Source organism: Phlebotomus papatasi, chromosome 3, assembly GCF_024763615.1.
Source record: "Phlebotomus papatasi isolate M1 chromosome 3, Ppap_2.1, whole genome shotgun sequence".
NCBI classification, from domain to species: Eukaryota; Metazoa; Arthropoda; class Insecta; order Diptera; family Psychodidae; genus Phlebotomus; species Phlebotomus papatasi.
This window is the reverse complement of record NC_077224.1, coordinates 84,920,140-84,986,012: the sequence shown is the minus strand read 5'-3', so window position 1 is coordinate 84,986,012 and position 65,873 is coordinate 84,920,140. Positions and strand designations below refer to the sequence as shown.

The 65,873-nt window shown below is 34.4% G+C and overlaps 3 protein-coding genes across 3 annotated transcripts; all 3 read left to right on the top strand.

Moving 5' to 3' along the window:
* Positions 1 to 11,453: 11,453 nt before the first annotated feature.
* Positions 11,454 to 15,585, top strand: LOC129806130 (retinal homeobox protein Rx1). The gene is made up of 2 exons (XM_055854502.1): positions 11,454 to 11,710; positions 14,987 to 15,585. Exons 1-2 carry the CDS (start codon positions 11,504 to 11,506, stop codon positions 15,473 to 15,475), a joined length of 696 nt encoding a protein of 231 aa, XP_055710477.1. The 5' UTR covers positions 11,454 to 11,503; the 3' UTR covers positions 15,476 to 15,585.
* A 5,947-nt stretch (positions 15,586 to 21,532) lies between these two features.
* Positions 21,533 to 31,605, top strand: LOC129806129 (chitooligosaccharidolytic beta-N-acetylglucosaminidase-like). The gene is made up of 5 exons (XM_055854501.1): positions 21,533 to 21,785; positions 27,677 to 27,970; positions 29,810 to 30,018; positions 30,150 to 31,295; positions 31,351 to 31,605. Exons 2-5 carry the CDS (start codon positions 27,678 to 27,680, stop codon positions 31,530 to 31,532), a joined length of 1,830 nt encoding a protein of 609 aa, XP_055710476.1. The 5' UTR covers positions 21,533 to 21,785; position 27,677; the 3' UTR covers positions 31,533 to 31,605.
* A 1,305-nt stretch (positions 31,606 to 32,910) lies between these two features.
* On the top strand, positions 32,911 to 39,741 carry LOC129806128 (serine/threonine-protein kinase fused). Its single transcript, XM_055854500.1, has 6 exons — positions 32,911 to 33,100; positions 33,157 to 34,611; positions 37,195 to 37,323; positions 37,398 to 37,680; positions 39,172 to 39,464; positions 39,561 to 39,741. The coding sequence occupies exons 1-6, from the start codon at positions 32,987 to 32,989 to the stop codon at positions 39,627 to 39,629; spliced, it is 2,343 nt and encodes a 780-aa protein (XP_055710475.1). The 5' UTR covers positions 32,911 to 32,986; the 3' UTR covers positions 39,630 to 39,741.
* The last annotated feature ends 26,132 nt before the right edge of the window (positions 39,742 to 65,873 follow it).

Here is a 65,873-nt window from a genome sequence, read left to right as displayed (position 1 = left end):
GTTCTCTGGCATTGTGGAAATTTTGGACTCGGAAAATCATCAGAGCATAAATTTTTCTTATCACGCATCGTGTGGTTTAAAAGAATAAATAGTAAAGAATAATATGTGCTTCTAGCATGATTTTTTAAGAGAAACTTGTAATAGAAAGAGGGAAAGATGATTTGGTTCGTATTAAAAATATTGTTAATAACATTATTCGAATAGTTCATGAATTAAAAGAATAAATATTTTTGTTGTAAAGAATTTCAAGACCTTTTCAGCGGTACCACATTTATCCCATTCGGTTAAGTCACGTGGTTGGTATTAAAAAAAAACAATTATTTTAGAAAAAAGTAACCATAACCTCACATGTTTAAAATATACATTAAAACTATTATGTAATTTATTAATCAGGTTATGATGATAAATACCATAAGTTCTTAAATGGGTATTTTGAGTGTTTAATTGACCCGGAAATTTGTGGATAATTTTCCTGGTATTAATCCTATTGCCAAAGTCAATAAACCTTCTGCCAAAATCCCCTTAAAAATGTGCGCAACAATGAAGAGGGATCAATTAGGAGATGCAGTAGTTCCATTAGAGGGTGGGAATTTAATTAATTTCATGTTTCACCAGCAATTATTTTCCTCACTCTGCTATTTTTCCCTTTTCTCAATGTGGAAAATGTCAGAAGAAAAGAAAATCTGGGATGCACGGACGCAGTTTTTTTTTTTGTACCATTGTGTCTGCAATATTTTTACTGTGCAGAATCATAATGAATTGGATTCACATTGGTGCAAGACTCACGACACTCCCTCCTCAACTGGTGCCTGTTTTGCAAGGAGAATTTCATTGCGGAGGAGAAAGATGCTAAATGATTGCTCTTGGTAGAGTTGAGATAAAAGGGCTATAGATTTGGAGATAATTTCCATTTTCAGATCCATCAGGGATGGAAAAGACTCCAATCCCATATTACAAGAAACATTTTGGGATTGAATCCCAATTATTTTTCAAAATTGTGGGATTGATTTTTTTGCTATTTTAGGATTGATTCTAACTCAGAATAAAATAAAATAAATTCCAAAATTTAAAAAAATTATGGGATTGAGTCCCAAAATGTTTGTTATGTTGTGTAACCCCAAAAATCCAAAATGCAATTTTCTTGGGATTCATTTTGGGATTGATTCTCTAATACTCTGGGATTGATCTTGTAAATATAGTGGGATTGATTTTATTTCTTTTGTGTAAATTAATCAAATTAATCAATTATCTTAGGATTTATTCTATCACAGAATAAAATCAAATGAATTCCATAATTTGTGAAAAATAATCGCATGTTCATTTATTTAAGAAATTTTGGTATTCATTCTGGGATTGATCTTTAAAGATTATTGGACAGATTTCGTCTCAGGAGCTAATTCAATCCCAAAATTAATTCGAGAATTTTTGAAAATAAATCAAATTTTACCTTTCAATAATATTGGGATTGATTTTTTAAGCCACTTTAGTATTAATTTTATCTAAAAATGAAATTAAATAAGTTCTAAAATGCGTGAAAAAACAAACGCATTTCTATTTATATTTACGAAATTTTGATATCAACTTTGGAATTGATTCTCGATCATTCTGGGATAGATTTTTAAGGATTGTGGGATTGATTTTATCCCATTCAGATGTTAATTTTTTTCCAATATGGAAACAAATTAATTTGAGAATTTCTGACATAATGTTTTTTTTTGACATTTGGTATTCATTTTATCATTACGTAAGACTGTTCTTTAATAATATTGGAATTGATTTGTTTCCCATTTTATAATTGATTTTATCTCAAAACGAAAAAAACCAAAATTGGTGAAATTTAATCAAAGTTATCTTTTAATAAGGAAATTTTGGAATTCGCTTTGGGATTGATTTTCTAACGTTCTGAGATTTATTTTTCAAGATTGTGAGATTGATTTTATTCCATTCACTAGCTGATTCTGTTACAGAATTCAATAAAATCAATTCTATAATTTAGGAAAATCAGTTACAGTCCACTTCTGTCTTTAAAAAATTTTGGGATTCAATATTTCGCAATTTAATATTGGTTTTCAAATATTGTTTAAATGATTTCGTCTTATTTAGGGAATGATTTCATCTCTGAATGGACTAAAATAAATTTCAAAATTTATTTTATTCATTTGTATTTAAGAAATGTTGGGATTAACATTGAGATTAGTCTGGGATTGATTTTAAAAGATTGTGGGATTAATTTAATTCCATTTAGGAGCTAATTCTGTACCAAAATTGAAAAGAAAATCACCAATTTAAGAAAATCAATCACAGTTTATGTTTTTAAAGACATTGTGGGATTAATTATATAACAATATAAGATTGGTTTTCCTAATCAGTGGGATTGATTTTTTGTTATTTAAATATTGATTTGCTGCTAAATGGAATAATATTACTTCTTAAATTGTTGGAAAAAAATAATAACACTTGATTTTTGGTTTTGGAAAATTTTGGGATTCATTTTATCTCAATGTAGAATTGATTAACAAAAGTGGTGATGCTTTTAATCCATCTTGGGATTAATTCTGTAAGCAAAATGATACATTTTGAAAAAAATAAAATTAAGTTTAATATTAAGGAATCTATGGGATTCTTTCCATTACATTTTGGGATAGATTTAAAAAACTAAATTTGTGGGATTGATAGACATACACTGATTGATTTTTTTATAAAACTAAATAAAAGTAATACCACTTACAGGACTTACAGAGATATTTTAAAAACTTTCTCTATGTAGAATTTGCAAGGAGTAGTTGAGATATCTAATTGAGCATCAACTCTGTTTGCCACAGATTGAATTCATTTCTGTGGAAGAGGTTCAAATGGGATTTTCCGGAGGGTTTGAGGGACAAATGGACGGTACTCCCAAAAACCGCCTGGTGTTTTCTCTCGGTGAGTCAAATAATTGTGGCGCATGCAAGAAAAACCGATCGCTAATGATTTTTTTAATCAATTTGTCAATGATGGTGCCCGAACAAAGACACCAATTGTTATGATCCGGATGAAAAGATTGAATTAAAGAGAGAGGTGGGCGGAAAAACTCTCTGGAGGTTCCCTTTGTAACCAGAAAAAATCACTAAAGACCTCATTAAATTGTCGAGAAAGTCGCTTGATAAATTAAATGAAGGCATTGCTTGAAATGGTGAGCATATGGAAATTCTGAATGATATAAATTGCGCAGACAATATTAATTTTCCAACAAAAAAAAAAAAGAATAAACACCCACATGTGATGGAAGAAGATATTAAAATTTATAGAGATGCTTTCAGGCTTCAACTGAAGGATTTTCGGTTGGAAAATGCCTCCCATTTTCACATCATCGGAAAAGTGGAGTGACATAGACTTCCTCCCTCAGTCTGCTATTGTGCTAAAAGTTATCCAATCAAATGTTGTTCGGCTGTTTATTGCAAACAATTTTCATTATCTTTCATATACAAATTCATAGGAATTACAGGTCTTGCACAGAAAATTGCATGCAGTCTTGAATCAAATAAGTAATTTAAAAAAAGCATTCAAACTGAGATATTTCGAAAGTCAACGTACTATTTGCTAGAGAGTCTAGGAAAATATTTCACAGAGGTTTGTTTCTGAGTCAAAAATTCTTTGCCGTCTGTTATAAATTCCCTATGAGTGTCTCGGCTAAAATTGAGTGCCTTGAATTGGAGATATACCTTTCTAAATTTCCTTTAAATATTAACCTGAGTCATTTCAGCTTAAAATAGTGATTAAAAACAATATTCATGGTAAAAACAAGTGTAAAATACTATCAAAAATCAATCACAATTTAAAATTCTTATTATAATTTGCATTCCTTTCTTTTTTTAATGAAATTCCTTTCCTTAATTAACAACATTTCAACATAGAATTTTAAGCTGAGACAAAATTGAAGAATTATAACAGATTTTAGATTTCAAAAAACCATTAATATTTACTTGGTAACCTTTTGACTTCTATTAAATTATTGCCAATACCACGTACCTCAAAGCAAGTTCAAAACGTTTCGGAATAAGATAGAAAGTCTGCTAGACTTTCTATTTTAGTCGAGACACAAATGGGAGTATTATAACAGCTAACTGGGAGATTTTATTCAGACACAAACCTTAAGGAGAGATTTTCCAAAACTCGCCGGTGCATAGCACAGTAGGGTGAATTTTTAAAATACACTCGTTTAATAGCAGGCTATAAGTTTATTACATATTAATTTCTTTCACTTATTTATAAAACACTTTTCTCTAAATTAGTTTGTGTCCTGGATAAACTGTTATATTTTACACTCACAGCGCCCAATGCCTAGTTGTTTTTATTCTACCATTTTGAAAACATTTGACCTATTTTTAATACTTGATCCTTTCAGCATAGTAATTTGAAAATATACGGTATCAGAACATTTGAAAAAGGGAGAGGTCTAAAACTTATCTGCAGTCTGTTATAATTCGTCCAGTTGTGTCTCAGCTTAATATTCTACTTTGAAATGTAATTCACGTTTCACTCTAATTTCGGAGGATTTTAACTAACATTTTCAAAGTGATTTGTAATTCCGAACAAACCAATTAGAATTCCGGAAAACTGTGCTAAAACTTTATTTGAAAAATCAATTAAATAATCATCAAAGAACTCTATAGAATTGTATAATTCGTCTTCTCAAAATGAAACTGTTATAACTGCATTTTCTTTCTATCTGCAATCGTAGCAAACGATGCTTCGCGATGCGTCATTAGCAACAAATGCTGATACAAATTAAATGCACTTAGGACAGTTTCATTTTGAGGAGACGAATTACTAAATTATTACGCTAACTGTACCAAATTTCGGCATAGTTGGATGCAAAAGCCAAAATTTTAAGTTTCAAATGTAATATTTTTAATACAAATTGATTTTCTTTTGGTATTTCTTTTTAAGCAGTGTTGATCATAACCTTGCAGACAGTTTATCGTCTTTATTTTCTCTAAAATCATTCTTAATACATTTTACAATAATTAAAAATAAAAATGTAGCATTGGGTAATATTTCTGACACTTTGATTCTCATGGTTACTTGATCTTCCGGAATACTTCCAAAGCCTTTTTCACATCATTTCGTGTTTTCACATCACATCATGTTTTGGTTTTTTTGCATTGTATAACCTCTTGAGTATGAAAAAACTAAAAATTAATGGAAATTTGAGGAGCAAAAGAAGTGGCCGAAATTGCAAGCTGGCCGAAATTTTGTACAGTTACCCTACTAGTCCAGGTTACTTAGGTTACTAGGTTATAAACATTATTACTTCAAAATTAGCTAATTCGGAATTTTACGTTGTCCGAAAATTTTCCGAATACACAGAGTATAAAAGTTTTCCGGTCATTTAGTAGAGACAAATCACCGGAAAATTTTATTACTCTGTGTTTTTGGAAAATTTTCTTCTCTCTCTTTATTGCTATTATATTTAATTTATTTTATTTTTAAAAATTGACATTCGTCTGAAAACTCCGCAGCATAAAATTTCATAAATAAGGTAAGTGTGCCAAATTTCGGCATAGTTGCATGCAAGCGCCAAAGTCTCAAGTTTTAAATGTAATATCTTTAATAGAAATTGATTTTTTTCATTCCTTCTACTTAAGGAGTGTTGCTTAGAACCTTGTAGACAGTTTATCGTCTTTATTTACTCTAAAAACATTCTTAATAACTCAAAAACTAAAAATTCATGAAGATTTGAGAAACAAAAAAAGTGGCCGAAATTGCAAGCTGGCCGGAATTTGATACACTTACCCTATTAGAAAAATAGAAATATTAGACGATTTTTAACGGTCACTTGCTTTCCAAAGTAAAGCCAAAATTGAGTAATATCTTGAGTCTGAGGACATGCAGCGTGTAATTTTCAAACCACCAACTGTTAACAATACAATTTCCACCGTGAAAACCAACCCATACCCTCCCATCATAATTTCGTGGTGAATTTTCATTGTTACCCGTCATTCTCTTGCATCATCTCTTCATCTGGCTCTCCTGTTGGGAAATCTCATTTTGCTTTTCACGTAAAACATCAACAAAAAAATGCAAAAAGGAAGAAATAAGAGCGAAAATAATATGAAATGATTTTCAAATGAAAATGTAAAATTATTTCCTAGATTCTCTTTGTAGACTTTTTTTCACAATGCCATTTCCCTTTGTGTTTATCATCTCTCGTATATTTTAAATGGTATAAAAATGTACAAGAAATCAAATCGCCTAGAGGAGAGTTGGAGGAAAATTGAAGGCGCAAAAAGGGAAATGTTGGGGAATGGGGATGCGACATAAGGATATGTATAAACTAATGCATAATTTTTGGGCCTTTTGCTAAAATGCTCTCTTTATTTGGCTTTTGATGTTTTTTTTTCCTGGGCTGACGTGGAAAAAAAGTGGTAAACGCGCGCGCAAATGAAAATTTTTTGATGGATTGACAATCACAAAGGGAAAATATCATCATGCTGATGATCAGAGAATGCAAAAGGAGAGAATTCACTTTTTCATATTGTCAACATTTCTGCCTTTACACAATTCACATCTTGTTTAGAATTAAAACAAAAAGACAGAAAAATGGGTGAGAAACAGTTTTCCGGGGAGGAAGAGAATGAGAAAAGGGACGAAAAACTGAGAAGGATAAAAGTTCTGAGGAGGAAAATGTGGTAATTAATTTTCTCCTATTTTTAATTAATTCCATTTTAAATGCGAAAGGGATTTTTGCTGGAAAAGAAAATTATTTTTCCACAGAAAAGAAATTTTCATTTGCGGTTTTATATTTAAGGTTAGAATTTGTCTGAATTAGATTAGTTTTTTTTTAAGGATTTAGTTCCTTAAGTATACAACCCTTTGAGAATATTCTAATTCCCGTTTGACAAGTTCTCAAATTTTTCTTACGAAAGATTTATCAATCAATCAGAAAATTAAAATAGAAACTCATTAAGAATAATTATTTTATGAATACAGTGAATACAAAAAAAAACGAGAGGGGTAATTCATTTCGCGGAACTCTGTCCAATTTGGTCAAAGAATCCACGGAGAGCCAAAGGACCTCATTATAGTTTTCCAGGAATCTCACAGGGAACCCACATTTTTTAGGGAACTCAAGGATCTGACGGGGACCTTCACGAACCCATATATATTTTTTTAAGGAGCTCGGAAACATTGGGGAACTTGGAGAGTCCGCGTTGAACTAGAAACTTCTCTTCTAGAAACTCACGGGAAACACGCAGAGAACCCGGAAAATCCATACAATTTATGAAATCCAAGTTACTCTTGGAACCAACGGGGAACTTGGAGAATCCATATATTTTTCAGGGAACACGGGGCAATTCCACAAAAAGCCAACGGAATCCATTAGATTAGAGCATCCGGAGAAGTTGGAGAACCCTCAGGAAACGCCGGAATCCATATATTTTTTTGGGAAACCCGGGGAACTTACGGGGACCTTGGGGGAACCTACATACTTTTGAGAGAACTCACGGGAAATCCTCAAGAAACTCGGGAAATCCATAGATTTTTTAAGGAATTCCGGAGAACTCAGGAACCTTTCGGGAAAACTTGATGAACCTATATATTTTTTCAAAGAACTCAGGGGGGATCCACGGAAAATCCGGGGAGTCCATACAATTTTTAGGGAATCCGGGGAACTTGGAGAACCCTAAGGGAACCCCGGAATCCATACATTTTTTTTAAGGAAACCCAGCAAACTTACGGGGACCATGGGGAACCCACATACTTTTTAGAGAACTTACAGGAAATCCTCAAGAAACCCGGGGAATCCATAGATTTTTTAAGGAATTCCGGAGAACTCAGGAAACCTCCAGGAAACCTTCAGGAAACCCACGGAGAACTTGAGGAACCCATATATTGTTTTCAAGGAACTCAAGGGAAATCCACGGAATGCCCGGGGATTCTACACATTTTTTTTGGTAATCCGGGGAACTTAAGGAATTTTCAGGGAACCCCGGAGTCCATTCATTTTTTTAGAGAACTTCTGGAGCTCATGGGAATCTTGGGGAACCCACATACTTTTTCAGAAAACTCACGAGAAATCCTCAAGAGACCCAGTAAATCCATGGATTTTTTCAAGAAATCCGGAGAACTCCGGAAACCTACGGAGAACTTGAGGAATCCATATATTTCTTCAAGAAACTCACGAGGAACCCACGGAGAACTTGAGGAATCCATATATTGTTTTCAAGGAACTCAGGGGAAATCCACGGAAAACCCGGAAATTCCATATATTTTTTAGGGAATCCGGAGAAGTTGGGGAATCCTCAGGGAACCCCGGAGCCCATACATTTTTTTTAACAGAACCTAGGGAACTCACGAGAATCTTGGGAAACACATATGTTTTATTTAAAGAACTCTCAAGAAACCCTCAAGAAACTCAGGAGAATCCACGGAAAACTCGGGGAGTCCGTACATTTTTTAGAGAATCCGGGGAACTTCAGGAACCCTCCGGGAACCTCGGAGTTTATACCTTCTTTTTAGAGAACTTAGTTAATTCACGGGAATCTTGGGGAGGCCTTATATTTTTTCAGAGAACTCACAATAAACCCTTAAGAATCCCGGGGAATCCATTGATTTTTTAATCCGGAGAACTCCGGAAACCCACGGGGAACTTAGGGAATCCATATATTTCTTCAAGGAACTTACGGAAAACTCACGGGGAAATTGGGGACCCCTATATAATTCAGGGAACTCACGGGGATTCCACAGAAAACCCGAGGAATGCATACATTTTGTAGGGAATCCGGGGAACTTGAGGAACCCACAGGGATTTCCAAAATCTATACATTTTTTAGGAAACTTAGGGAACTCACTGAGACCTTGGGGAACCAATATTTTTCATCAGAAAACTCGGGGGACCCCAGGAACGAATATAATTTTTCAAGAAACTCGCGGAATCAGTACAATATTTCGGGGACCTGGGTAACTTGAGTCAATTTGATTGCTTGTGAGTTGCCCCTTTGTCCACCGCCATCTTAGCGTTTATGGCCAGGCATCAGTAAAAAGGATGGAAAAGTATTTTTTTCATTAAGATGCACACTAAAACTTGATGAAATTACCTTGGTTAAAGTCCTAAAAATAAAAGGATAATCATAGTATTTTTTTCACTGTAAAAATTACTACGATTATCGTACTGATCCTACTGATCGTACTAATATTTCCATCAAGATCATAAATCAAGAGGTAGTTTATTTTTTAGCAGAATGTTGAATCTTACAATGATTGTCGTTTTATTTTAGGGAATTTAACTAGGAAATTTTAACTCGTTTTTACTGTGGTAAACAAATTGTTTATATTCATACGATCATCGATGTGAAATTAACCATTTCGGGTTTATAAAAAATTATGAGGAGCATTTATTTCTATTCAGCGTAGAATTCACATGCAAAAAAGTGTACTGGCGGTCCTACCACCAAGAGTAAGATGTAGTAGTAATCAAATTCAAAAAATTACGTTTTACTGACGTAAATCTTACTTTGAAAAATGCCTGGATTCTCAAATGAAAACTTCCGAAAAATTACTTTATTTTTTTAGTTTGATCGAATAGAGCTGTTGTACTTATTTAAGGGAAAAGTATAGTGAATTTCAAGTAATTTCCATGACGTATAAATTACGTTTTCATGACCTCAATTGTTCAAGAAGTTAAAAAAAACAGTTAGCGCCCACCGCCGTCTTAACGTTGATGATCAACCTCCAGAGCCAAACGGCGGACTACAGTAGACTCTCGCTCAATTGTCTCTTTTTCAATCTCTTTTTCAATTTTTATTATGAAGCTAATTTGCTCAAACTCGCTGTAGTTTTCCTATTTTATCGTGATTCTTTATAATTGAGCGCTTTTTGTGGAATTTACAAAGGCTTTGACGCCCAAATCTATCGATAAACCGGATGACATTTTTCTCCAAATGCCCAATTGAGAGAGAGTCTACTGTAGTCCGCCGTTTGGCTCTGGAGGTTGATCATCAACGTTAACCCATTCAGTCAATGTACCAGAAATACTTGAGATAGAATGTTCATATTTTGGGATTAGTTTCCTACAGATTAGTAGATGAATTTTCTGAAAAGAAAATTTTTTTTATCTCATATGGGGGCGCGGGGAGCCTCTGTCAAACACACATCTTAACGGTAACTGAATTTAAATTCTGTGCATTAATTCATTACAAACTCTATTGCTTTAGATAGAGTAACTATCCAAGAACACCAATTGGCAACTAGAATTCAAATCAGGAAAGTGGAAAGACGCCAATTTTAACAAATTCGACAGGATGTCGTATTTTCCGTCCGCCATTTTGAGCAAAAATTTTGCATGACCTTCCGCGAAGCAAGAAAATAATAACAAAATGTATTTTCATCTCTGTCGGACTATTTTTTCCAAGTAACTGAATAACTAACGTTACTAAAAATCCATTCCCGACAGCAATTCAGATAAAAATTGCCCAGAAATAAATCATCAAAAATCACTCAATTTGCGTATGATGTATAATACAATGGTAAGGAATGGGTTAAGACGGCGGTGGACGCTAACTGTTCTTTTTAATTGCTTAAACCCGTTCTGTGCTTTCAAGAGATTTAATCTCAACAAACCTAACCGTTTTTATATACCGAGTTTCGTTACTTTTCTTATTAGCTGATATTCTTTATTTGTTCTTTAAATTACATTGCATTATCTTGCCATTTTCAATTAATAACTTATTTGTGTCAAAACCTTTTGTATGAAAATTTATTCAATGCTTCATCTGCTGTACGAACACGAACTCCCTGGTCTATGTGCAATCCCATCTGCAGCACAAACATCCTGCGCTGCATCCCACTCTTTGACGAGACAAAGTCCTCCGGGAGAGCATCTGTCTGGGGGAATGGGTGGTAGGGAAGGAGGAGAAATGGAGCCCTATTGTTTCGCGTTGATTTCATTTATCAAATCAACTGTGTTAGATTATTCACCACATGCTGTCTCATTTGCCTCGTCCTCCCACAGCATCCTCCGCGTGTCCTCCATTGAGGATTGTTCTGCAGGGGATGACTCTCTAAGGGAAATCTCTGCACTTTCCCTGCGATTGGCCAGACGCGCTCCGCCCTTTGGTGCATTTTCACGCAGGCGCTCACACCTCGAGGGGTGATGTTGAAACCCTATTTGGATTATTTCCTATCCACAATTATGTTCAAATTGGCCAAATTTTTTCCCGCCAAAAAGCCACAAATGCAAATATTTCACAGAAAATCGGTATTTCTCCAGGATCCTTTTGCCAGGGAGATACTACCTTCAATTTGAAAATTAATACCATCCCTTCCTGACCATTTTTCTCATCGTCCTACCGCGGTGAACAACAAAAGAGGGTTGATTTTATTCATTTGCCCCACAATGGAGGGGATAAATAGTTGCTGGTAAAAGGGTGCAATATTGTTCGTCATCAACGACATAATCAGTTGCAGTTCAATTCTCAGCCCAGACGGTTGCCCTAGATTTGCCAAAAGGACCCTTTGGGAGATGGCTGGACCCTTTCTGTCTCCCCTGCCGAATGATCTTCTAACAGAATACATGTTCGGAAGACGAAGACAGCGGAGAAATCGCACAACATTCACTCCCCAACAGCTTCAGGAGCTGGAGGCTCTTTTTCAAAAGACTCACTATCCTGATGTCTTCCTACGCGAGGAGGTGGCTCTCAGAATCAGCCTCAGCGAAGCCAGAGTTCAGGTGAGTTTGACCACTGAAGATGTGCCTCTGACTCCATCTATTCAGAGCTCAGTGAAAGAACGATTGACAGGCAATCGTTCAAAGTGATTGCATTCAAGGACGATAAGGATCAAAGAATCCTATTGAAGTGAGCCTAAACAGAGTTGAAAAGCAATTCAAGTGACCAGTTTATAGATATTTTTGTGGAAGTTTTGTGCAGATAGTTAAACCATAAAAAATGAAAATTAAATAACTATGGCGCAAAGTCCTATGCAGGAACTAGGCCTTTTCGAAAGATAAATAGGGTAGAACAGCCTAATTCAGAACCTACTCCAAATAGGATCTTTTCGCTTAATACAGATTTTTTCCTTAATAGTCACTGTATTATGTCACACAATTTTTTTTTGTTGAAAAAAAGTCTTCTTGATGGTTTTACCAAGTTTACAGCTTACGAAAACCTTCAAAAAAATTGAATTTATATTAATTTAGTAATTTTAAACACATGGAAAAGAAAATGTTGCTTCTTTAACAGAATTTCCATCCAACAAAAGCCTATTTTGGAAATGTTTTAATCGATAAAAGACTCTCCGGTGATGGTCAGTGGATTTGAAGTCACTTCACAAAGAAAAACACTTCTTCAATATTACCCAGGAAATGTTTTACATGTTTTGAAGATTTTTTTTGTGGAAGTGTTCTCGCCTTTGCAAGTCATAAAAATTTCAAAATGGATTAATGGTTAATTTTAAATAGAAAGCTTGTTGAAATCTTTAGTAAAACAATAAGAAAAGCTAATATTTGCTTTTTAAAAAAAATAAATTTGAAGACTGTTAAGGGCTTTTAACCACTTAAAATCACCAAAATCGGATTTAAATAGGATTTATGTCGATAAAAAGTCTGAAAGTTTTTTTGATTTAAAAGAATCTCGTTTTGGGACTAAAAAAAAACTGGGAAAACTTGAGTTTTTACTTACCAATTTTAATTTTTTACTTACCAAATTTGCATTTTTTTACTCACCATTTTTGATTTTTTGACTTACCATTTTACCAAAATACTTACCATTCTGCTGCAGCCTTTTTGAAAGCCTCAAATGCAATTTCCTCTAATAAAAAACTACTCAGATCCATGAGAACATTTTTATTCGTCATTGTTTCATGAGAACGTTTTTTGAATCTGTCAAAATTGGCGATGAAATGCAATTAAAAACAAAGTTTTCTCAAAAAATGGTTTCTAAAGATGCTACACAGGGAGTTCTGTTGTCATAGAAATTCGCAGAACTGAAAAAAGCCTGTGAATTCACTCCAGTGACACAGAAAATTACATATCCACAGGAGAGGTCTTTGGAATAAATTACGAAAACGCCGTGATGTACGCAAAATATTTTCGGCGCCAACTTTTCATAAGAAATGCATATCAAAATTACCGCGTGAAAAATATTTGCATACATTTAGGGGAATTTAAAAATTTATTTTATAAATTCTTAGGCAATTCATATCAAATTCGTTCAATCCATTTTCACTTAAGCCGGAACTCTCTGTATCAAGGTTTTAATTGATTTTAAAATACGTTCAAATTAATGAAACTATGATTTATCTTTGAAAATTTTTGAGAAAGCTCTTTTCTGGCGTTTGAAAAAGCAGTTTCTTTTGGGGATAATCCTCCAATATGGCCACACGTCTTTCTAAAAGCCTAGCCTAGCTACACCTTTGACAATGAATACTTAGAACCTTTTATCAATCCTGAACGATGGACACTTCAATGTATGTACCGTAGATACAGATGACTTTGTCCTCCGTGAGTGACTTTGATCCCCTCTTGTCCACAAGCTTTTCTTTAATTTCAATCTTTAAGAATGTTCCTCAGCCTCACCGATTATACATGGTAGATTGGATCGGTAAAGACCACCATTAAGTGCTAGTATTAAAGCTTACGAATATGAGGGGGTCAAAGTCAGTTACGGAGGATAAAGTCACCCTCATCTACGGTATACAGTAGAGTCTCTCAAATCTGAATCACTCAAATTCGAACGACGTTTGGATTCAAAATGTGAATTGTAGGGTTATGTTAAAAAAAATCGTATTCTGAATGAATGAAAATCATATTTATGTGCTTATTCCTGAATGTTTACATACATTATGATCGTATAAAATTAAAAGGAAGTATGTTACCAGTAAGACTTATGAAAAAGTACGTCAAAAATGTCAAAAATACCTCCCGAGCGTTCGAATTTAGGAGACTCTACTGTATATAATTTTATTTTTAATATCTCCGGTCCCCCTTAACCATTTGCTAAGTGGGTCTTTCACCTTGTATCCACCACTACTGGTAGAACCTCTTATAATCACCGGTTTTAAGGGCTGATATGTCAGTTAAATAAGCACGATCAGCATTTATCGTAACTTCCTTCTTAGCAACTTTTCAAGAAACGAAATTAACAGTTCAGTTTTATTTTTCTTAAAAAGGACTGGCAAAGCGTCCCAGACATTGCGAAGTGATTCCAAACCGATTCAAAAATCACTCAAAATGTTGCCCAAAATAATTTAAAGTGCAAGAGAATAGATTTTCGGACGAAAATTACTTATCGGTTCATAACCGGTTTGTTACCGGTTCACAACCGGTTTGAAACGATTTATGAATGACTCAAAACAGTGCAAAAAATACACCTTAGGAGTAATATTGAATTTTGGATAAAAATTAGTTATCGATTTTGAGCCTGTTCATTACCAGTTCAGAACCTTTTGGGCATCTTGGTGCCCCAATACAAAGGCAAAGTTTCTCCTAAAGTTATTTAACTCTTTCCGGACCGCAGCATATGCTGCAAGCCAATTTCACAATTTTTTAATCAAAAATATCTAAGCTCAGGAATTAATTGAGGTCCTACAAAAAATATCTTACATTTGGGGACATCCTTATAGTTTGTAATCATCCACAAGAATAGAATTTTTATCCGTTCTGAATAATTAAAAAACAATGTTTTTCACAGAACATTCATATGCTGCTTTGGGTACTCAGAGTCCCAAAAAAGACGAAAGAGTTAAAGTCCCACCAAATCAACAAAACCTTTGCTAAATTTGCGAAAAGGAGTAAATCATAATCAATATCTAGAAAATTATTCCTGGAAGAGGCCCACCTAACTCTGATATCGATTGGCTTCAAACACTTTAGCAAGAGAATCAGAATGATCGTCTGTGTGAGTCCCTTGACCCGGGATTTAATCTCTTGGACATGTCGCCAAATCTTCTCACGTTTTTTCTCCTGGCAAAAACGTGTGACTAACTACTTTGTAATATCTCGTGGCAGGTTTGGTTTCAAAATCGCCGAGCAAAGTGGAGAAAACAGGCTCGTCTGCAGCTTCTTCAGGATGCCTGGCGGATGCGATGCCTGAGCTTAGGTACTCCCCCAATGATGATGGGACGTCCTCCTGGAGCGGAAGTCATTCATGCCAGTTCCCCGCCCGTGGGATCAAATATTTCAGGACCAGTCAATGAGAAGCCTCTTCTGGCTCATCCAGACTCTGCTCCCTGTCCTCCTGCCTCGAATGGCGTGAGCGATCCTGGGTTCACTCTCATGCATCCGGCTTTTCAGCCACCTACCAGCAAGTCTTCCTCCAACACTACTCAAGAGCAATCACTGGCCAAGACCCCTCCACGACCTGAGAAGCACGAGGAGTCCCTGAACAATAACAATGTGGCATTCCCAGCTCAAGAAAATTCCGAATCAGATGCTTCGTCGGAATCTGAGGAGATCGACTTGACGTCCAATGGATGTATTGATTACTCGAGGAAGTAGTTCTGAAGCTGTCTGGAACATCAATCTCTCACCGGTTGGAGATTGAGCTTAAAACTCGATTATCTTTAGACGTTCTTGCGTGAAATTGAAAGGAAACTCGTCTCAATAAATTTCTGAGTGAACTTTTATGGCTTTTGACGTCATTTGACCAGGTTTTTCAGAAGTCTCACACCTTTAATCGCAATAAAAAATTGTGTAATTTTCCTTCATCAGAACACAGAGCAATTTCGAATCTGTAACCCGGTTTTCTTTAGTGTATTAACGTAGTCTGCAACAGGATTTCAACAGATTTAAGCGATTTTAAAATTTTTCAGGTGAAAATTAAGTGTGTTGGATTTTTGGAATCAATGCGATTGATTTTCAGAACTTTTATAGGAGCATAGGATAGATTCTTTTACATTTTTTGGTGTTTAATTCTTCCCTAAAATAATAAATTTTAAATTAAGGTAAAATGAGTAACATTTTATGCCATTTTGTTACCAATCCCATTGGTGGGATTGATTCATCTGATCTCCAAAAGGATTAATCACAAATTCGAAAGTCCAAATCAATAAAAATATTATCTTATTTTGTCTTTACACAATCAAAAAGTCAGTCCCACTGGTGGGATTAATTTCATCTCATTTTAACATTGATTACAGTTTGGGATTGATTTTTATCCCTAAAAGAATCAGTCGCAAATTGAGAAAAAAAATCAATAACATTTTAATACTAAATTGTATTTAAATCCCACTGGTGGGATTGATTTCATTTAATTTTGCAAAGGATTTTACTATGATTTATTATTTAAAAAAATCAAACACAAATTCAGACACAATTAGTAAAAATTTTATACCAATTTGTGATTACTAAATAGGATAGAATCCGTCGAAAATAAGTTAAAATCAATCGAAAATATAGTAAAGGCAATCCCACCGTGGAATTGATTTTATTTCATTTTCCGATTGATTTTATTATAGTTTGGGATTAATTTAAGATTAATTTTATCATTGGGATTTAGATTATATCATTTTGTGATTAACAAATAGAACAGAATCAGTCGGAAAATGAATAAAAAATGTAGTAAAGCCAATCCCATCGTGGGATTGATTTCATTTCATTTTCCAATTGATTTTATTATAGTTTGGGATTAATTTAGGATTAATTTTATCATTGGGATTTAGATTATATCATTTTGTCATTACCAAATAGAATAGAAATCAGTTGGAAAATCAATCGAAAATGTAGTAAAGCTAATCCCACAGTGGAATTGATTTCATTTCATTTTCCGATTGATATAATTATAGTTTGGGATTGATTTTTTTTTTCATTGGGATTGAGGTGATATCATTTTCTGATTACCAAATAGAACAGAATCAAGCGGAAAGAGATTAATATCAATCCTAAAATGTAATAACACCAATCCCACTTGATATAATTTTTCTGGGATTCCTTTCATTTCATTTTGCGATTGATTTTCTTACAGTTTGGGATTGCTTTTATCATCTAAAATTAAAATATAATTATTATTGAGATTGTATCATTTTTTGATTATCAAATAGAATAGATTCAGTCGGAAAGAGATTATAATCAATCATAAAATGCATTAACACCAATCCCACTTGATTTCATTTTTCTGGGATTGATTTATTTGTTTTTTCTGATTAACTTTATAACAGTTTGGGACTGATCTTATCCCCAAAAAGGATGATCAGTCACAAATTGGAACCAAATCAATAAAAATTTTACCCATTTTGTAATCACCAAGTAGGACAGAATCACTCGAAAATAAGTTAAAATCAATCGGATGCCAATACCACAGTGGGATTGATTTCATTTCATTTTCCGATTGATTTTATTACAAAAAAGGACATTGGTGTCTTGTGTTTATCTTGTAGTTTACTACGTCAGTTTAAAATATAGAATTTTGATTTTGTAACAGTTTGGGATTGATTTTATCATCACAAATTGGGATTCAATGATTAATAAGGTTATATATTTTTGGAATTATCAAATATGATAGAATCAGTCGGAAATATAAACTCAATCGGAAAATGTAATAACACCAATCCCACTTGAATTCATTTTCCTGCACCTGATTTCATTTAATTTTCCAATCAATTGTATTGGAGTTTGGGATTGATCTTGTCCCAGAAAAGATCAACCACATCAAAGTGGTAAAAAATAATAGATATTTTATGCCACTTTGTAATTACAAAATAAAAGAGAATCAGTCAATAATGGGATTGGAATTAATCGCAAAATGTGATAAAGTCAATCCCACTGATTGGATTGATTTCATTTCATTTTCCGATTGATTTTATTACAGAAAAGGACATTGGTGTCTTGCGTTCATTTTATAGTTCACTACGTCAGTTTAATAGAATTCTGATTTTATTACAGATTGGGATTGATTTTATCATCACAAATTGGGATTCAATGATTCATAAGGTTATATCGTTTTGGAATTACCAAATGGGATAGAATCAGTCGGAAATAGATTAAACTCAATCGTAAAATGTAATAACACTAATCCCACTTGAATTCATTTTCCTGGACTTGATTTTATTTAATTTTCCAATTAATTGTATTACAGTTTGGGATTGGTCTTGTCCCAGGAAAGTTCAACCGCATTAAATTGGAAAAAACATTAGATATTTTATGCCATTTTGTGATTACAAAATAAAAGAGAATCACTCAAAAATGGGATTGGAATCAATCGCAAAATATGACAAAGTCAATCCCACTGATGGGATTGATTTATTTTATTTTGGAACTAATTTTAGTCCTAAATAATGAGTGATGGGTAGGACTAAAATCATATTACATCCTATCAGTCACAAATTGGGATAAAATTAATTAAAGTTCATCCCATTCTCTAATACCAAAGTGGGATTGACTTTATCATGTTTTGGGATTTATTTTATAATTCTCACGATGGAACAAAATCAATCCCAAAAAATATTTGATCTTTAATATTCAATTTCCCAATCCCACAAATACCCTAAAATACAATTGATTCTGCTGTAATTTTTTTCTTGAATGAAAAGACCCACTAACATTATCAAGACTTTGGCTTAATTTTCAGCAAATATTGTATATTATGGTCTTAAAGAAAATATTTACCTTTCCAATTAAATTAATTGATTAACTGTAAAATAATTTAGCTTATTGAGACATATTTTTCATTCCCAAGGAATCCCTCTCTTTCTCTTTGAGTCATCAATTAAAATTCCTCCTCTGTCCAACAGAAAATCTATTTGCAAAATTAATCAATGAAGTTTGTTCTCTCAATTCATCATAATTTTTTTTTGCACAGAGGTTGCTGACCTAAGCGTCTCTTCCACTAATTTAATCTCATTGCATTTGCTATTTTAGACATCTCAGAGATCTTCTGAGATCTCCCCAAAGAAACTCCAAAACTCTCATCATCCCACCGATATGATCTTTATATAGTGTCAATCAGTGATTTTTTTGCTGCTATACTATTATTTATTTATTAAGTAGTTATTTATTTAGCGGAACATTGACATTGTGAGAGAGTAAGCTATAAAACTCATTTGCATTTCGCAATTGAATTGGAATTGTAGGATGTTTTGTTGTGGCTTCCACTACCACTCCTTCTTGGATCAAGAGGCAAATCATCATTGTGGCAGAGACATTGTTTTTCCAATAAGACAGACACTAAAATAAAACGAAATGGGAGGGGTTTTTGCTCAATAAACGCTACATCACTCAAAAAGTACTCTTGCGTCTGCTGAACAAATTAGCAGAGTTGAATATCATGCAAAACGACAATTTTCTAGATAAAAAAGGATGGATAAATAGGAGTTATGGTGCTATTCCAATAAAAAATGAAGAGGGAACATCATTCTTCTGAGCATTTTTTTAAATACATTACTGCGATTTTATGCTTCTGCATTATAGACTCTTCTTTGTCTTGGTTCCTGTCTCGACTGTTTTCACCAGTTCTTGTCGTGTTCTAAAACTACCAAATAATCGAGACAGGAACCAACACAAAAAAAGTCAATTGTGTAGAAGAATTTAAGAACAGTCATGTACTAAAAAAATGTTCAGAATAAATACTTCACATTCAGGAGAAAATTATTCTCATGAACATTTTTTAGTACAGGGTTGTGCTCATGTGCTTCTATGTAATGGGAGTTGGTATAAATGTCAACTATTCTGAACAATTAAATAGTTCTGAGGGTTCTGAGATACCAAAAAACGGAATTAACACCGAAGCACAAGAGAACAGTCATGTACTAAAAAATTATTCGGGAGAAAGATTTCCAAAGAGTTTCTACGACGTCCAGTTAAAATACAACTTGTATTTTTAAGGTAATACACAAACTAACCTAAAAATTGTCGAAATAGTCTATTGGCTTATCGTCCTGGAACTAAACTACTTTCTAATATTTTCTCAATAAGAAAAATAAGTAATTTATTTGTTTAAATATGTTGCAGTCTTGAAATATCTGTCAAAGAATTATAAATATAGAGTATCTTACAATTACAAACAAGAGCATAGTCCATGACATGATTACTCAAAATGTGATTTTATTTTTTAAATTTTCTTTCTATTTTATTGTATTAATTCACTTTAATCTAGAAATTCTGGGTTGGATGTTTGTGTTTAAAAAAATTACTTATAAATAAAATTTTGAATAGGAGAGACCAAGGCAGAATTAGTCAGAGGTAGAATTATACCGGTGCCGGTCAGAATCCCGAAAGCCAAAATCTGGAACGCCAAAATACCGCTTTTATTTGAGATGAAATCTTTTATAACTTGGCGATGGAACAATTGGAGACTTGGAAGTGCACTTAATTATGTCTTTATTCACGGACAGTCGGATGTCGAGAGAGAGATATTGTACAATGTAATTGATCTTATACCGTTTACAAAATCCACACAGTGTCGCCTCTTGCATCTCAGCCACTAATTAATATATTGATATATCGCCAATATATCAATCCAGAATGGGTCAAAGTCCCAAAAGCCCAAATACCGAATGGACAAAAATAATGATTTTGCCTCTTTCGGGATATCGATCAGTTCGGGATTTGGGCTTTAGGAATTTTGTTTTTTCGGAATTTTAGCTTTCCGGGATTTTGAGCGATTCGGGGTTCCGACTCATTGGCTCCGTTCAGTAACAAATTGAACGAGAGGATTCGGGATATCGACCCATTCATAATTTTGGTTTTCGGAGTCTTGGTTTTTTTTTTGTAATTTTGGCTTGGAAATTACGACAAATCGGTTTTGAACCGGTTCATAACCGATGACTAATTTTTATGCGAAAATTAATTCTATTACATTTAAAACTGGTTTGGGGGATATTTTGAGTGATTTACAAATAGGTCTAAATCGGTTGAAAACCGGTAAACGGTAAATGACACGAAAGCACTTTTGCGGTATACCATTTAAGGCACGATTTCGAGCATTTCGCAAAGCCTGGGACGCTTTGCCACCCCTTTATAGTATATATATTTCCATATTTTAGAAGAACTGCTGATGAGGTAATGAGGAAGTTACGACAATTGCTGATTCAACTGACGATGTGGCTTTTTGAGTAATCCTTGCTAAAATATAATTTTAAGACATACCGTCTTCAGATGGTATACAAATAAAATAAAAATTTCTCTTTTTTGAGGAGGACGAGTAATCTTAAATTTTTTGTAAGGGGTATAGGGGAAGTTTTCAGATATCGCACAAACTCTGGCTTTAGCTTCGAACACAATTTATATTTTTTCCCATATCTCTTTAATGAATCTGACCCAATTTTTCAGAATATGCGTTTTTAAGACCTGCTATTACAATAAATTTCCAATGATAGGTCAGTTTTATTAAGGAATATGGGAAAAATATGAAGTGTTCGAACCCAGAGTGTGTGCGAAGCCTGAAAGCCTGCCCTTATCTCGAAAAATTTTGCTCATAAATGAAGGTATCTATTATTTAACCGGAAATTAAAGCCTTGTAAAGCAATTTTAACTATTGCAAAAACTCCTAAATCCTTTAATCTGCTTGGGATTCAACTCTGTCCTCAATGGCACATGGCATTTGAATGAGGAGAGAGGCAGAGTGACAAAAATATTCTTAACACCTGAAAGAGAGCCCGTCGAGCGGCTTCTTGGCCGGCAAAAAGTACTGCCTGGAACTCCAAGAGTTGCGTTAAAATGCCTGGAAGTCTAGTGTGGGCTTCTCAGTGTACAGCTGACCAGCGAGCTGAGTGGAAGTACTTTCTGCAGCTCCAAGATTATTTTCAACACGCTCCACCAACGTCGGAAATCGCCAATTTGGCCCCCATAAGTTGCAATTAATTTGCTGACCCAGGTAAAATCCTAAAGCAATAATTTAGTGAGTTTTTGTTTAAATACAAAAAAAAATTGGTATTTGAGATTTTTTGTGCGGTTTATATGTGCGGATCTCTTGAGAAGTGTGCCCGATGTGTCTTAAAATAGGATTCTTGATACATTTGTCCCTATTTCGAGCGATCTGTGGCGTCAGTGTCTCTTCAGAAAATAAGAAAGTGTGTGAAAATCCGTAGCTAAAATTGGTATCACTTTGCCGGACGTATCCGCGACTTCCTATTGAATTAAGCTAAAAAAAAAGAGCGCCAAGAGGCCAAAGAAGCGCGACACACTGAGAAATATGGAAAACTCTTTGAGATGCTAGTTGCTTTCTTAGCACAATACTCCAATTCAATGTATATGCAAAGGAGGTGCCATAGAAAAAATCGGAACGTGAAGAGATCACAATTAGTGAAGCACGTGCAGACATTCCGTGTGCATCTCAAAGTGTAACTAATGGAGCTATTACATTGAAGAACATTAAATAATACAATAAACTCAATTGGGATTTAACGTTTCAGTTTTAATAGCACGATATTGATATACTGTTTGTACTAAAAACTAGGCGATAAATCGAATGGTTATATCTGTAATTTAATACAAGAATAGGGTAAAGTGGCACAAGTTGGACAATGCAACAAGTTGGACAATAGTACAAGTTGCACAGGGCTTTCTTTCTTGATAAATTTAGTACTTCATTAAGGGGCCTCTCAACATTTCATTTTTTCATACGTTTTTGCATAGATACACTGAAGAGTATTGGCAAGTTTTTTCCTAAAGAGAATTGACTTTATCAGTCTGATATATTTTGAAATTGTGCATTAAAAGCTATCTAAAAATACATATTTCATAATGTTCGTCGAAATAATACAAGAACTACGAACAAATCTGTTTAAGTCGCTGTGCAATATCTGCAAAATTTTTACAAGGAAAAGTGAAAAATATCTTCACTTTTTATTAGGCTTGATGGGCCCCTGACTTCAGTTTTATTTGTATATTTTTAATGCTTTAGTTTTATACAGTGCTGTCTCTCTATATGCACACTCTCTATATGCACAGCTTTTGTGTCGGTTGCATTCAAAATCAATTTGTTTACATTTTGACAAAGTACTAAAGAAAATTATTTTCTTCGTAACTAATTTTTCTTGTTTTTAATTTTCTTAATTTTATTTTTTCTGTCTCATATTATATTTAAAATAACACGGGAAATTCTAGAACAATAAAAAAATGATAATTTATTAAAAGAAAGAAAAAAACCGTTGGGAATTTCAAAAAAAGTTGTGCATATTCAGAGAGAGAACTGTCAAAAAAAGTACCCAAACTGTGCATATAGCGAGACAGCACTGTAATTTGGTTCCTTGTGCTTAAAAAAATTAGTACTGTATTTATCAAGAAAAAAGCCATGTCCAACTTGTACCTTCGAATTGTCCAACTTGTAACACTATGTCAAACTTGTATCACTTTACCCTATATATTTTTAAAATTTTTATTTAAAATTATGTTGAACATTGCAGGATTAACATAGCATGGTTTTTATTAAAGTGACAACCTCTCCCTATATCTTTATCTTTCAATTTCATATCTTTAATATTTACTTTAGTACATACATGTGCTAAATCTTTCACTTCATCTTCAAACATTTTTTTTCTAAAGAATATATACCACAAACGGTGAAGAATTCAAGGAAAAAAGTTTGTTCTTGTTAGATATTAACTAACCACATACATGTACTAAGCTTGTGCTAAACCTTTAACTTCATCATCCTTTAACATTATTCTCAAGCAAATATACTAATATACAAATAGTTAAAACTTTATAAAAGAAAACTGTTGTAAGCATGGCTTAACATTTATCATGTAAATGTACTACAAAGAAGGTAGATTTAGTACCTGTATGTGCTAAGAATCTCCCACTACAACATAGTAGAAACCTTTTCAAAATAATATTTAGAAGCACCTTAAATAAAAATAAGGGAAAATCCTTTAAATTTAATTTGTATTTTGTGTTAGACATTTAGTACATGCACGTACTAAACTAACTTCTTATTGAACATTGTAGTTTTGAGACAGATTAGTAAAAAAAAACAATAGCAATGAAGAATTTTAATCTAAGACATTTATTCAAAAACTTTCATAATTTGTTTGAGGCTTAGAACGTGGTTGTACTAAACCAGTTCTAAATAAAAATCTTATAGATAAAAATAAATTATCGTTATAGATAAAAAAGAAGAGCTTTCAATAAAAATCGGTGACAATCATTTAAATATTATTTTTAATTTGTGTTAGACATTTAGCACATGAATGCGCTAAATGGGTTCCCTATTGAACATTACATTTTTAAGACAAATTAGTATAAAGAAAAATGCAAGAAATGAAGTATTTCAATGTTGTAAAATTTTATATATTTCATTTATATTTCATTTTATATTTCATATATAAAATATTTCACAATTCATATGAGATTTAGAACATTGTTGTACTAAACCAGTTCTAGATAAAAATCTGCAGTGTTTTCGAGACTCACAGAAAAATGAAAGAAGCTATATATGTAGTTAAACCTTATCTTTTTACAAAAATTGAGAAGCGTTTTCAATAAATATCAGTGCAAATCCTTTAAATATGATTTCTAATTGGTGTTAGACTTTTAGTACATGCACGTGCTAAATTGACTTCTTATTGACCTTTGAAGTATTAAGATTAATTATAAAAAAAGCCAAAATAAAGAATATTTATGTTTAAATTTGTATTTACAATGTTTCAAAATTTACCTTTGACTTAGAGAACATGGTTGTACTCAGGGGCGTAGGAATGAATTTTGTTCAGGGGGGGGGGGGGGGCAAAAAGAAATAAGTGCACTTTTTAAAAATTTCCGAATATATTTTTTCGGTATTCATTATAATCTACAAAATATTTGAGAAGGCTCATGAAGTCCATTTTGTCCAGCTCTTCCTTATAAGTATGGAGCAGGCAGAGGTGATTCAACCGATATGAGGTCATAGTCGTCCGTAGAAATGTTTTTACCCTCTTAAGTAATGAGAAGCTCCTCTCAGCCTCTGCTGAGGAAGAGGGAGCAACACAGAGGAGTTCAAAAACATTTTTTTATTTGAGGAAATAGAGCCTGTGCTTCACTATGCATTTTTTTTTGAATTTTTGCACGGCATCCTGAATACCAAAATATTGAGCTGAGGACCGAAACATTTCACACTCAATTTCTAAATTCCTCATATTAATATTTCGATCTTTTCCATACTGTTTCATTTCGCCACTCCATTGGCTCGGTGGGACCAAAATTAAACTTTCCAGAGCCTCCATTATTTTGAGATCGGGCTGTGTAAAACGTTCCTCAATCTTGCTGATAATTTTTTCAACCGCGTCTGTGTAATATTTTAAGCCCATTTCAAACGGTGAAGTCCAACTGAAATAAAATATATTTTTTACCCTTTAAAGACGACAGGGTCAAAAATTAGCAGTTACAAAAAAAATCAATTTTCTGACTTTTTAGTTAAAAAAAAATGATGTTATGCAAATCATTGGGTTTTTTCTTTCGTTTAAAATTCCTATAAGAAATTTCAAAATAATCCAAAAAGTAATTTTTCTTATATTATTGGAACATAATTTAAGTAAATAGGAATAATTTTTTAAGATAAAGACATTTTTGGGTTAATAAGAAAATCAAAGTTATATTTATTTATTTCGCGCTCTCGATGAGGTGGTGATAGAGCAAGATTTTCGCCAGAGGTTTGTGCAATTTCGATAGCTTGAGGATGCTCGTCGTTATTCCCCTGCGACTTATCGCATTTTTGTTTCTTAAAAAAACCTTCTAATATCAGACATTTTCACACAATTAACACAATCTATCACAATTGCTTCACAAAACTCTTGACTGATAAGCACAAAACACAGTTATTAACAGATTTTTTATAATGACGTTTGATATCCCGCTAAAAATCCATTGAACCCGGCTGAATTTGTTTAGATGATATCATGTAATGCAAAATATTCCTATATTGATATTTAGACGATAAGAAGTACAACCATATAAGTTATACTTTATTTATTTATAAATACGGTATTGCAAACTAATAATAATAATAATAATAACTTTAATAGATTTTATGCGAAGAAATAAGGTTTTCAATCTATTTCCTGCTTCTGAAAAAGCAAAATTTTCCTGAAATAAAAAGAAACATCCATGCTCTTTTTGGCACCCCGAAAACATGCATATTCTTTCGCATCCACACCTTTAGTACAACTTGTACTAAACCAGTTCTAGATGAAAATCTGTAGTGTTCACGTGATTTAGAGAAAAATGAAAGAAGCTATTACAGTGAAACCTTTTGTTTAGAAAAATTTATAAGCGCTTTAGATAAAAATCAGCGAAAATCCTTTAAATACGATTTGTAATTGGTGTTAGATATTTAGTACATGAATGTGCCAAATTGATTTCTTATTGAAATTTGCAGTATTAATATTGATTGACAAACAAAAAGTCTGAAATACAAAATATTATTTGTAAAATTTGTATTTATTAAAATGTTTCACAAGTTGTTTGGGACTTAGAACATGGTTGTACTAAACCAGTTCTAGATAAAAATTTACAGTGTTCTCTGGATTTACTGAAAAATAAAAAAAAACAATGCAGTAAAATCCTTTTTAGTCTTAGAAAATTAACATTATGAAGAAGATAAAATAAAAACTTTATTTTTCATTTGTCGAATTTTTTGTAAAGTTCCAGAGTTATACGATAAATTTTAGCACTTTCTGAAGTATAAAAAGTTGTTTAGAGAGAATAGATTTTTCTTACATTTTGTGATTTTTTTTCTGAACAGTAATTAAGGTATTCCCAACAGAGACTTTGAGTATTAAAATTCATTTTGCAAGTTGCTATAGCTAGTATGATTTTTTAGTAACATTGCGTTGCGAGAGGGTTTTATATATAAATTGCGGTTCTTTTTTTTATATTTGTAATTTAATTAAAATAATTTTTTTTAAGTAAATACAGAAGATATAATATTAAGAAATGAAGTAGAATATCTTTACTAATTCTTTCTCTGACCTTAAGATTGGTTTAGTACATGCAGGTGCTAAACCTGTACTAAAGGGGTGTACTAAACGATATTTGAAGAGGCTATCCTTGTTTATTCGATACTTAATTAAAAAATGATAATAAACTGACTTAAAAAATACAACAAAAGAAAAGAATAACTTAAATTTTATTTTAAAAAAATAATATTTACAATATAATAGCTCCATAATAGAGTTTTTTTTCTGTGTCTTTTGAAAAACATGAGAAACCACTGACCAAGTGCAAGAGCCAAGTAAATAGTGAAAAGTACAATTATACAGAAATTTCTGTGAGATAAAATAGATGTTATGTGTACAATGCAAAATGACCTGAATAGTATTGTATAAAACCTTGTAAAAACTGATCACTGAAAAGTTAATTGTTCAGAAAATTAGTAAAACGTTCACTTTTCATTCATGAACAATTTATGAGTCTCAAGAAGTTCCAACTGAACGTCCATAGAAGTGCCAATACGAAGTTTAAGATAAGCAATATCAGTGAAACTTCCTCTTTTGCATGACTCTTTCTCTCCCCATTTCGCATTTAACACCAATTTCGAAAAGTAATCTGCAAAACATTTGCATGCATTTCAAATGCGGGAAATTATCTAAATTCGATCTGACGAGACTCATTAAAATGCCTCAAACATTCATCGGTGCTTTGTTCTGCTGATAATGAATCATGTTTTGCATAATTTACCAGACAACTCGAAACCTCAAATTGAAAGACGATCTCAGACAAAGTTTTCTTTTCGTTTAAGACTTTTTAAGGTTATGAGTGAAATTATGAATAATTTTTAATTTTTTTCAGGATGGTTTCTCATCTGAGGAGTAATTTCCTGCTCCTGATAGTCCTTTTGGGAACATTGTCCATCGTTAGAGCAGATTTGTGGGCGTTTAAGTGTGTCAGTGACCAGAAATGTGTTCGAGTCAATAAGGACTCCCTCAGCCAAGAAACATCCTTTACAGGCTTCCAGGAGCACATTTACGAGACATGGAAGATCTGCAGACTTGTCTGTGGAAACTACGGGGCTCTCTGGCCTCGTCCCACCGGAAATACTTTCATTGGACCCAATCTCATGCAATTTCATCCCAATTACATTAGGTAAGGACACTTCAGAGACATTTTAAATAGCCCGGATCTAGCTACTTATCTTATCTTTGAGGTTAGAATTCGTTAAAATTTAAAATATCACGAATTTTTTGGTTAGTGCTTCTTGTCGTGACCGAAATATTCGAAAAAACGCTCTCAAGGCAGGAATTACCGACTCTGCCTCATAAAATAAGCCTTGCATTTTTGAGGTTAAGTCAACCTAACCTAAAAATTATCCAATTAATCTATTGGCTCAATGCCTTGATATGCTTTCTAGCGAAAAAAATTAATAAATAATTTAGCTACATTAAAATAGAAATGAATCAAATTCTAACCTCAGAAATACAACAGATTCTGCGTAACCTAAAGGGTTTTTTAAATCCTTGTAGAATTTTGAATTACTGAGAAAATTCAATTTTCTCAGTAAAAAAAAGAACACCGAATTTTCCTTTTAAAAGATAAATTTGTATTTTGAGGTTAGGGTTAGAATATTTAAAAACTTAACCTAAAAAATGTCGAATTAATATATTCAAGATTATAGAGAAAATTGTATTCAATATCTTGCCACTACAAAAGGTCTGATCAAATATATTCCTTTTATATCTGAAATAAAACAAATCCTAACCTCAGAAATTTAACAGATTTTGGCCACCTAAAAGGTTCGGGAAAATTCAGTCGTTTAAAATTCTTAATAAACAATGATTGTTCGGTTTTGAATTATTGGCGAAACTGAAAACTATATTTAACATCAAAATTTCCTATTGTAAGATTGATTTGCTTTTGAGGTTATGCTATACACAACCTAATCTAAAAATTGTCCTCACCTTCTCGAGAAAATTTTAATCACCATTTCAGAAAATCTGATCAAAAAGTCATTTTAAATTTAAAATAAATCAAAAATTTAAATTCAGAAGTTCAACATACCTAACCTAAATTTTTCTACGTAACTTAAAATTTTTCTAAAATTTATTGTGTGATTTTTATAAATTGGGATGAAAGGGAAAAATAATTTAGATAACTGGGGAAACTGAATACTACATTTAACATCACAAATTTCCCTTGAAATATTAATTCGCGTTTTGAGGTTAGGCCATATATATGCTAACCTAAAAATTGTCGAATTAATCTATTGACTATATTTCCTAGAGATAATTTTAATCAACAATTCAGCCACTATAAATGATATGATTCAATTGACTTGTGTTTTTTTTTTAGGTTGGCCTATATATTCATAATCTAACCTAAGAATTGTCAAATTAATCTATTTGCTAATTGTCGCTGAACACAGACTATTTTCCAGAGAAAATTTTAATTAATATTTTAACCACAAAAAAGATCTGATCCAAAAGCTCTTTTAAATTTAAAATAAATCAAATCCTAACCTCAAAAATTCAACAGATCCTGGGAATCTGAAAATTTCTGAAATTTTTCTTGGATTCTGAAAAACAATTGATCCATTTTAAATTAATGAGGAAACTGAGTAATAGGGGAAACTACAAAGTACTCTCCCTTCGAACGTTTATTTATGCCTTCGAATAATGTGAATTTTCTTTTATAATTCCTAAGAAATTTTACTTAATTATCACATAATTATTAATAATTGATAATAAGCTAACTAATATTTAATAGAAATGTGTAAGTCTCCTAGGAAAAGTAAAAGAAAATTCACATTATTCGAAAGTAGAAACGTTCGAAAGGAGCGTACTTTTCCCTACATTTAACATCAAAATTTCTTCTTGTAAGATTAATTTGCTTTTTGAGGTTAGGCCATACACAACCTTAAATGCTAAAATAACCTAAATACTTTGGAACATGTATCTTTTATTATGTATCTTATTATTTCCTCTGCAGATTTGATTTCCAGGACATTCCTCTGGCCACAAAGGATCTAATGGTCGATATGACTAAATTATTCATGAGGAGCATTAAGTTTGAATGCGGAGCCAATTGCACGTTACCTTCAGAAACGGAGGTTCTTGTGAGAATTTTCATCACTTCGCCGAAGACTTCACTCTCCTGGGATACTGTTGAGTCCTACAGCTTAGATATCTCCAATTTAGGTAGATCGCTATTATAAAAGAAAATGTTTGGTTCTTATGCAGAAACTGCAATTTTTGCATCAATTGCAATCATATTCAATGTGCCCGTACTTAAAGCAATTTTAACAATCAGCATTATCTGCAAATTCCAGGTACCAAAATATCCGTAGATATTTCCTCTGCCACTGTTTATGGCGCTCGTCATGGTCTGGAAACCCTGTCCCAGCTCATCACAGTCCAACCAGGTCCTGAGGGCTCCCATCGGAATGGTCTGGTGATGGTTGGAGCTGCCAGAATCCGAGATGCTCCAGTTTATGCTCATCGAGGCTTTATGCTGGATACAGCTCGCAATTTCATCCCCATTCGTCAGATCCGGAAGGTTCTGGACGGAATGGCAGCCACGAAACTCAATGTGTTCCATTGGCACATCACAGATTCCCAGAGTTTTCCTCTAGAGACGCCCAGAGTGCCCTTAATGGCCCAATATGGAGCCTATTCCGCTGCTGCTACATATCGCCAGGCTGATGTACGCTCGGTTGTGAGGTGGGCAAAGGCTAGGGGTATCCGGGTGCTCATGGAACTGGATGCACCTGCACATGCGGGGAATGGGTGGAACTGGGGACCGCAGCATGGCCTAGGAGAGCTGGCGATCTGTGTAAATCAGCAGCCTTGGAGGAACTACTGTATCCAGCCGCCATGTGGTCAGCTCAATCCTATAAATCCGAATCTCTATCATATTCTCAGAGACATTTACCGGGATGTAATGGACGTTATTGCTCCAGAGGAGACCCTCCACATGGGCGGTGATGAAGTGTTCTTCCCTTGCTGGAATTCCTCTGAAGAGATCAGGGATTTGCTGCGATCGCGTGGCAGGAATCTCGAGAGTGAGGATTTCCTGCAGCTCTGGGCAGAATATCAGGCTTCAGCATTGAGGATCTGGGATGAGGAGAGTGGAAGGGCTCCCAGTAGCAGGGATCCGAGGAAGCCTCCACCGCCGGTTGTTCTGTGGTCAAGCCATCTGACTCTTCCGGATGGGATTGAGAATTACCTGGAGAAGGAGAGGTATATTGTGCAGGCCTGGCTCAAAGCAAATGATCCAACTCCTGATCAGCTACTCGAGAAGGGCTATCGACTAATCTTCTCGACAAAGGACGCTTGGTACCTGGATCATGGCTTCTGGGGCATTACGACATACGCTAACTGGAGAAAGGTCTACAACAATCGCATTCCGACTAGTGAGGGAGTCCTGGGAGGAGAAACCTGCCTCTGGTCCGAACTTGTTGATCTCAATACAATTGGTACGGCTCTTGGAGATCTCTAGAAAAGTCCTTTGCTAAATATCTATTTTTTCAGAAACCCTAACCTGGCCAAGGACAGCAGCCCTAGGAGAGAGACTATGGTCCAATCCTAACACAAATGACAAAGTGGCAGAATCGAGGCTGAATCGTCATCGGGAAAGGCTCGTGACCAGAGAAATCCGGGCAGAAGCTGTTACACCCAAATGGTGTGTCCAGAATGAAGGGGAGTGTAGCTGATTGGAATCGGAGTCTTATAGGATGTAAAGATACCTTGACTGGAATATTTAAATAAAGTAGCAAGAAAATAAAAGTGAACAAAGTATTGAATTGCCCTTGGATCCGGCATCTAGAAACAGCAACAGAAAATTCTAACAATGTTTCCCGGGGTCATAACTGCCCAGGAATGCCTGATAAAGCACGTACAGTTAAAATTGTAAACGATAAATATTTTTTTTAGGTGTGATTCCTTCTAATCACACCTATTGTAATCCTCGGATTTTCACAAAGTGCTCCGATTGAGCTGAAATTCACAGGGTATATGTTTTGAACATCCCTGATGCCGAAAATCATAAGCCGGCAATTTCGGGTCCGGCTGCCGTCCGGCCGGCCGTCCGGTCGTCCGTAGTACGCAATATCTCTGGTTTGGATAGAGATATCTTCATAATTCTTTTTTTTTTAATATATCTACTTGCGCGTACGACGATTTCTGTGCTATTAGTTTTTTGAAAAACCGGTTCTAAACCAGTTAAAAATCACTTTTTGTAGTTTATCTCGAAATCTAAATATGCGATTTTGAATTTTTTATGTTTATGTTGTAGTCCAGAAAATTTAATTAAAAAAAAAAGAAATTAAGACATTCGTCGAACGGTTCTCGAGATATTTCACTTTAAAAATTTCAATTTTAAGAATATTTGCTATTAGCGTCAGGCGGAAAGAAAGCGGGAGAAGCGGCGTCGGACAAGCTTTCCCCATATATATAGCACTCTCTCACTCTCCCTTTCTTTCACTCTCCCTCTCTACATAGTCAGTCTAAATTCGAAGATTTGTAAAGTGGCATATATACAATTCACGATCTGCGATGTCTTTCGCGAATTTTCGCGGGGCGCGAATTTTTTCGCGGATTTTCTCGGGGCGCCAATTTTTTGCGGATATTTGCGGGTCGCTATTTTTTCGCGAATTTTCGCGGGGCACGAATTTTTTCGCGGATTTTCGCGGGACGCGAATATTTTCGTGGATTTTCGCGGGGAGCGATTTTCTCGGGTCGCTGACAGAGGTTCTCAATGAATGTAAAGTTGAGGCCTCTATCTCTCATAGTTTCCGAGATAATCTACTTTAAAGATTTTTAGACACTTTTATGCATTTCTCTTCCAATTTTCCTTATTAATAACGTTAATAAGTTATATACAATTTAAACGAAATTTGTATTATTTATGTATAAATATCGTTCAAGTTTGCCACAATCCGAATTTTCAACGAAGGAATCACACCTCTATAAGCTGATCTAGGCTTATCACTGGCTTAACTTTGTTTTAGCGTTTTTGCGTCCGTTGATATTCAAACATTGGTGTTATGCGCCCTCTGTTTTGCAATGGTCCAACTAACTCCCGGACAATGAGAGGGAATGAGACAACCAGAGATGATTCCCTGGTTCAAGCCAGCTGTCAGTGGCATTCCGGGAGTGTTTGTAAACAATGAATAAGTACAGCTTGGTGTCTCCTCCGATCGGGGAGGGCTCCTTTGGTCGGGTTTACAAAGCTGTGGAGAAGGAATCCCAGAATGTGGTGGCTCTGAAGAGAATCCTGAAGGTGAGTTACTTCCTTGGCAAAATTCAAATTCAAAATTAACCGGAGAATACTTCCAGACCGGAAGGTCTTCGAGTGAACTGAAGAATCTCCGGAGAGAGTATGAGATTCAGATGAAACTGCGACATCCCAATATCATCCGGATGCTGGAATCCTTTGAGACGAGCAAGGAAATCGTGGTGATAACAGAATTTGCAAAGTGTGACCTTCACAATCTCCTCAGAGAGGGATCAATTGGAGAACCCCGGACCAGGAGACTGACTTATGATCTTGTATCTGCTCTCTACTATCTCCATTCCCATCGGATCCTGCATCGTGATCTCAAGCCTCAGAATATCCTGATTGACAGGGAAGAGCACGCGAAGCTCTGTGATTTTGGTCTGGCCAGAAATATGACAATTGGAACCCATGTGCTGACTTCTATCAAAGGAACACCTCTGTACATGGCTCCAGAAATTATGCTGGAGAAGCCATATGACCACCTGGCTGATCTCTGGTCATTAGGATGCATTATCTATGAATGTCTAGCCGGACAGCCGCCATTCTGCACCAACAACATTGTTCAGCTGGTGAAATCCATCCAGAGAGATGATGTAAAGTGGCCCAGCTTCCTCACAGACTGCTGCATCTCCTTCCTGCAGGGACTTCTGGAAAAAGATCCCACTCTCCGTGTTACATGGCAGGAAATCCTCTCGCATGAATTTGTCAAGGATAACATTCTCATTCTCAGTGAAGACATCCCTGAATCTCCATTCACCAATCCCCTCACAGCTTCTCAATCCCGCGAGAAGGAGCGTCAGGCTGAGATGCTAATGGACGGCAAGAAGAGACTATTCAAAATTCCCCCACTGACCACTCCCGGATTGGCTCTCCTTCCGCCCACGCTGAAGAATCTCCCGCATGCGGATGATGCTGTTTCTTCCCGGGACAGCACTCATGCCATCCTCCAGAGTGACCTGGAACCCCTAGAAACTGACACGGAAGAATCCTCAAGGATCAACCACGAAACAAGTGCAGAAATTGACGAAAAAGACCCAATCTACGTCTCCGGGAATGCCAACATGGTCATCGGCAGGATGAATGATAATTTTGGAGACAATGCTGAACAATCTTCTCCTGCCAAATCCCTAAAAACATCCAAGGACGTCAACATGAAGATGAATCACAAGAGATCGAAGAACAATGAGTTGGAGAGGAAGAAACTCAGTCAGAATCTGGACAACTTCTCCTTGAGATTGGAAGCTGGCGGGGAGGATGAGGAAAAGATTCTGAAGCAGGAAGAAACGGAAGAGAAGACTTCGACTGAGAAAAAAACAATGAAATCTCTTGGTTCTTCAATTCTGACTGATCCTGATGCTGTGGAAAATCATCTTCCGGAACTGTCACCCGGATGGGATTCCTGCGATGATACCCAGAGTTCTCCGATTGAGAACGAGGAATGGCTGGCTTTTATTCATCGATCAATGCAGGAGATTCTCGATGGGGAGCTGGATTCCCTAAAGCAGCAAAATTTGGTGAGTCACACAAGTCTATTTTGCTTCAAAACAATTTCAAACAAAAATGAGCATGTTTAACTTTCTTCCCATATTCCAGTACCACCTTCTTCCCACTCCATTCCTTACTCCAATTTCCCTCATTCGCTAATTAATATATTGACAATTGAATAAAAATTTAGTCTTGCACAACCAGCTGCATCATTCACTATGTATTCACTATTGGGATACATGTTTTTTAGCTCATTACTGTTCTCAAGTACTAAAAAAGACCATGACTGTTCCCACATGTTATTTCAATGAAAATATACCTTCTGATGAATAGAGATTATTAATATTGCCCACCAACTTTCCAACACTGAGCACTCACGGAAAAACTCGTGGAAAATCTACGAAAACCCGCAATCAAGGCTTAATGGCTGCGTTCAGTAATAACCTTTCAAGGAGACAAAGCCACTCCAAAGTCAACCCAAACCTATTCGAAAATCTACCGGAAGCCTAAAGTGCAAGTTCACGTACTCGCCGCTTTAGCGCTGATTGTTCTGTCATTTCGATTTTCGATATTTTTGACACAGACGTCTGCAAAAGCGTGCGAGAAATAAAGAGATTCGAATTCGAAAAATCATATTTGGTCAGCATACCCAGCAACGAAAGAGTTCCCTGTTCGACTTGTCGCGACGGTGGCGGCCTCCCAAATGTTCAGAAAGTGGTGGCCATCAAAGAGAACTATTGCTTCAACCGCGTTCGCTTTTTCCCAGCCCGTAAGGATTTACATTGGACCGAACCCTGTTCCGAACGCGTTTGCTGAACGGTGTTCAAACAGGGAACTTTCGTTGCTGGGTAAGAATGATTTCGATTATTATGGCTCCGGCACACCTTTTAGATCAAGAAAATTTCATGAAGTCGAATTTCGGACCCCTTTTCTTTCTTAAATATTTTGCAAATGTCTATCTCATTCTCTCACACTCTTCTTCTCTTAAACATCGCTCTAAACTCATTTTAGCTCAATCGAATTTGATATGCGATAGAATGAGATAATTATATGAAAAACATGTGAGAAAGAAAGGGTTTCGAATTTCGACTTTATGAAATTTTCCTGATCTAAAAGGTGTGCCGGAGCCATTAAAAAAGATCAATTTTTAGTAAGTATAAAAATAGATTTAGGTCAGTAATGACTTGAGCACACCTTTCAGATCAAGAAAACTTCAAAGTCAAAATTCACATCTCTTTCTTAAAAGCTTTGTATACATCTATCCTACTCTTTCGCACCCTTTTTCCTCTTTTGAACATCACACCAAATTAAATTTAGTTCAATCCAAATCTTTTCAGAAAGAAAGGTGTGCGAATTTTGATTTTATGAATTTTAACCGATATGAAAGATGTGCCGTGGGCATAAAAATGGATTTTGATTAGTAAAATCTAAATGTTTTTATTTTTCTTTTATCAAAATTTACAGGATAATTTCATTGCAGAGTTCTAAATCGAGCACTAACCAAATTTAATACTCAAAATCGATTTTATACTGATGACATTTATTTTTTTACGGCTCCGGCACACCTTTTAGATCAGGAAAATTTCATGAAGTCGAAATTCGAATCCCTTTCTTTCTCACATGCTTTCCATATATCTATCGTATTCTTCAAAATTCAATGATTTGAAAGATTGAATTCAATTGACATTTTTCGATCAAATTCTTCAAAATTATGTTCTACTAACCAAATTTGTTTTTTTTACCTACGATTAATTTATACTTCTTCTACTGCTTATTTTGAATCAATAACTGATCAGTTTGAGGTTACTACTGACCAAAATCGATTGCTTTCCTGACCAAATTTGATTTTTATATCTACCAAATTTCATTTTTACTGCTCACTGAGTTTTTTTACTGACTAAATTTTCTTTTTACATAAATTTGGATTTTTTTATCTATCATTTAGAATCAATAACTGATCACCTTGAAGTTTTTATTGCTCAGGCACACCTTTTAGATCAGGAAAATTTCATGAAGTCGAAATTCGAAACCCTTTCTTTCTTACATGTTTTGCATATGACTATCTCATTCTTTCGCATACCAAATTCGATTAAGCTAAATTGAATTTGGACTGATGTTTAAGAGAAGAAGAAGAGTGCGAGAGAATGAGATAGACGTGCAAAACACGTGAGAAAGAAATGGATCCGAAATTCGTCTTCATGAAATTTTCTTGATCTAAAAGGTGTGCCCAAGCCAATATAGCTCATTTTAAATTAATAACTTACCAGTTTGAATTTTTACTGACCAAAATAGGTTGCTTTACTAACCAAAACTTGCTGACCGAAATTATTTTACCTACCAAATCGTATTTCCATTACAGCCTTAATAATAATAATTAATTTCAATGAGAAGAATGAATTTCAAGTGGACAAAAAAATTGATAATTGAAAAAAAAAAATATGACTCGGGTTAAGATTCAAACCCGTGACTGCTACAATGAGATCCGTTTTAGCTAGCTCACGTTGTAGAGGCTTCATATTAGCTTGTAAGATTTTTTCAATAATATGATGTGATTCCATTGTTTTTTAGATTTTTTTAAGACGTTATTTTTAATGATTTTTCGTGTCCCTCAGGTCAGCATAATAGTCTCTCCGTTGAGAAACTCGAAAGCTTCCTGCAAAGTTGTCGAAAGTGTGGCTCAATTGCTGAGTCTCCCTTTTGTTCTGGGCGGACCTCCCAGCATCCTTCTAGACATTCGCAATGTAAGGAAACCCTTAAGATTGGATATCAATAGGGAATCTTGATCAAATCTCTTGTATTTGTTTCCTCGTGATAGGTTTATGTGGAAGTGAAACTTGTGCCAAATTTAGTGTACGCGTCCAAATTGCTGAGTTGCAAGAGAGAAGTAGAAACAGCCGATAGCCCATCGCCCGTCCAAAATGTCAATTACACGTGCAAGACCTTGAGAGATTTGTCTCAAGACGAAATTAAGACGCTGGCGTGTCTCTATGAACTCGTGTGCCACTTAGTTCACCTCAGCGACTGCTGCCTCAGTCAATTCTGCGACGCTCTGGCTGTCTTGGGAGCCACTAAATTACTCGTCAACTTTATCAGTTCAGGTGAGTGTAGTTAGTGCTCTAGGGTAAACGATTAAGGATTGCTACTTGGGGTTTCGGTGTTTATCTCTAAATAGAGGGATGTTTATCAGACACGTTTTTTATACGTTTTCAGTACGTTTTAAATCGGTTTTTGATCACCATAAATTTACTGACACCTCAAAAAAAAAGTACGTTTTCTACCAAAATTTGAACGGAGATATCTGGAAAAGTTTTGTAAATTTTCCAAATTTTTACACGCATTCTTTTGAATCTTGTGCAGAATTGTATTAAGTTTATTTCTTTAGGAATAGGGCTGGGGGTGAATAAATGAATGATAGATTGGAAGATCGCGCCGATCAGTGTCCACTATGGTACTGATCGCGGGATTAGGCTCTATGATCATACTAATCGCGCAATCAGGCTCCAGTATCGTGTTTATCGCGGTATCAGTCTCAATGTCCACGGTTATCATACGGATTAGCTTCCATGATCGTGCTGATCGCAGGATTAGTCTCTATGATCGTGCTGATCGCGCAATCAGGCTTCAGGATCACTCTTATGGCGCCGATCAGTCTCTATGACCGTTGTTTATCAAAGGAGTAGTCTCCATGATCGTACTGATCGCGCAATCAAGTTCCAGTGTCGTGCTTATCGCGGTATCAGTTTCAGTGCTCAGAATTATTGCGAGGATCAGCTTTCATGATCGTACTGATCGCAGGATTTGTCTCTATAATCGTGTTGATCGCGCAATCAAGCTTCAAGATCGTGCTAATCGCGTCAATCTGTGTTCATGATCGTATTTATCGCGGGATTACTCTGCATGATCGTGGTAACGCAATCAGGCTCTAGGATCGTGCTGATTGTGGAATCAGTTTCAATGTTCATGCTTATTGCACCGATCAGTCTTCATGACCGTACTTATCGCGGGATTAGTCTCCATGATCGTGTTGATCGCACAATTAGGCTCCAAGATTATGCTGATCGCGCAGGTCTGTCTTCATGCTCGTATTATCGCGGGATTAGTCTGTATGATCGTCATGATTACGCAATCAGGCTCTAGGATCGTGCTAATCGCCCTGATTAGTTTCCATGTTCACTCTCGTTGCACCGATTAGTCTTTATGATAACGCTGATTGCACTTATTAGTCTTTATGATCACGCTGATCGCGCAATCAGCCTTCAGGATCACTCATATTTCGTACCGAAAATGTAGCGTGAGTGGCAGACCTACTTATCCCTTGATGTAGGGTTAATTTTGAAATCCCGAACAGTGCACAATTCCGGACAATCCAATTTTAAAGTACAAGCATCGATTGTCTAGTGTCTAGTCATAACTCAGTAATTTGCAATTTTGTATTATTTTGAAGAATTACTATTGACTTTTCAGCATTTTTTAAGAGAGTTGTCTGCACTCTAAAATTGATTTGTCCGGAATTCCACGTTGTCCGGAATTTCAAATTTCACTCAGTAAGTAATTTCCTTGACAATTAAAAATAATTTTGTATTTGCCAGAGAGCAGCAACAGTCACAATGTACGACTCATGAGTACAATTGTGGGTATTCTGGCATGTACAATCCGGGAAATGCCGGAAAATGCGTATCTCGTGGAGAAAATTGTCTTTGACGAGAAAGTGGATCTTGTGAAATTTCTCAAGCACAACAGCAATCTTCTGCGCTATCGAACGTGCGTGTTGCTCAGAATTTTGGGCAGATTCAGCTGTGCCAGCCTCCAGACAAAGTGGTCCAGTGCCATGAGGGAGACCCTCGAGGCTCTGGTCTATGATTCCGATGAACAAGTGAGAAATGTAAGGAAGACAAAAAGAAGTTCCCGCAGAGAAATTTAAACTGGGTTGAATTAATGACTAAATTTTGCTTTTCTTCTTATTTGCAATCTTCTCAAGGAAGCCGAGTCGGTTTTGATGGAGTTCAGAAATCTCTCCTTCTACATACCAGTTGAAGATGACGCTTAATTGCAATGTGACGATCTATTGAAATTTCCTTACAAATTGAACATTGCCTTTGGTATGTTTGTGATTTCTCTTGTAACTTTCAATTTAATAAAAATTTGCTCTCATCATCCCACTTTTGCCCCGCTATTACAAATTTCAGAAAAAGAGCCGGTGATAAGCCTGTCTAAGCTTATGAGTGGTGTGATTCTTCAATTTCACCGTCGCGTCGATTTGCCAGAAAAATTGATAAGAAAACCCTTAGAAAAATTTCGATTGTATTTTCTACGGTTCGATAGCGAAAGTGATAAGAAAACCTCTTTCTCAAATCTAATTTACATTTGGCTATTCTATTCTTTCCACTTTTCTTCTTCTTCTTCTTGTGAACATCAAACAGTAACACATTTTGTCACTTTTTCCCGGAATCATGCAACGATTTAACTAGAGATTTCACACGAAAAGTTGGACATCGAGTCGATTTTGATAAAATTTTTCTACACTTTCTTTCCTAATTCGAATTATAGACGATAAATTGTTTCCTTTGACAGTTACACTATACTACGGGGTGTCTCGGGATTACGTATACGCGGTTTTTCTCGGTCGCGCAAATATGCATAATCCCGAAACTTCCTACACATACCGCTGCATGATGAGCCGGATCCGATTTAGGTTGTTGAGTTGGTTGTTGATCATTTTCAGTAGCAAGCATGGGTCCTCTGTCCTCTACTGTGAATGTGAAGTCAATCAGAAAGGGTTGATCGAACCGCAGCAATGCAATAGCTGTGACTTAGAAAGAATCACAGTTAAAAATCATATCATATGAATCTCTTGCGGTAGAAGATATCAACTGACGAAGAGAGTGTTGGATGGGTACAGAAAAATGCAGATAAAAAGTCATAGCAAGGGAAATTGAAACTTTTCTACTAACATATATTTACAAATGCATGTTTTCGCGTTCCTCCATCATTCAGCTCAATTAAGAAAAGGAAAAAGAGAGAGACATAAAAGAGTGGCTGTGAAGTAAAAATAAAATTAAAATAAAAAGAAAAAAAAACTGATTGTATTTTTCTGCGACGGGAAAGTGCTTCTTCTTTCTGGTACAGATTTCTGTTTGGCTCTCAGCAGATTTCGCCCAGACATCAGCCAATGCCCGAGAATCCGAGCGCCACAGAAAGGCAATAAAATGAAATGAAATGATTTAAGAAATTTATTTAGCTATGTACTAAATAGCATATAGAGATGAGAAGGAAAAGTTATTCTGAAATTGCTCATGCCGGTAAATAAAATCTCACGGCTTGGGAGATTTCATCGCGGAGACGACGAGCCTCTTTCTCTTCAATTTGCCGGAAAAAATTGATGTTGGCATTCAAATTGGGAGAAATGATCGAGTAGAGGTCAAAATTCTGTGGCGTGAAGTTAAAAAAATTCATTTTGACCAGTAAGTGACCACAACAATTCCTTGGATTAACAGCCTTATTCGTGGATTTGACTGAAAATGGACTCCAAAGGCTCCTAAGTGGATTTCATATTTAAGGACATCATTTAATCAGCAAATTATAGATTGGTAGACTTTTTATTAACCAGTCTTAATTCGGAGAGAGATGAAAATTGAAGATCCTACAAGAAGTTTTTATCTTTTTTCTTCACCTGTAAATCTTAATCTTACTAATATCAGATGTAACTTTAACTATTTCCTCATTTTGTTTTCTTTTTATTGTTTGAAAGGTACTACTACCGAACACAAATCTTGTACTTTTAATGTAAATCAATAGACTTATTTTTAAATAAATAAATTAAAAAAAAAAAAGAAAATTGAAGATTTCCCAAGTAGCAAAACCTAGTCTTCAAAAGGAAAATTTTATTAAGTCTGACGTAATGATTTGGTCACATCTACTGCCCTTGAAAGTTATGACAAGCAGGGTTGTGCCTTTACATAGTAAAAAATATTTTTTACATTTTACATGTAAAAAATATGTAAAAATGTAAAAAAAGGAAAATTACTAATTTTTGAATCTTTTGAACATTTCCTGTAAGCAATACCAATATTAATATTGCTTATGAGAAATATCAAGGAAACATTTCTGGGAAAACCACGAACTAAATTTCGTTTTAAAAACCCATACACTGAGAAAAAAAGAGGTTACGATTAACTTTTTTTCGTCATAACTTTAACACTTTTCGGATGTAAAAATATATCAACATTTTTTAATGTTAATTTTACACCTTTTGAGGGCAAAATCAACATGAAAAAAAGGGTAACTTTAACCCATAATACACCTAAAAAGGGTAATATTTACATCGATTTCAGATCAATACTGCAGGGTAAAATTAACATTTCTGGCATGTTATTTTGACTTTTTCGGATTTCTCTCACTCAGTGTTGATGTGAAGTAATTGACCGATTTCGTACACATAAAACATACTGCTGGGAAGTGTGCCAAATTTCGGCCACTTTGAGTGTAATTTCGGCCATGGAAATAAATTAATTAAAATTATGTATGTAATCTTCGAATACTCAATGAATACATTTTGCTTTTAAATATTTATTTTATTTTAGGATGTATTAACACAAAGACTGTTAAATTTTAGGTACAATTTGAATTGACAAATCGATTGTGTTTCTAGCAGTCTTACGATTTGTGGTGAAGTACAGAAGGTTTTCTTTCTGTGTTTTTCATGAAAATTGATTAGTTTTCATTAAAGATTGTTTCTGTTTATGTTAATAGTGAATCAATCTTCAAATTTCGGATGAAATTTCCCAGCTGGATCCTGTATTTCGCGTAATAAAGTATATACTTTGTGAGCGTTTCTCCGGTGAGGTAGTGTTGCTTATTCCGGCAACATCTTTTGCGTTCCAAAATTTCTTATTCATTATGTGTTTTTTTTTCAATTTCTGAGTTCTACAATGTCCAGAGAAAAAAACCATCGCTTCTATGAAAAAGATGATGTGGAAAAGGCCTTGGAAGAGTTCAGGAAGGGCAAATTACTACGGGAATCTGCGCGTAAATTTGAGGTGCCACTCTTCAGATCTTCAGGACAAATTACGCGGAAGATCTCTGGGCTTTTGGGTCATATAAACGTATTAAACTAAATATTAAACTCGTTCCGTTTGAACTTTTAAAATTTTCTATCCGTTGCGTCACAAAAGGTGATCAGAAAAAAGGTGGCCGCTATTTCACTCAAAGTGGCCGGAATACTACCCAAAGCAATGTCCATATCTTTATTAATTTTTCAATATTTTAGTGATTTAAAGAAAACTAAGATGATAAACTAGTTTTCAAGGTTCCACACAACACTCCCGAAGACATTTGAATAACCTGAAAAATGTGCACATTTTTTGAGATTTGCCACGATTCGAAAAAATTGTAAATATTAGTGAAAATGTTAAAATAGTAATTAAAAATTAAATAATATAAAACCTAGAATTGTTGTAAAGTGGTACTGTAGAGAAAAATAAGGTGAAAATTCACTTTACGCCTTATTTTTCTTTTTCGAATTCCTGTTGGAATTTCACACACAATTTTCTTAAAAAAAAAAAAAACGCAAACCATTGAAAATTTTACAGGAAAATATATTGATATTGGTCTTAAAATGCTTGCCAAATTGCTAGGAAAAATAAAATTCAATGGAAATAGGCATATTGCTACGAGAATATGCAAAAATTCACTTTGGAATTTTTTGTCAATCTCATAAAATTTATATAAAAATTACAAGAAAATGGAAAATTATTTATTGGAAAATGAATTTATGAGTCCTAGAACTGCCGTAGAAGCCTTACGGAACGAAAAACTATTGTAAAAATGCTTTTTTTGTTGAAAATATCTGCACTGGCATTTTATGCCAGTTTGGTATTTCACGTGATTTTTTGGCTCGGGTTTTAAAGTGTTAAAAAAGTGTAAAGAATACTTAAAATAAAATTTAATCGCTATTTTTATCTGTCATTGTTATGGTTGTGAAGCACATCATATAATGTTCACTGTGACGTCAATTTTTCGACATAAAACTAGCATCCATTTTAATTAGTATCTAAAAAGTATAATTTTAGTCATTCTACTGACGTAGCAACAAAGAGGTCCGCACGACGTTTTCATGACATTCATGACCAAATGTCGTATCTCTAGTCAGGAAATGCTACTTGGGTTGCATCTTCACCATCAAAAAAATACTGCCTAGAATATTTTTGACAAAAAATCCAATTTTGAGTTTTTCATGCTGAGAACAACAAATGAATTTCCCTTCTCACGTGTCTCGAATAAATGCAACATTTAATCAGTATGCTGCATACATGAAGTAAAATAATCAAAATAAACAAGCATAAGAAATTGCTGGAAATCGTGTGAATTGCAGAAGACATCTAACTTACAATGTATATATTTTCTTTGTCAAGCAAATTGCAGAATTCACCATAAATCATTTTCAAAGTCAATTTGCATTGAGACGCTAAGGAATTCCTCATAGTTGGATTTTCCTTGAGTTATGGAGAAATTGTTTTTTTTTTATTTTTCTCTTGCACAATAGATCGCAAAATTCCCAAATTGTTTTACTTTTCTTCTTCCCATAAAAATTCAAATGGCAAAGTGAAATGATGTGATTCATTGGGAAAAAAAAAATATAAAATCAATTTTGAGTATCTCATGCTGAGATTTCTTCCCATGTTTGGGAGGAAGTTGAGAAGAAAAGTGTGAGATGTTGATGGAATAGTCTTGGCCAACAATTGAAATGTCTCAATTTTTTCCCCGCAGAAGTAGGTCACGGTCAAACTAATATTTATGCATAATATTGTGCTGTTTCCACCACATAAAACATAAATAGAGAAATAAACATTCACTTAATCTTCACGCACTCTCTCTCTCTTTCTCTGAATCTCCTTCTACAATTAATGTTCATTTTAGATTGACTTTTCATTCCATTTTGGTTATTAATTTCTATTTTTGCCGTTTTGCAATTGATACATGTCCACTGTCCACGTGCTGCGATAAATAAAGTCCAGAGTGAAAGGTGACGAAATTTACCCTTTAACGATTACGAAAAACGTTACTTTTCAATTTTTTTTTGAATATTTCAATTTTTTACTGTCAATTTTTGAAATCTTTTAGAGACATATCATCTAAGAAGGTGAACCGAAAGTCAAATATTTAAATTATTTTTTTTTTGTAAAATGATTACAAAGGATTTTAGTAAAATGATGATGCATTGATAGGACTAAATGATATTTTAAATCTCAGCTCGTTCAGTTTTAATGGTTCCGGCACACCTTTTAGATCAGGAAAATTTCATGAAGTCAAAATTCATATCCTTTTCTTTCTCAAAGGTTCTGCATTATGTCTATCCTACTCTTTCGTACTCTTCTTCTTCTATTGAACATCATACCAAAATAAATTTAGTTCAATCCAGTTTTGAGTCCGAAGGAGTGAGTTAGCTTAAGCAAACGTTATGAGAGAAAGACAGGGACATGTATTTTGATTTCATAAAATTTTACCGATAAGGCATAAACTTTCCCGATTTGAGAGCTCTTTCCGTTTGAGGTTTTTTCTGTATTGATTCGAAGATATCAGAGAGAACGTACCTAAAAACCCGTTGGAAGTTCTATGACGTTTAAAAACGCATGAATTTCACAAAAATGAGAAAGATCATAAAAAGGACATTTATTTTAAATGTAATTTTCTTTATTTATTTTAAATGTCAACTGAGGGTGGTTTCGAGAAGTTGACAAACTTTGAAACTTTCTTTTTGAAGCGTTCTACAAGTTTTCTTATCAAAAATTACCTTTAGGGGAAACTGGGGTAGAACCAAACACTGCGATTTTTTAATCGGATATTAGATTTCAGAGGACAAAACCTGTATAAATTCATAGGCATTATAGGGATGCTTGTACACTGAAGAAATGGTCGAAATAGTCCAAGTAGTTTAGAAATAAAAATTAGTGTTTGATGGTACCCCGTGTTTGGTGGTGCCCCAGTTTCCCCTAATCTATTTCCACAACGATTTTTATAATTTCGAATTTTTTGTGAAGCAAGAAAATTTTACAAAAATTGTCTAAAACGTTCTAATATGGACTTTTTTAGTGACAATTGGCTGAAATATTAATTAAAAACCGGGATTTTTCGATAAAAATTATTCCTATGTGTTTAAAAATATAATTTAAATCTTAATCCTGATGTGGCTGATGGAATTCGTAAGCTAAAATCTCTGTAAATACATGAAGAAAACATATTTTTTCAAGAAAATGTCAGAGAATGGATCATAAATTTAATAGAAAATCCCGAAAATGTTCTTTAGTGTCTTAAAAGCTTTCTTGAATTGTCTCTTTAATAAATTTATCAAAAAAAAATTCAATCGTTATGGCTCCGGCATAACTTTTAGATCAAAAAAAATTTATAAAGTAAAAATTCATATCCCTTTCTTAAAAGATTTGTATACGTCTATCCTACTTTTTCGCACTCTTCTTCTTCTATTAAATATCACACCAAAATAAATTTAGTTCAATCCAATTTTGAGAGCGAAAGAGTGGAATAGACTTACTCCAAATCTTTTGAGAAAGAAAAGGACGCAAATTTTGATTTCATGAAATTATACTGAGCTAAAAAGTGAAACTTTTGGAAGATGTAGAAAGCTTCAAAGGTTCCCTAAAGCTTGAAATTTTTTAAGATGACATTGTCTTCAAGAAAAGTTGATCAAGAGCTTCATCAAATATCTTCAAAAAATTCCATTTAAAGTTTATTAAATATAATATTTTGTAAAGCGTGTCTGTGAAAAGTTATCACAAATTTGCTTTTTTGATTTCATAAGGTTTTTTTTGGAAAACTCATAAGATTCAACAAAAATGATTTTAAGCTAGTAAAAACGCTTTTTTTTCAGGTGAAAATGCCTTTAAGGCATTTAAAGGAACTAAATCTAGTGTTCTTCAATTATATTTAAATTTATGTTTCTTATTTATTGAATTATCGTCTACACTCAGAAAAATAATCAAGTAAAACTTAATCAAATCGATGTTGAATTAACTCTTTTTCCTTGTGATTTTCGATTTAACTTTTAGAGTTGATTTTACTTCTATTTAGCTGTAATATTCGGAAAAGTTGTTCTAACTTTCTTGTCCTAAAATTTACATGACAAAAGAGTGTAAATAACTTTTTTTAAGGCTGAAAATAACTCATTTTAAGAGTTAAAATAACTCGTTTCAAGAGTTAAAAATTCTTTTTTAGAGTTAAAATAGCTTTCAAATCCCAAAACGGATAGATTTTGCAATTTTATTTTTTTATTTTATCATTTTTTTATTAATATTTTTTTCACCTCAAGTTCCCTATGTTTAGAACGAAATGTCACTTATGATGCACGTACATGTCTTCATGAAACACTCTTACTGTGTTATCACACTTGCATATTAAAATTTTAATATGATTCACATTAATTATCGCTGGTGAGAGGTTAAATGTGTAATTTGTGTGTTTGAATTATTTTATATTCAAATTTTGATCTATTTGTTGATAAAAAAGTAGACTTGGCCAGCAAAATTTGATATAAATTGATTTATAGCATTAATGCGACTTTCTCTTTAATTTTTTAATGTGAAAAATATTTATGCTTTAGGTGAATTTAAACTTATTTTTGCAGGCCAAGTCCACTTCTTTATCAATAAATAGAAAATCCCCAAATATTAAGTGACTCAAAGACACAAATAACATATTTGGACGCTCACAAGCGACTATTAATGTGAATCACATTAAAATTTTAATGTGCAAGTGTGATAACGCCGTTAGGCATATTTCTAATTGATGTTCCTTTGTAACACGAAAATCTTCTAGACTGAAGTATATTCTTAAAACGAAAACACTGAGTCGAGATGAAATTTTACACCGAAAAAGAATAATAATTACATCGATATCCGACGAATGAATTCAACTCGCACGAAGAGTTGTTTTAACTCTATTTACTAAAATTTACAACGAAAAAGAGTTTCGATATTCTTCGAGTTATGCCCAACGCACAATAACTTTTGTTTGTAAACATGTTTTCAAGATTTTCTATAGGAGTGAGCGAGATGACTAGATCTAGATCTCACTCACTCTCATTGAAATGTCAAAAACATGTTTACCAAACAAACGTTATTGTGCATTGAGCATTAATCCAACTCAGCGATAGAGTTATTTTAGCTCTACAGTATTTTTTCGTAGTGTAGGAGGGAGGCCAAGCAACACCCTCTGCTATTTCTTCGTTACGCCCTTGCCAGCAAACAAGAGTATCTAGTTCAGAATATTGTACTTTTTCATATTAACTGCACTTGCTAATCCAACCGACGAAATTATAAAATATTCAAAGATCGAAATTTGATCCATCCTTTGGAAAAGGATCAAATTTGGATCAATTTGATCCTTTTATTTTTACCAGTGCATAAGATAAAAGAATCGCTATGATGTTCTACCAATTGCCGAATGAAAAACCATTTCGGTCGAAGTATATATCTTAATTGTTCATTTTCTTTAATCATTGAAGAAGAAGGTGAAAAATAGCACAAAATGTGATTAATTAAATTCATAATTATAAATTTTTCTGTTTAGTGTCTTTTAAAATGTACAATAAAACTCATAGGGCATCAATTGAAGTCGCAGTTCATTAAGCGAAACATTTTCATCCAATTTGATAAAATTGTTGGCTCATATCTGGGCTCAATTGATGCCAAAGTGGCTTTTCGAACGGAAACAAGTTCCGCAAGGAAGTGAAAAGTCCACCGTTCAAATTCCAACTTGTGCAAAGAAAATCTCATTTCCCATTCATTTTGCCAGCAATATCTTTTTGATATCTGCCTCAAATGCGGTGGTGATCAAGAGATGTTCATGGCCCCAGAGATGGGTAAAATGTGAAAATTGCAATAAATATAGAATTATGTACAAAACGTACGAAAAAAAAATAAAGACACTCGCTATCGCCTTTTTTATATATCAGTGGTACACTGTATGCAATTTATTGTGCACTCCACATTAAATATTCCATTCAATTTGTTGCTTATGTGCAATATAATAATTTCTTGAAACAACCCAGAGTAACCTACATTGGATGGAGCTTTTTACAATATCTGCAACATCTTATCTCCTCTCACACACTTTACGCAAATTTTCCCATCACAACTTTTTCCTGCAGTTGTTTTTGTCGTGCCCCCATCGGTGACATTTTTTGCAAAAATTGCAAATTGTAGATGATACTGTATACTGCAATGATTTTGGGTTGGTACACTTGGACTTATATCGACTATTTCTTCAGTAGGCAAAGACCCCTATAGTATCTATGAATTTACATAGGTCTTGTTTACTGAAGTGTAATGACACAGTTGTTGATACAACCGACGATTTAATAAACAGAGTTCGTATGGTTCAACCTGCTGTTAAATTTATAAATGTGGCTTTCCTTATCACAGAAGTACCACACTACCCTTCTATGAAACACTAAAAAAAAGAAAAGTGTTAAACTTTACATAACCATACCCAAGTAACAAAACCTTGCTGTTTAAAAAAAAATAGAAAAGATTTCAGGTTTGAATACCCTTAAGTAATTTAAATTTATCTGGAATTCAAAATTTTCAAATTGCATTAAAGGAACAGCATTTTAAGGGGGAGCGTGGTCCTAAAAATTATTATATCTTTAATTGCCTTAATTGATAGTGGAGTGGAAATTTAAAATTTACTACAATGCAGAATTCCGAATAAAGAGATATATAGGGGAATTTTGATTAGATTCGTACGGAAAATGATGTCCAAGATTCAAGATCTTTACTAAATGCCAAACAAGTTGAATTACTTATACCAGCATTTAAAAAAAATCTCTTACTTATTAGGCCGTTATCCTACCTCACAAAATCCCTGAAAATAAAAATTTAGTAGCGGTTTTTACGAAGCTGCCCCGGTTTGCTCAGCTTCGTACAAAATTTTCCCATCTATGCACACCTCATTTTCACCTTAAATATTACACCGGACAAAGGATTTCGAGCAAAAGATTTTCACGGTATATATTAACTTTGATAGACTCTGTATGCCTTGCAATAATTGTTTTTTTTTTCTAAAAAACAATTTGAATGTGAAAAAATGCATAAAATATATAGTAAAAGGAACACCTATTGACACTTTAAGAACTCGTGTCAGGACCTATTGACACCCTACTCTGTACCATTTGGAACACGAAATTTGAACACCTATCCTTATTGAAAAACGTAGATTAATGAAAAACGCCATATTACTTACATTTTATTAGATACATTAAATAAATTTCAACATTTTGACAAAAGCGTCAATAGGGGTTCCCTGTCGAAGAGGTGTTCATTCGACCCTAACACATCAAAATTTCAATTTTAAGCTCATTTTTTTTATTTTTGTTTTTTGAACCTAGGAAAAAAGGCCTAGGCACCCAAGTATGTCAGGAAATGTAGTGCTGAACTAGGTTTTAGAAATATGGCCATGGATTAGATTTAATAAGTCAATTAGAAAAATTAATAATACAGTAATGATTTAGTAATCATACAATTTGTGAAAATAGAGTCAAGGGTTCTACCGCGCAATAGCTGAACGCCAATTGCACCACGCCCCCCCTAATATTAAAAAATAAATAAAAAATTAATAACATTTATTGATAAAGGGGTTATTTATTACCTTTGACCTTGAAAAGAAATTAAGTAATTTTTTAAGGTTATTAGCATGTACGAATAAAATGACCACCTGGACAATTTAAACACAATTGTGGGTAAGTATCGGCACACATAAATGTTTTTTTGCATAATTTCTTCATTAAATTGGGTTTAGTGTCTCCAATTTTCTATAATTTTCCACGCCATCATTTTCTTTTTGTCTCCATAAAATAAAATAAAGATATTATAACCAGAATAAATAAGAAAAATAAAACAAAACATGTTTTTACATATTTTTGTGATTATATTTACATTATCTCGTACATTGTATTTACATTACAGATTGTTTTTATCAATAATATCACTTCACAATAAACAATGTCAAACACTGAAATTTTACGCATTTTATGGACTTTTTCTGCACTCTGGATACTCTTCACGACAGAAGATCAGGAATATGTTTTAATGCTTCTACTTTCGCTACACTGCAATTAAAGAAACAAAATGTTAGCTCTCACGATTAAAGTATTAATTTAATATTTTTATGTCAATTGTCCTTACTGTGTCAAATTTGATCCTTCTGTGTACTCGACTTTAATGTACGCGCTGGTGCACTTCAAAACTTTAATTTACAATAAACATAATTTTTTTCACAAGTTTTCACTCAGAAATGAATCTCTGCTTAGTAAACAAAAGCAGAATTTGATAATCTGGCAGCGTCATACAAAAAGAACACAAGTTGTATATAAATTGTGTCTTTTATGGAGCAAATGTAACTAAAATATATCAGAACATGATGTTCATACAATTTCACGAAATTATGTAAACATAATAGCAAGAATATGTAAGATAAATATGCTTTCGATATTTTCGTCATATACTTACACATTTTCACACAAAAATAGATCATATTATGACTTGTTTATGGACCTAAAAACATTTAGTCGTAATTTTAAGGTGTTGTTAAAATTAATAGAAAATAACTGATATTTTCTATACATTTTTTAGTTAAGTAATTTTTCCGGTATACAACACATATAATTTTCAGATAATGTACTTCCGTCATGTTCATACATTATATTTTTTTGAAATAGCACGATTACGTTAAAATATGTTAGTTACATTTGAGACATACATTATTTGGATATAAAATGCCCCTTGGTAACCCTCTAACTCTCGCCATTATTAAAAGTCAACGCGTAAAAAGTGTTATTTTTTGACCTTTTTGACCTTGACGTAAATGGCGAACAACCATTTTTCAAATTCAGTTTCGATTTAGAGGACTTTTCGAGTGCATTAAAACAGTTTTAAATGAATAGCAGTAAATTCGATTTTTATGATACTACCCTTGTGGCAGTCTTACCTGATAGAGGGTTAAGAACCTAGTGCTACGAAACGTCCGACGTTCAAAGCTCGTAATTCTTAGTTTGAAATAATTTATCAAATTTGTCTGGTATCTTAGAACTTGTAAGAAGATCTAGCTTCTCTAATTGGTCGCCTTATTGTTTATTATATTTGATGAAAATTTTATTTTTTCAAATTAAAATAAAAAAAAACCTTTTGAAAATCTTCTAAGTGTTCAGCAAGAGTGTCAAGGAATTAATATTGATGGTGATTTTGTGGTAAAGAGTGGAGAGTCATTGATTTTCTGTATTGACAAGAAATCAAGCAAGAATGCTATATTGAAATATATATGGCATGTGACGTGAATAGAGATGCTGAATATGTATGTAATTAAGAGGAAAATTAAAAATATCTATAAGAAATCATTTCGCTTTATGTGCTTGTGATCTCGCGGGTTGAATGAACTGAGAAACTAACAATATTTCTCTTTGATACATCATCAACTGGGTTGCGGTGACGATCATTGATGAAAGTAGAAAGGTGATCGTGCTCGATCACAATCTTGGACAATTCTTTTATTTCTTTTTTTGCTTTAGTTAAACTACCTTTTTGTCCATAAGATGTTGTCTGACACAGTGAGAGCCCCGGCAAAAATTTGCCCGGAAGATCTCTTCTGGGTCTCTTGTGTATATTCAAAAATTTCTCTCAACAGCGAAAAATACCCTGAAAAGTCCCAACTTTAGTCCATCATCATGCACGATCTTGTGCCCAAGATTACTTTGGAAAGTCTGACCAAATGACTCGATAGTCAACTTCTTCTATGTCCTTCTGTTTTCTTCTCGATCTCGTCGCGTTTCACGTTTGTGTTGTGCCTTTCGATCAGCTGTCACCTAGTGTTCCACATTCGCGGATGATATATATAGGTCGTTTGGCGGGGGGCGATTCTCGCGTATAAGTTCATTGACCCAATGTTGATTCGCTTGTTGTATACAGTTATTTATTGGACAATCGGCGAAATGTTTTACATGATCGACTCTTCTGGTTGCTACATACACCACAATTTATACGATCTCCACGGGAAAGATCATACTCTTTAAAACTTCAAAGCACAGGGGGTTTGCAGAAGAATTTATAGAAATAATTAAAAAAATTTTGTGATACTTAAAATCTAGAATTTATATTTTACAATAAGATTTTTTTTAATCCTAAAAAGTTGGACGAAATATTTTCTCTTAAATTTCTTCTTATCTGGCATGACCACCTTCCAATTTATGTTTACGAAAAAGTAAATTTTTGGTTAAATGGAAATCGAATAAACATCAATTTTATGTTGCCACAGTAAAATTGTGAGAGGGTATCGAAATTTTCAACACTTGTCGAACCTCAAAGAATGCTAATGAACAGCGAATAATTCCTTTCGTTTCATAAATACCGTAGTTTGCACTCCAACCTTTCTTAAGCTTTTCTTTAATTCAGGGGTTTGTAAAACCGTTTGCAACCGAATAAACTTCAAAATAAGTTTGATTATTGACGTACAAGAAACAAGTTTTTCTTAATAATAGTCTTGAAGAATTCTATAAGAAGGCGTTATAAAACCAAAAATCATTATAATCTCTAAGTTTATAAGCTCTTGGTTCCATCACTGAGATTACTATAAGTAAAGTGGTGCACTCTTATACGGGCTTCAGATCTAAGGCTTAGCCATACGGTTTAACTTCTTTAATTTTTTATCAATCAAGAATTTTTGGAAAATTGGGACTCAAGATTGGTTCGTTAAGGACAAATGATCATATTCTGAAAAACCAATAAAATTCATAATTATTTAGGATTTTGAAACCTTCTGGAATTGAGCTAAACCTTTGGTCTAACGACCGCATTAAGAATCTTAAGAGTTTTTATAGGAATTTCAACAGAAAATTCTCAATCTTTTAAAAGTTCACTAAAAGGGCTAAAAGGCTTGTCTAATACTTGGTTTTATAAGGCAGCTGTTTTGTTTCTTGGATACTCACGTCTGTTAATTCTAACACTTAAGGATAGTTTCACCGTTCAGCCGAGGTGAAGATCGGTAAAGATTTTCCTTAAGTTCTTAAGAAAAGCTTACGAAGAGCAGGGGCGCAAAGTCACTCGCACCTACGATATACTCAGCTCTCGCACATCCAGATGACAGCTGTCAAACACTTGAAAAATTCTGAAAACTCCTTTCAAATAGGTTTTTATGTATCATTTTCATCCCCAATCGTCCAGTTATCGGAGAGTTAAAAACCATTGTACGAATATGAGTCGGAAAGTCCACACGTCTGTAAGAAATACACCCTGTCCGATCAATTACTACCCTTAGGAGTGCAGAGAGTAATCCGTGGCTTCCATGCAATAAAAAAGTGGCTTTACTGCAGAATTAAATATCGTAAATTAGGGTATTGATGTAGCTTCAGGTTCAGGGTACCGTAGATGTGGGTGACGGCCATCCAAGCCCTAAAAGTGATTTTGCTACCCTGCCCTTTATAAGTTTCTCTTTCATTCTAGCACTTAAGGACGGTCTTCACCGATCTTACTTACCACTTCTGAACGGTGAAGACCATCCTTAAATGCTAGAATTAAAGAAAATTCTTTAAGAACTTAATAAGTAAGAAAAAAACTTAAGAATGGTCTTCATCGATCTTACCCATTAAGTCTGCACGGTGAAGACCATCCTTGACTGCTAGAATTTTCTATAATATTACTGAATTCTAGCATTTAAGAATGGTCTTCACTGATCACAGGTAGTAGATAGGATTAGTTAGACTTCTCACTTTTTAACTCCGTCTAACATGCCATTTTAACCTAAATTATGTATGATCAAAAAACAGATTATTTCTTGTTATTTATTATCACTTTTAAACACATGTATTTATCATATACAACTTTAGAAATGTCCAAACGCACTATTGGACTCTCAAATGATATGTCATTTGATACAATACGCTTGGTTTATTTTAAGTCAGTTGCATGTTTTTGACCCTTTTGAGTAACTATTCAAATGAGGCAACAAACTTTTGATTTTTCAAAAATGAACAACTATTGTAAAACAATAATTTTTTATATGAAATAAAATGCAATAATTTTTTCGAAATATATAAGTAAGATCTACGGATAACAGGCTACTAATTTGCAAAAAGAAAAATTTTAAAAAGTAATTTTTTCTATCATTTTTTGCACCTGGTTTCCCGAACATACATGAGACAACAAACTTTTGACACCCACTGTATGTTTCAGTAATTTAGGCAAATCCTAAAGAGCATTTTCTGACCAATTCGAAAATTGGACAAAATATTGTCGAAATACGCTCACAGACTCGAAGATTTCGATTTATTTTCGTCGATTTGGTCAAGTTTTGCTTATTGGGATGAGCAAGGTAATTATTAGGTCTAGTAACTACTGGGGTCCAGCTTTGAGTTTTTTTTTAGTTTCTGGGCTATTACGAATTTATTGGTCCAGTACTCCAGTTATTATTATTAATACTGTAGCACATTACCAAATTAATTACTGCCTGAAAAGCTATATGCAGTATTTATATTGTTAGTTCAGTTTCTAGACATGTGTATTTCAATTAAATAAAATAAATTGTTAAAAAATTAAATATTAAAAACTTGAAAATCTTTAAAAAATATAAACTGGAATCGGAATTGAACTTGGGTTTGCAATATTTATGTGAGATTTCCTTATTTAAACAATTGCTATTCATGTTGGATAGCCAAAATTCTTTGTTTAGAATTTCGGACAACGCAACGTGAAGATTCAAAAAACTCAATTAGGAAGTTGGGATATTGGTAACCAAGTAGTAATTTATTAACTAAGAAATTTTAGAGTACATTAAAAATTGTTTTATTCATTTTTTATTGAGTTTAAATAGGTTGTCCGAACCCTAACTTAGTTTGTCCGGAATTTCGCGTTGTCCGAAATTACAAATTTTATTAATTTTGCTTCTTTGATGGATTTCTGTTGTTTATTTCGTGTGTTTTCAAATGTATCAACTTATAGAACTTAGAATCTTTCCATTAGATTAGAAAAAATTCTTTAATCTTAAAGTGTATCAATTTTCTAAATCTCAGAACTTCGAAGCAAATTACCATGACTCCAATAATTTTTTCTTAATGAATTTTATCTCAATTTTTTCACTGGAGTCCAACAAGTGTTAAAAGAAAGTCTTTTCAAAACAGTAGCTAGTTTAACTGATGTTTTGACGAAATTTGCATTAAATCGATTAGTGGAAAAATGGCAGTTTCATCTGGAAAATTTGATACAAATACCGATTTCTTGATTTTGGTGCAAAGAGAGTGGTCAACTTAGAAATTAATGATGGCAATGACCCCTCCAAGATACTCCACCTCGAAAGATTGTTCAGAAAAAAAATTACACATCCAATCTCTTTACAATCTCCTTTAGCAATGAAATGCGATTGTAAATAAGAAGTGGTAACAAAAAAGTCATCTTGGTGTCAATGTCCATTTTCACTTGAACACCGTTTCTTGGACTGACCCCAAGAGAGATGCCTGAGGTTTTCCCAATGGTCAGAAGAGACCTTTTGCTTCATTATAGATGCACCGCGTGTCCCAATGAATTTCACCTCAAAGAAGGTTTTCTTTCTTCTCAACCTCAAAAATTAAAAATTAAAAAAAAAATGTCCAGAAATTTTCTTCACGTGCACAGGCCCTTATCAACTTCTGAATTTGGTTATAAATTTTTGGGTTGAGGAAGGAATCGTGGTGAATTAATTGGACAGTCAATTGGTTGATTAATCTTGTGAAACAAACATCATGTCGAGACAATATTTAAATGATAAGAATCTGCAAATTGACATTAAACTCAGCTTGAATACCAGATTATTCAGGAAGTCAGGCAGCAGGAAAACTTGACTGTTTGCGTTTTTCTTCTGATTTATTCCGCCAAATTTGCATGTGTTATGATTAAAAAATAACAATGATGGAGAATTCGCAGAGTGCTTGAGTTCATGAGTTCCATTTAAATTGGTTCATAAGCGATCTTCCCAAAACCATTCCACAATCGAATATAACTATTATACTGGATATAAGGAAGATCCAGGTTGAAATGGGTTTAGAATTGTTCAGAGTCGCAAGACCTTTCAAATGAATATCATTTTTGTTAAATCGGTTATGAAATACACAATTTATAAGGCCCTTGTCGTTTGATCTTGAAAAATCCTTTATGATATACAGTAGACTTTCGCTCAATCGGGTCTTTTTGAATTTCAAACTTCTCGTTTTCGTCATTAGACACGTTGCGCGCCGTAAAGCGGTCTTCAGACTAGAGGTTTAGCCCAGTTCCCGAAGGTTTTAGAATTCTAAATAGCGAGCAATTTTATTGTTTTTTTTTTGGGAGCCTAACAGGTAATTTATAATAATAATCAAATATTAAGTAAAATTTTCCCAAAAAATCCTGATTGATAAAAAATTAGAACAAATTAAGCCATATGACTAAGCCTTAGGTCTGAAGCCCGTGTAACAGTCCCAAAAACACTCAGGCTGATCCTCAAAAATATTTATCCAAATTGTCATAAGCTGAGAGATTAGGATCATCGATTACAGGTCTTTTGCAAAAATGTTCTTTACCACCGAATTTTACAAGTTAAATATTCCAGACGATCACTATAAGTCTATTTATGCCTAACAACTTTATGTCAAAAGTCTGTCAAAAAAGTTCATTATGACGATGTTTCAATCTTTTTCCTCCGCATTTTGTGAGAATGACAGTATTTTTCTGATAAAGTTCAAACAAGATCTTGTTGAACATGAATTTGACATCCTTATTCAATTCAATTCAATTTATTGATAAATAAATAGGACAAGCTGTCCTCTGTACAAAGAATTTCCCTAAACAATTGTTTGTGCGGGATTTAAGGAATGCGTGGTAGACACAAATCTGAGGATAAGCTCCCTCTTCCGCTCACGCGGTAAGTTGTTCCATAGAATAATTCCCTCTACAAAAAGGGAATTGCGGAGAATGCGACACCCCGAACCCGGCACACGGAGACACGAAGCCCTAGTGGATGATCCAGTCATCACAAACTCCGTGAGATACCTTGGCCCACCAGTGTACAATAATCGAGAGACAAAGTCAACAGCACGAGTCTGCAGATAAGGGACAAGAGAAAGGCCTAGGATTGAGTTAACCCAAGGAGAAATATGATCGTATTTGCGCAACCCAAAAACGTAACGCACACAAGAATTAAATGCCCTATTCAGGCGATCCTTCGTCTCAACACTGGAGCTGAAAAATAATTCAGCCCCATAGGTGAAGAAAGGAATAATTAGGGACCTAATAAGTAGGAGCCTGGTACCCTGTGGTGTGAAGGCTTGGAGACGTCTAAGAGTGCGCAAGGTATGGAAAACCTTTCTACAAATCTCAGCTGCATGGTCAGTCCAAGTAAGGGTTTCATTGAAAATGATTCCCAAATTCTTAACTCTGGAAGTGAAAGGAATAACCTCATTCCCCAGAAATAAAGGGTAAGGATCAGGATTCCTCCACCTTGTATGAATAATTAAAGCTTGAGATTTAGCCGGATTAAGAACAAGTCCATTGCGGTTGGCCCACTGATAGATTCTCGAAAGGTCATCATTAATGGCATCAAAAGCATGAAATGAATGACATGCATCCCCAGAGCAGTAAATCTGAAGGTCATCAGCGTACAAATGATACCCACAGTATCTAAGAACACGCGGGAGATCGTTTATAAATAACGAGAATAAAATTGGCCCCAAAATGGAGCCCTGAGGAACCCCATGAGTGAGAGGAAGGGCAGCTGATGATTTCTCACCTGATCTCACAATTTGCGATCGAGACGCAAGATAAGAACTAATGAGTTTCACTGAAAATTCAGTGAACCCAAAGAGATCTTTTAACTTATGGCACAACAGACTGTGCGGAATGCTGTCAAAAGCTTTAGAGAAATCAAGGAGGATAAGAACACTAAACATGGACCTATCCAGCGCCAACGCCAGATCATGCTCCACTTTGAGGAGAGCAGTTATAGTGCTGTGGTTCTTGCGGAACCCAGATTGGAACTCACACAGGAGATTATTACTCTCGAGATGCAGAGTCATCTGATCGAGAAGAATAGACTCGAGTGGTTTCGAAAGCGATGGCAGAATGCTAATCGGCCTAAAATCTGAAGGAGAAGAGGGATTGGACACCTTCGGTATAGGTGTCACAAGAGCAATCTTCCAAGAAGCTGGGAAAGAGGAGGAAGTGATTATAAAATTATACAGCTCCGTGAGGCAGGGGAGAATAATCGGAAGCAAGAGGCGAACAAAATCAAGAGGAAGGCCATCAACACCTGAAGATGTCGACTTCATCCTCATGACAGCAGAATAAACTACTTGAGGAGAGACAGCAACGAAATTGAACTCAGGAAGAAGAGCTCCAGATGGAGAGGGCATCGAGCAGGCCCCAGCACGCGCCGCAGAGCAGAAGTAAGAATTCAGCTCATCCGGGTCAGCAACACCGGATTGAGATGACTTCTTCAAGCCAAGATGGCCGATATTGCGCCATAAAAGGGATGGGTCAAGAGAGGGATCTAACTGGCCTCGGTAGTACCTCGACTTGGCATCGCGAATGAGTCTCTTGACTCTGTTACGGTGCCACTTAAAAGCAGCACCATCAGTAGCCAGACCAGACGCCCTCCAGACTCTAAAAGCCTCATCACGGTCACGTATTGCCCTAAGTATGTACGGAGTCATCCAAGGCGTTCTCGGATTTCTCATTAGGACTCTTCTCTGAGGGACGTGCTCATCAAACAAATAGCCAAGAAAGCTATCAAGCAACGCCACACGCTCATCTACAGTTGGCAGGGAGTTCACCAGTCTCCAATCAATCTCCCCAGCAGCGGAGAGAAGAGAGTCAACATGAACTCTCCTAAGATCTCTCGATAACCTGTACTGGTTAGACTTGTCAACTTTAGGAGTGGAAAAGGACAATTGAATTAAATCATGATCAGAGATCCCAGGCAAGCCATGCTGACCAAAAGAGCGAATATAGCTCTCACAATTGCGAGGCAAAATAGCCAAATCCAGAAGGGACTCGCCACGAGTAGCTGAATACGGGATAAACGTGAGGGAGAAAGCATGAAATAATGAAAAAAGAGATAATGAATTGCGGTTGGATGCCAGTAAATTAATATTGAAGTCGCCCAAAATAAAATAGCAACTGAATGGAGCTAATAGATCGAACAAATCCTCCAAGGGTTCCATGGAATTAACAGGAGGGGGAAAATAACAGACGCATATTACAAAAGAATATGTGGAATTAGGAAGTGAGACCGTGAGACAGAGGTACTCGAGCTGACCAATAACTCCAGACGAATGAACAGATGCACTGTAGTCGTCTGAGAGGTAAATGGCAACCCCGCCCCCTCTTCTAGAAACTCTGTCACACCGAAAAAGCCGATAGCCAGGCACTGAAACAGAAGCAAGCAATACAGAATCATCCAACCACGTCTCCGACACACACAGCGCCGAGAACTTGAAGTCACATAGAAGGAGCCGCACCTCATCAATGTGACACCATAAACTCCTAGCATTTATATGAGCCAGTAAAAATTCGGAATTAATAATTTCATTTCCAGGAAGCGACGCCCCACCTCGTCCAGAAGCAGCAGCAGCAGCAGCTTATCATATATTTTGCTTAGAATCACATCCTTTTGGCAAACTTATACAAATTCTTTCCGTGTAGATCTTGAAATTCGAAAATCTATTTGAAGTTCCAAAAAAGAGACTTTCTTACTTTTAGGTAATTCCGCAAGGTGGCTGAGATACATCCTGTTCGAATTTCGAAGCGCTCAAGTGTCAAAATGTGACGGTCTTCATATTGTTGTGAGGAATAAAACAGAACAACGACGCTTACTCTTCCTGTCCCATTACTTAATCACTCCATAATCACTGAGTAACTCTTTTGCGAACTTATTAGTGTGATATTTGATAAATTTTCCCCACCTTGTTCGAAAATTTAGTATGAAAATTCCAAATTGAATTTGAATTCTTCGAACTTCAACGACTTTTTGTGCAAATAAAGTTCCATTTACCTTTTACCCAAGACACTATTGAAGAATCAAAATCTACTTCTGTTTGGGCTCATTATATCAGCAACCTTCTCTTTCACAGCAAAAATAGTTTGTTGTCGGAATATTGTCAAGAGGAAGTTACTTCTTATATTAAAAGCAACAAAAGGTTTGCTAATCAATACCAGAATTGTCTGATTTGTTAAAAGTAGATCAATGTAGACAAACATTTTTGTTAGTTTTATCAGAGGTTTGAATGATTTTATTTCAACATCCATTTGTTCAAAAACTTGCCTAGTTTTGGGCGAATGAATCTTGAATAAGAAAAAAACACTTAAAATTTGTTTTTTTTAAGTTTTGCCATTATTGGTTTGTTGAATTGACTTGTAATCTAATTTCTGTTCACAACCAGAAAGTGGAGCATTCGAAAAACAGTTTCAAAAGCCAAAGGATAGACGCTTTGACTTTTTGAAAATTCTGCTAGGAGGCTAATGTAGTTTTTCGAATTTCGAACTGCCTCAAACCTCAAACTGTCTCAAAAGGAGAGTCAGTTTTACAATTTTCTTTGATAAAAGGCAAAGCTACGACCATTCCCATCATAATAATTGAGTTATTTTTTTTAACAGATTCTTGGTATGGCATTTAATTAATTTTCACAACCTTGCGTAAAAAATTATTTTGAATATTCCAAATTCAGCTTGAATATTTCGAACTTTTTAAGCCCAGACACTTCTGGTGAAACAAACTCTGATTGTGAACACCAGAGACACAATTCTTGCGTTCAGTAATAACATTAACGATTGGAGATTCGAAAGCTCTATCCTGTTGATGTTTATATTGTACCGATTCGAAAATATATCAGAGAGGACTTACCTACAATCCCGTTGGAATTTCGAAAATTCAAACCTACGAGTTGTACATAAGTGACTGCAAGTTCATGAAAAGGACTTTTATTTGAATGACATTGAAATTAATTTACGTTGTTGATGCACTGGCATACCTTTTAGGTCTGGAAAATTTCATGAAGTCGAAAATCGAATCATTTTCTTTCTCACACGTTTTGCATATGATAATCTCATTCTTTCGCACTCTTCTTCTTCTTCTGAACATCACGCCAAATTCAATTTAGCTCAATCGAATTTAGACAGCGAAAGAATGAGGCAGACATATGCAAAATCTGTAAGAAACAAAGGGTTCAAATTAGGCTTCATGAAATTTTCCTGATCTAAAAAGTGTGCCGAAGGCATGACGATTGAAGTGTAAAGAATACCGAAATTTCGAAATGGAAGAACAACCAGCGCAAAAGCGGCGAATATGTGAACTTGCACATTAGATTTTTTCAGTTGATTTTCCAATTTGGCTTGGATTTTTGTCTGACTTTGTCTTTTCGTATGGGCATTACTGAGCACAGTCAATAAATAAGGAATATTAATTTATGTAGTATCGACGAAAAGCAGAGGTTGTTATCTACTTTGGTTTCTAAGCCAACACAGACTAAAACACGGAGAAATACAAAAATATAATACATCCCTCAGTTTGAAAATTCTAAGGATAAAGTATTCAATGTCCATCGACAAGAATACATGGATTATATACATTGCTCTCTCTCAAGAGTTCGAGCAATAAAACCAGGAAATTTTCTTGGGAGGAACCGCAAAAAAACCGCGCCAAAAATAGAAGTTGTTTCTATTTTGGCGCCATGAATTTTTGACATGTTGTTTCTATCCTTTGGCAAAATATCCAATAAATTAATTTTTGCATATTAGGAAGTAAGTCAGCCTCAACCTTTCGAAGTCAAGAAGCCAAACAGCAACTTGGCTCTCTTTCTCGAGACACTCTCAATCGGTCTGTTGACCAATTTTTCACCTGGACAGGTTTATAATTACAGTTTTCTCAAAATGTACACGATTTTGCGTATCTTTTAGACAGTTTTCTCAAAACTCACACCTTTTTAGGCCTATTTGACACACACCAGAATACACAAAGAGGCCCAATGTCTTTTTTTTTCTTTCCAACCATCCGCAAATCTCTGATATGAATACCAATTTAGATGTGACTCAAAGACCTCAAGTTGAATGAACTCTCAAATTGTCCAGACTTTCTCCAATCAGCTGAACAGAAACGAGGTCCTCAACATCATACATATTCACGTACTTTTTGCCATGGAAATGAGCCATGTGAGCCCAAAATGTTACCAATAGACGAAGAGAGGCCAATGCACGGGCCTTCGATGCCAAAGTTTTCTCAACATTATCTCCAAATGCGTGCCCATAAATTCATTAAATATGAACTTGCAAGAATTCATTTTTTTTTCAGACACAATTTACATCCGAAATTACCAATCAAACCATCGACGAATATTCATGAAGTGCGAGAGAAATAATCCAGAGTCAAAGACAAGGCATTGGATTACTTTTCCAAAAATGTGCTACTGAAAGAGAAAATCCAATAAATCCTTAAAAAAAACAGACAAAAGCTTAGAAGAGCCCACGTCTGACACCAATGTTTCGAGTTAATTTATAATAATAAGCAAATAAAAATGTCAATTAAAGGTATTTCAATTAAATGTTCAGGGAGAATTGATCACAAAAGTATCGCAAGGAATGATCCAATATGTAGGGAGCTTGTGATCTATAAGTGACAAAATCAATAAATCAATTTAGATTTTAGTACAGCCCTAATGGCTCCGGTACACCTTTTACTTTAACCCTTTAACGACGAGACGAGAAAGTCCAACAGATTCTGATTCGGTGTCATTTGTGCCTCTATGAACGATAGGGACAAAAATAGCCCAAAAATTTAAGTAATTTTTCCGACAATACCAATGCATAATATTTTTCGCTTTAATGAAAAATATTGCGTACGAGTATTGTAGTTTTTATTGCCAAAAGGGTTTGCTTAAAAAATATTAGAAGTATAAAAAATAAATAAAATGAATTATGAATTTGAGAATTTAAAAGTTCGCCATTTTTGAGCTTAAATATTTACTAAATAGCAAATAGCTAGAGACTTGCAAAAAATATTCTAGATTAATTCAACCTCTTACTTTACAATTATGTACAGACATAAGAAAAAATAACTTTAGGTAGTCAAGAAAAATTATTTTCCTTATGGGAAACCGGTGTTCCAATCGTCCTTAATGGGGTAAAGCATTGCATATTCATCCTATTTTTTCAAACTCTTCTTCTTCTTCTTTTGAACATCACAACATGCAAATTTTTTGAGAAAGAAAAGGACACATATTTCGATTGCACGAAATTATGCCGATCTAAAATGTGTACACAAGACCTAAAGACTGATTTGAAAGAGGATAATTTGATTCGTAATTTTTCCTTTGGGGTTTAAACATATTTGTCTACCTTTCGGCGCATAAAAACTCCCCTGAAACCTCTAAAATGTTTTATGTTCGAAATATTTTCGAAATCATGACCGAAATATTGAAAAGATAAATAAAGCAGAAAATTACTTTTTTAATTAGTGATAATAAAATAAGTCTTTCTTGTGAACATTTTTTAGCACATGGCTTCAGTTCTAATTTCCTTCTGTGTTCTCGAATTTTCTCTGTGTTGGTTGCTATCACTACTGTTTTTCTCTGTCCTCGTCGTGTTCCAAAACTACCAAACAGTCGTGACAAGATCCAATACAAAAAAAGTCGAGTACGCTAAACCACATTAGAACAGTCATGTACTAAAAATATATCCAGGAGAAAGTTTTCAACTTTTAATTTTTTTTTGAATAGCACTCTCTCCCGTAAATTTACGGAATTTTAAAATAAAAGAGGAAGTCAAACTAATTACCTAATTTAACCGAGATACACTTGAAGAGACGAATGAGACGAAAATTTTATCTCAGGAACGAATCATGAGGAGAAATGTTCCCAGACGCAATAGATTTATTACAGGGGGTATCTTTCGAATAAGTTACAGAAACTTTGTAGAGGTATTCTGTAATGCTGTAATGTCTCAAAAGTCTAAATACAGTAGAGCCCCGCTATAGGCCATTGCTCTATAGTCCACAATTTATCGACCGTTGATTTCAAAACACTGATTTTAAGTTATGTCATGTTTTTTAGTACGCGACATGAGATGTTGTCATAATTATTTTAATACTTTTGGCAATCTTTATAGAGTAGTTGTGATAATTATGATCCATAATGAAGAGAGCGAGGACAAGTACGACAATCGCAAAGAATGTGGAAGACGTCGAGCAATTTCAATACTAAAAGTCGTTGATAATTTTGAAAAATGACATGGATTATAGTGCGACCCAAGTGTCAAATCTGGGACCAAATATGGACTATAGCGAGGCTCTACTGTAAATAATAAGCAATTTTATTGATTTTTCAAATCTAACGGATTTCTTGCCCTTAATATTTGATCCTAAACAACAATTCCTTAAAAGTCATGCCTTATAAGGAATTAGAGGAATTAAGCCAGATGGCTAAGCCTTAGGTGTGAAGCCCGTATAACACTTTGACAATACCATATGACAAATTATGTTCGAATCTGAGGGTAGCTTTCTCGAAATTACGATTCTATTGCCGTGACATTGCCATTCAGCTCATGTGGAATTGTCAGAAGTCACATATTTGATATTTCTGGCAATTAAAATAACAATAAATTTTATTAAACATCATACAAGACGGATTTCATTGCATTTTTGAACTTATGTATGATATGACAAATAAAGCTCAATTGGCATTGTTAGGTTTCCTTGATCAGCATCGTTTGTTCGAGAACTGCTAACCGGTCAACATATTTTTGCTGATTGATTAAGCAAAAATATGCTGAAAATTTTGCTATTTTCACCTGACTGTGCTCGCTGGGACTTTTAGGAATATTCCAAAAATTAATTCATAAATGAGTTCCTAGTGGTAGACAATGATGCATAAGCGTATTTGCATAATTTCATTATATGCATGAATCCAGAACCCCCTGTATCTGTAGCACACTAGGCTGTATTTCGATATTATAAAAGTGTCTTGACAAAAAATAAGTTGTCTATTTGCAAAAAATATCATTGAATTTCGAAATATCAAACAAAATATCGAATTTTTACACCTTAAAGTTACCCAAAATTACAAATATCTATGAAATAAGCTGAGAGATGGCTTAACATAATTATAATCAAAATAATGATCAGACTACATTCCGATCAATCAGTTTTTCCCTAAACCGTCTCTTGGCTTAAGCCGTATAGGGCGTAAGAAGCAATCACAGGAATTACTCATCAGTTTCAAGATCAGGAATATTATGATCGTTCTTGC

Excerpts from the sequence above, each read along its gene's own strand:
- LOC129806130 (XM_055854502.1), top strand. The coding sequence starts at position 11,504 with ATGGCTGGACCCTTTCTGTCTCCCCTGCCGAATGATCTTCTAACAGAA. Across the intron at positions 11,711-14,986 it reads TCAGCGAAGCCAGAGTTCAG|GTTTGGTTTCAAAATCGCCG; the intron begins GTGAGTTTGACC and ends ATCTCGTGGCAG.
- LOC129806129 (XM_055854501.1), top strand. The coding sequence starts at position 27,678 with ATGGTTTCTCATCTGAGGAGTAATTTCCTGCTCCTGATAGTCCTTTTG. Across the intron at positions 27,971-29,809 it reads TTTCATCCCAATTACATTAG|ATTTGATTTCCAGGACATTC; the intron begins GTAAGGACACTT and ends TTTCCTCTGCAG. Across the intron at positions 30,019-30,149 it reads CTTAGATATCTCCAATTTAG|GTACCAAAATATCCGTAGAT; the intron begins GTAGATCGCTAT and ends TGCAAATTCCAG.
- LOC129806128 (XM_055854500.1), top strand. The coding sequence starts at position 32,987 with ATGAATAAGTACAGCTTGGTGTCTCCTCCGATCGGGGAGGGCTCCTTT. Across the intron at positions 34,612-37,194 it reads CCCTAAAGCAGCAAAATTTG|GTCAGCATAATAGTCTCTCC; the intron begins GTGAGTCACACA and ends CGTGTCCCTCAG. Across the intron at positions 37,681-39,171 it reads CGTCAACTTTATCAGTTCAG|AGAGCAGCAACAGTCACAAT; the intron begins GTGAGTGTAGTT and ends TGTATTTGCCAG.